General features: G+C 31.3%; 4 protein-coding genes and 1 pseudogene across 7 annotated transcripts in view; 1 reads left to right on the top strand and 4 right to left on the bottom strand.

Moving 5' to 3' along the window:
- Positions 1 to 24,316: 24,316 nt before the first annotated feature.
- On the top strand, positions 24,317 to 25,793 carry LOC129286249 (hydroquinone glucosyltransferase-like; annotated as a pseudogene).
- Positions 25,794 to 39,317: 13,524 nt separating this feature from the next.
- Positions 39,318 to 47,218, bottom strand: LOC129287156 (uncharacterized). Its single transcript, XM_054923329.1, has 11 exons — positions 46,756 to 47,218; positions 45,036 to 45,180; positions 43,693 to 43,760; positions 43,049 to 43,119; positions 42,692 to 42,958; positions 41,129 to 41,292; positions 40,977 to 41,032; positions 40,818 to 40,870; positions 40,079 to 40,247; positions 39,886 to 39,983; positions 39,318 to 39,803 (listed from the first exon to the last, which is right to left on the bottom strand). Exons 1-11 carry the CDS (start codon positions 46,925 to 46,927, stop codon positions 39,699 to 39,701), a joined length of 1,368 nt encoding a protein of 455 aa, XP_054779304.1. The 5' UTR covers positions 46,928 to 47,218; the 3' UTR covers positions 39,318 to 39,698.
- Positions 47,219 to 56,196: 8,978 nt separating this feature from the next.
- On the bottom strand, positions 56,197 to 58,068 carry LOC129284835 (heavy metal-associated isoprenylated plant protein 28-like). 2 transcript variants are annotated; one of them, XM_054920320.1, is made up of 3 exons: positions 58,000 to 58,068; positions 56,761 to 56,836; positions 56,197 to 56,658 (listed from the first exon to the last, which is right to left on the bottom strand). In XM_054920320.1, exons 1-3 carry the CDS (start codon positions 58,003 to 58,005, stop codon positions 56,240 to 56,242), a joined length of 501 nt encoding a protein of 166 aa, XP_054776295.1. In that variant the 5' UTR covers positions 58,006 to 58,068; the 3' UTR covers positions 56,197 to 56,239. The 2 variants fall into 2 exon arrangements, with proteins under 2 accessions (XP_054776295.1, XP_054776296.1); XM_054920321.1 differs by lacking the exon at positions 58,000 to 58,068 and adding an exon at positions 57,754 to 57,902.
- A 6,416-nt stretch (positions 58,069 to 64,484) lies between these two features.
- On the bottom strand, positions 64,485 to 67,963 carry LOC129287064 (plant-specific TFIIB-related protein PTF2). Of its 3 annotated transcripts, none has more exons than XM_054923204.1 (2): positions 67,819 to 67,963; positions 64,485 to 66,258 (listed from the first exon to the last, which is right to left on the bottom strand). In XM_054923204.1, exon 2 carries the CDS (start codon positions 66,068 to 66,070, stop codon positions 64,541 to 64,543), a length of 1,530 nt encoding a protein of 509 aa, XP_054779179.1. In that variant the 5' UTR covers positions 66,071 to 66,258; positions 67,819 to 67,963; the 3' UTR covers positions 64,485 to 64,540. The 3 variants fall into 3 exon arrangements, with proteins under 3 accessions (XP_054779179.1, XP_054779181.1, XP_054779180.1); XM_054923206.1 differs by having other exon boundaries at positions 64,485 to 66,208; positions 67,819 to 67,937; XM_054923205.1 differs by having other exon boundaries at positions 64,485 to 67,201; positions 67,819 to 67,926.
- A 3,004-nt stretch (positions 67,964 to 70,967) lies between these two features.
- LOC129286809 (probable inactive dual specificity protein phosphatase-like At4g18593) overlaps positions 70,968 to 72,089 on the bottom strand; it is a 3,148-nt gene continuing 2,026 nt past the window's right edge. The window contains exons 2-3 of the mRNA XM_054922861.1: positions 71,380 to 71,614; positions 70,968 to 71,278 (exon numbers count right to left, since the gene is read on the bottom strand). Coding sequence (XP_054778836.1) covers positions 71,124 to 71,278; positions 71,380 to 71,605 — 381 coding nt within the window. The 5' untranslated portion in view covers positions 71,606 to 71,614 and the 3' untranslated portion in view covers positions 70,968 to 71,123. The remainder of the gene's footprint in view (positions 71,279 to 71,379; positions 71,615 to 72,089) is intronic.

The following is a 72,089-nucleotide window of genomic DNA, read 5'->3' on the forward strand; positions in this document are numbered from 1 at the left end:
AAACTACTCACAAGGTAATAAATAGAAAAATAGATGCACTCAATTTACACAAAAATAACATTTTATTCATTTCAATAATGTCATATAATTTGCAACAATAGCCTCTTAGGTGCACAAATTTACATATTCTTTCTTCTTTTAGCACATTAATTCTACAAGCTGGACATTTTTTAGATACTTTCGTGAAACAATTGTGGACATTTTTATAGGATGGTCCTTGCTTTTGCTTGACTATAGACTGCCCAAATTTGGACACCAACATCCATCTTACAACCAGAATGCAAATCAATTACCATCCTTCTCCATTTATAATCTTACATTATGTTTTCTATTTTGAAACTGTATATCTTTTCCCTTTAATCAAAGAATCAAATTTGCACAAGATTACGTATTTGTAAGCAAAATAGTCTTGTTTCATAATTGAGCATATACAGAAAATGTAGGGAGTTATTATTGATCTATTGACATGCCATAAAAGTCAGTTTCAAAGCTTCACATACTTCTTGAGCCTCAATAATACTAGTTTTTGCATGCTCTGGAATGGGAATGTTGCACATTCAAGTCATTCTAGAAGATGATACCAAGACCTTAAGTAAAATTCCTTCCATATGCACATTAAAGTCAATCATAGAAGAAAATTCTATTTTATTTTTATAACCAAAAAGAAGAAAAAAATTTTAAGTAAAATTCCTTCCATACATACTATGGAATTCTTTTATGGAAAAAAAAATTCTTCAACATCCATGCGCACTCCTTAAAAAAGTTCTTCAATATCATATGGTTGATGCTGAGTTGAATTATAGCTATCCTTTGAAACCAACTAGCCAAGTGAGCTTCGAGACTTGCAATAAGACCCTCTGCTATCATGTCATGGCATTACTTCCATTAGCATTTGAGGAGGGAATGTTCAACTAAGAAGCATTTCACAGAGAAAGAAGCAAGAGTGGCAGGGTTGGCATTTGAAATGAAATTTTAGAATGCTATGTAGAATATAAAAAGAAAAAGATAAAATTTAAATTATTCCAAACACCCATTAACAGATAAAAAGTATATAGGATCAATTTAATTCTTTTTTCCCCAAAAAAATAATGAAATTCTTAATCATTTAGTTTGTTTCAATTATTTATTTAATTCTTTATATTTAAATTTTATCAATTTAATTCATTACATTTTTTAAAATTGTTATATTAGTTTTGTAAGTTTTAAAATACAAAATAACTTTTAAATCAATCTAATATGTAAAGCATGTGATGACATGCATGACACACACACACACACACACACACACACATTTAAATGAATAAATTAGCCCTCAAATTAATTTAACTTTTTATTAATATAATCATTAATTTATGTTGCACTTTTTTCTTTTATTTTATAAGTTTTTTACTTTAATTTTTTGTCTAAATAATTATACTTGTTTTTAATAATTAATTACTTGAATGTCATCAACCTTTCATTATCTATATTAACATATTTTAATAGTGTTACCTCCTTTTTAAGTGATAAGAACAAAATTGATAAAATTAAATTTTAGGAACTAAATCAACAATTGAGACCATCATATATTGATAAAACAACTATTTGACGGTTATTAAAACTATCCAATATAGTGTCAGAATGGGTGATACAAGGAAAAAAATATATTGGATGGTTATTTTAAGAACTATCCAATATAAGACATATTGGACGGTTCTAGTCATAACCATCCAATATAGTGCACATATTGAAAAGTTCTGATAATAACTGTTCAATATGATTATATTTTTTATGATTATAATAAATAATCGTCTAATATTTTCATTATATTGGAAAGTTATAGTAAATAACTATTCAATATATTGCAATTTTTTTAAATACGCTAGCTGCATTTCTTGTAGCCTATACAGATCAGTCTAATTTAATTCAGTTCAATCCATAATTATACTAAACTAAATTGAATTATAGTAAATTAATAATTTTATTAAAATAAAAAAATTGTTACCTATACAATTGCTCAACATACTACTAAGTAAAACAAAGTTGTTTGCTAGACTAAACCAAAATTATTTTAAATTATAAAAACTAAAATGAAAAAGTATAATTTACTTATTTCTAGCCCACAGCTAAAAAATGTACTTACACCATTCCTCAATAACTTCATTGATATGATGATCCCCAAATTGTTCACAACATGAATCAGGATAATACTGTAATAATGTAATATGAGAACAAAGTTAATTATTTCAACAAATTAAAATTCATAATCACATATAATTTAATGTAAATAACATACATACTGCAAGGGGGATTAGAGTCATCTCAATGAGTGATGATGTCTTTCAGAAATCTTATGGTGCAATATCCATAATCCTCTCTATATGCTACTTGTCGTGGGCACTGCATAGAAAAATCAATGAACATGTTATTGAATTAATTAGAAAACTAAAATTGACTATTAAAATTAGTAGTGAGAAGTACCTTTATTATCTTCCAATTAGGGTAGGTTAGATCATATGACTTGTACCTTAATAGTACAGGCAAGTTTTTTTCAGTGCGATAAAGCACCACAACCCTGATAAGAAAAAAATAAGTTAAAACTAGAAATTTAAAATGAAAAATATAGAAATGTTAATCAAAATATAAACTTACTAATTAAATAATTCCATCATATCTGACCTATTATCTGGCTGCCCACTAGCAGAATCCAAGTAGTAAAAGTTTGTAGTTTTAACAACAGCTAGCATAATGCTTATCAGTATTCAGTGGCTCTTAAAACAATTTGAAAACATATGTAATGAAACTTAAAATGATAAGATAAATTAAATAAATTAGGATACTACTAAACTCACCCTTGTATATAAGGTACCAGAAATAACATCCCTACAGTAGGGTTTTTTGCCTCAAAGTACTTTGCTAATATTTGAGCTTGGTTATACCGCACCTTGGTAGTGATGTTGCAATAAACAGAGACATCATGAGGACAAACAAAGACAAATTTTGATGAAAGATCACCAGGGATGATAAAATTTTTATATAGGTACCTAAATGAAAAAACTAAACAAATTATTATATTATATTAAGTTTAAAATATAATAAAAAGTCATATAAACAATATGCATCTCATATAAAAATGAACCACATTTTGGCTAATTGAAACTCATTTGAGGACTTCATTGACCATTTCAACCCTAATCACATTGTGTTGTTCTCCGTCGTGCATGCTCTGGTCAAAGTTGATAAGCACTATAGAATCATCAAATAACTTTGCATATACCTCAAGTGCGCTCTGGTAGGTTCTTGACAATAATTTTGGCACAGCTGTTTCAACCTTAGATAATTGGCTCCATTATCTAGTAATGCCCTTTTCCTTAGACTGCACACTAATTATATATTTAGAGACTAATTAAGTGACATATACATAAAAAGGTCACTAGCATACTTGTTGATTTATGCTTCATCTTCTACACAGAAGCAAACCCTGGGCCATACAATAAAGTTACCAATTACTTCTCCAACAGTAAATGCATCTAAGGTTGGAATGGGCAATGGGTAATTGGCATCAATGGGTTCAAGAATCAACCCTCACAAATAGTCTACAGGCATCGACACATTGTGTATGGTATTTTTCCCAAGGATATTAAACACACGGCTTCTTACCACTTTTTGTCTATCAGGGCTATTTGCCACAAAAAAGCAATCGTGCTCACCTTAAATAAAAATAAGTATAAGTTAATAAAATAATGGTCAACTAAAGTTAAGAAATAAAAATAATATATACCTCAGGAATTTGACCAAATGGCTGGGCCACAGTGCAACTATCTATCTTGTTGGGACTTATGTGCTCAAAGGGTGACTTCCCAGAATCATTAGCCCTAAGCAATGCTTTAATCATTTTTTATTGCACTTCTACTTGTTATTTTAGAGCATTAAATTTAGCTGAAGAAGGCACATCTTTTATAGTCTTTTTTCCCCACTATTTGTTTCCTTGAGACCCCCATGCCAACACCTCTAACACGACCCAGGTGATCACGATTCCCCAATGCCTTTTCTAAGACATCTTCATCTTAGAAAAGTTTACCTTTAGAAACTTCTTCTGAGATGACACTCTATTCATCATTATTTGGAAAACACAAGTTATTAAAATAGCAATTATTAACATGTTATTTAAAGTTGAGAATGAAAATACTTACAACTTTTTCAGCAAGTTCTCAAATATGTTCACCCATATAGTTTCTATCTTTATTAGTCCGACCTAATATAAATAGTCTGGCTCGTGATATAGAGCTCTTTGGTATTCCCTCTTCGTCAATCTATGCATTAAAATACATTAGTGACATCACATATTGATGTAGAATGTGTATCCATTGATTACATAGTTGTACAAGAGACAATTTGTATGTTTTGAGCTTTAGTCAACTATCTTACTCTTTCAAAAACAAAATTATGATTGAAATTATACTTGTCAGAAACATATTTTTTAACCAACCTATGAAGTGCTTATTATGTTCCTTCTCATACCAAGTTTCAATTCTTTCAAGATTATCCTTCATAGTGTCGGACTTGTGCTTGTTTACATACTCGTCAACATCTTTAGAGTTGTGTAACACATACAAATGTGCTTACCATGAAAAGGAAGAAGGCTAGATTTTCCTGTTTGTGTATTGAACTAGACCTCAATACTATACTCAAACCAATTGTGCTCATTAATGGCAAGGAGAAACGCATTTAGTATGAAAGTATTCACCTTATATGTTTAAAGTATGGTAGATACAGAAATGATATAGATCACTGTTCATTTAAACCAACACCAATTAGAGCCACGCAAGGTAAAGCCCTAGAGAATTCACAAAAGGAAGGAGAATAATTGGATGTGCAACCTAATGCGATCATTCTTTATGAAAAGAATAGGTCTATGGGTGAGGATTAAGGGGATTCGGCCGTGATTGATTCAGAGATCTGCTATGATGAATGGATGATGGTTCAAAGGAGAAGGAGATTTTGGCATCGTAGTTGGTCGGAATACCAGGTCAATGATCAAAAGCAGGATTCTTAGGGGAAATCAAATAATGAAGGGCTAAAATCTCAATTTTCTATTTGGAGGTTGATGAGGGAAGATTGGAGGAATCAATACCCTATAATTATAGTTCACATAATTCACTAATAGATATTAGTAATAAAGACAAGGAAGATAGACACATGGGAAATATTGATGGGCTTAAAGGGAAGTTTGGAACTAATTTGAAATCCACAATAGATGTTGAATAGACAAGGAAATCAAAACATGGGCCTACTCAGTTAAGGGCTTATAAAGGATTAAAAATAAAGCAAGTTGCCTCAAGTGAATTGGACACATTGCAACGGGCTAAAGATAAGTTGGGGGCTTTGGTAGAAGTTACTTTAGCTAGGCTGAGTAAATAGAATATAGAGATGGATCAAAAGGGAGAACTAGGAAAGTTTATAAACTATGTATCAAATAAGCCCATGGATGAAGATAAAGTAGACTATAAGGAAGAGAACATGAATGTGGATAATGATCTACTAGATTCAGGTATGGGCCAATCAAAGGAATTCCTTATCCATTCAAACTCACTTTCTTCTAAGGAAAATGCAGATACGTTGGGCAAACTGGCTATTATTGAAAGCATGCAGTGCACAATTAATGATCTATTGTTTTTCCTTTATTTTAATCTTATAGATAGAAGTAGCAATAATATCCTTATTTGGAACGTTAGAGGAATTAGGGGAATGAGTTTCCTGAGACTTCTTGTCGCATTTAGTTATAGATATAAGTTTGAGTTCTAAAGCTCTAAAGCTCAATATATAGCTCATAGAATTAGGCCTTTGAATTTTGACTGTGTTGAATTAGACTAGTTTAGTAGTAGAATATGGTGCTTTTAGGGTGATAATATTGACTTTCAGGTCCATAGGTATTTTAATTATAGGACCAGAGAGGAGTGGGATTTATCTATTATGTATGGAAATTCATGTTTTGCCTATAGACAGTCGCTGTGGAATTCTTTACGTCAGATTGAAGACAACAATGTGCAAAAATGGTGTATAGGCAGAGACTTTAATGCTACTCTTAATAATGGTGAACGTGCCTTATTCTCTCCTACACCTGTTCAACCATATTGGTGTTTCAAAGAATGGGTTACTGATTCTGGTTTGATTGATATGGGATAAGGATCTAAATATATGTGGAGTAACGGGAAGTAACAGGAGAACTCACAATAAAATTGACAGGTTTTATGTTAATGCTGAGTAGTTTGAAAATTTTAACCAAGCCTCAGTGATTCACTTACCTAAGTGAATTGTGCCAAAGCAAGCAAATACCACTGGAGAACCCCAAAGCTTTGACTCTGATCCAATTGATAAATCCTAGTCTTTTAATAATCTTGCTTTCCTTCTGTCTACTCACTCTAGGATCCACCAAGATCAAGATTTCTATTGCATGCCATTTAATCAATTCACGAACACGAAGAGGCCTTCCACAGGCCCCTCTACAATTCCAACTGACAGTAATCATAATAAATTAAGTGATGATCATTGTCCTATTCTACTCAAACTATGGAAAGAAGCAGGTATAGAGAAGAGGAAGTCCTTGTTCATTTTTTTTGCTCCCTGGGTTACTCATGAAGGCTTCAAATCGATTGTGAAGGGTTCTTAGAGTTCATCTTATAGCTAGGAAAAAATGTGGAAAGATTTGCTTCAAATGTGACTAACTATAATAAATATGTTTTTGGTAATATCAATAAACACAAGGCTGAATTACTCTCTAAGCTTGATTATATTTCTAAGAAACTGAGTAATAATCCCTGCTCAAGAAACTTGGAGGATGAACAACGCATTCATTGGATTGAGTTGGAAGAAGTGTTAATACAAGAAGAGATTATATGGCTGCAAAGGTCTAGGTGTAACTAGTATTCCCAGGGGAACAAAAATACTAGATATTTTCACATTATGACTAGTAATCACAAGAGAAGGAAGCAGATTGAAGCTCTTAAAGGGGAAGATAATGAATAGGTTTATGATAAAGAAAGTTTGAAAGGTATGGGTACTGGCTACTTTATAAGCCTCTATTCAGAGGTATCACCTACACTTAATAATATTGTTTTTAGAGTGAGACAAATTAGATCTACTAGGAAAGGAGATTACTTTACCTGAGGTAAAACATACTCTTTTTTCTATGGGTCCTCTCAAAGCCCTAAGTCCTGATAGGTTGAATCCTTTATTTTTCCAAAATCAAAAGATTTGGTGGGGAATTCAATTTTTCAATTGGTACAATAGATTTTTCATAATCTTGATTTGGTTAGAAGAATTAATGATACAAATATTGTCTTAATCTCAAAGATTGAGAATTCAAAATCAATGAAAGACTTACATCTTATTAGTCTTTGTAATGTTATTTATAAAGTGGTGACTAAAGTCCTTGCCTCATGATTAAAGAATATCATGCCAAATGTTGTACTTCCTAATTGGTGTAGTTTTGTCCCTAGAAGACAAAGTACCAACAATATTTTTGTTGCTTAAAAATTATTCATTCTTTTCAAAAATGTTCAAGAAATTAAATCCAAGATCTTTTTCGCTGAGAATGTGGGGCAGATTAAAGCTACAAAGGTAAGTACTTTCTTGGGGTTTGCACCTACAATGGATCTGGGGAACTATTTAGGTGTACCTTTGTTGCATAAGAAAGTCACAAAAGCTATGTATCAACACGTGTTACACAAGATGGATACTTACCTTTCTTCTTGGAAGATGAATTCTTTATCTTTGACTGCCAAACATACCTTAGTTTCATCCATGGTTGCTGCTATTCCAACATACATGATGCAATCTATGCCTTGCCTCTTGATATGTGTAACAAGATTGATAAAAAGTATAGGCAATTTATATGGGGGAGTATAAATACCCAAAGGAAGATGCACTTAGTAGCTTGGGGAGATATATGTCAAAGGAAAGAAGATGGCAGTCTGAGTCTTAGGGAGGCTTATAGATAAAACAAGGCTTTCATGATAAAACTTGGCTAGGGTTTGATTAAAAGAAGGGATGCTTTATAGGTTAGGGTTATAAGAGAGAATTATAAATGTGAAGATTTGATACCTACTATAGAAACCCAACGACTTGCTTTTAGTGTTTGGAGAGAAATTTATGTTGCATGGCCTGACACAAATAACGGTATTGTATGGTAGTTAGGTTATGGAAATTGTATCAAATTTTAAAGAGGTCATTGGCTACCCCACCATGAGACACTGTTAAGTTATGTTACTAACCCATTGTCTGATAAAGCTTGTAAGGAGACAATATATAGGTACATTATTCCCTTGGGTAGTTAGAACAGAAACAAATTTGAAGACTTTCTGCCATTAACTATGGTTAGAGATACATACTTAATGATGATGGAATAAGGTAGAGATAGGAGAATAATGGTGAGTTCACTGTCAAGTTTGCTTACATAAGTTTGTCCCCCAACACTAATATGACTCAAGGAGGCCTTTAAAGGAAGTTATAGAAGGCTCCTATTCTTCAAAGAAATAAAACTTTCTTATGGTTATGCAGTGGCGGTAGGATTATAATGAATGTGTTTCGTGTTGCCAGAAGACTATAAATGGATACTTTTTGTTCTTTATGTTTAGATCAAATGGAAGATATCATGCATGTGCTTTGTGATTGCTACTAAGCAGAGGGTTGTTATGAGAGAGTAGTGCCTTTGGAATAGAGATCTAAATTTCATTCTTTTGAGAATCATGAAGAGTAGATGGACTGGGACTTGTCTCAAAGGTTCTTGGTTAATGGATTTAGATAGGATATGTGGTTTGCTATTCTTTGCAGACAACTCTGGATTAATAGAAATTTGAGGGTGTTTCAACAAAGAGCCATCGGTGTTTAAGCTACACTTGCTCAGACATAGGCAGTGATCAAATGGTCTAATCCTAAGTTGTTGACATATAATATTAAAGAGGATCGAAGTATGTGGCATGCTCCTGAAATAGGGATCATTAAGTTTAATATTGATGGCGCTTGCATTATATATGGTGGTATTGCTAGATGCAGTGGAATTGCTAGAGATCACACTAGAAAAATTTTAGGTGGCTTTATGTATCATATTGGTATTGGTTTTAGTCTAAATGCGAAGCTTTGGGTGACTCTATAAGCTCTCAAGAGAGCTTAGGATATAATGTGGATTAAGGTGGAAATTGAGACTGATTGCAGAGAAGTTTTGGCAATGCTATATAAGGAAGTTACTAGTGGCCATCCAAATAGAAACTTGATCGATGAGATTCAGAATATGAGGACTAGAGATTGGATTGTGATGCTTTCATGGTGTAGTAGGGAGGCAAATATGGTTGCTGACATATTAGCCAAGGAAGCTTTGCATCGGATATCTGATATTGCAATTTTTTAAAGCCTGCTGGAATGTATTTCTACTAATTTGGATTTTGATATTAGGGTTTAGTTTCCATATGCTATATTTTGATCAGGAAAAAAAAAGATTCAAGTACCAATTAGCAAAATACCCCATCTATTTCTTTGTTTTTTTGTTTTGTAAAAAAAAAAGGAAAGTATCACTGTCATCAAAGCTTCATATACGAGACCGATTTTGTGCTCATCATGTGATGATCGATTCAGATCATTTAAATTTTTAATCTAAATGGTCCAGATTTATATATTTTATTTTATATTTATTAAAATAAAAATTATAAATTTTAATAAGTTTACTCTATTATTAATTCAAACAATACAAATTTAATTTGAATGATTCAGTTTAATATTAATTTCTCATTAATTTTATAAATTAACTATCCAGATGTATTCTGAATAGTCTTGATTTAATAATAAACCTTTTTAAAAATTTTAAAAGTTTTTATTTTATTAAATATAATATTAAAAATAAAAATAAAGATAATCTTCAAATTGAAACTTTAAAAAAATTAAAAAGAAGTTAGAATTTAAAATTTATAAATTTAGACTGTACAAAGCACATCTGGATAGTCATTTTATACAAATTATAAAAATATTTAATATTAAATTTATCATCTAAATTAAAACTATAATGTCCATATTGATGATAAAGTAGTTTTATTAAAATTTATAATTTTTATTTTAATATATATAAAATAAAATATAAAAATAAATATATATAAATTTGGACATGTGATGAGCATCATAGTGTTTATCATATAATAAATACCGAAACTAGTCTCCTTTGTATATGTCTATGCGCGAACTTTCAATTACAAGCATTTATATCATATATTATAAATTCTGAATGAGTTATTGTTAATATTCAAACAATTATTTGTCAATATTTAAATATAAGTTGTTGATACTTTAAAAAGAAAGTTTTTGATTTCCAAAGAACAACTTGTTAGGATAAACTTTTAATTTTATTTTTTAATAAATTTAAATATGAATAATGTTAAAAAATAATTAATATATCATGTATCTTATATTAAAAATTATTTTTTAAAAAAATGTTCTATAATAAAGACCAACATAAATGGAGTGTTTTCAGGGAATTGCGTTCAGTGCTCCTTGTTTGTAATGAACACAGTGTGCTCATCAGGCTAGGAGGGATTCTGGTCCTTTATTTCAATCTTATTTGACCCTATTGTCCATTTAAATTAATTTTTAAAATATTTTTAATATTATATTTATTAATATAAAAATATAAAAAATTTTAAAATTTTAATATGTCTATTTATTATCAATTTGGTCAGTACAGATTTAATCTAACAATGTAATTTAATATTAAAAAATTATAATTTTATAATTTGACTATACAGATAGACTCTATACAGTTTAAATATAATTTAGATGACCTAATTTAATATTAAAAAATTTATAAATTTTACAGATTAAACATTTAAATATACTCTAAATAATTCAGATTAAATAGTAAAATTTTTTATTTTTTATTTTAATAAATATAATATTAAAAATATTTAATAAATTTATTTAAATGAACGGTAGAAATCAAACAGGTTAAAATAAAGGGTTAAGATTCTGATGAGCACGCGGTGCTCATAAGCTGCTATGAGCACCAAATGCGGACAGGTGTTTTCAAATGTCATTTTCAGGACATTGACCGGAGTTTTGTCTTGCCTCGAACGACATATAATATGACAAACAAACAAACCAACCAACCCACCAACCAACCAATTGTGTCTTATTATTATTGCTCATCATCGATCACCTTCTCTTTTGTCATGATATATGCCTCTCTTACCTTCCGTAACGCTTTCAAGAGGTGTGAATATTGTAAGTTCATCTCACATTAATTTCGGTCACTAATTAAATACTCCCTCCATTGGTTATAAAAAAAAAATTAAACACTCTCTTCAGTTTCTATTTTCAGGTACCTCTAATTATCACACCAGAATTAAAAAAAAATTAAAAGTGGTCAAGTTATTAATTGTGTTTGCAAATAAAATAAACTTAAGATTTTGTCCCTGAAAAAGTTTTAAATTTGCATTACACATTCTCTCATTAGTTAATGAGTTTAAATACAAATACTATTAATAAAATATAATTAATATTTCATCAAATATCTTATATTAAGATGAAGAATATTTTTAGAAGTCACCTTATGTAAAGACAGGAGGAAGTATTGTTTTCCAATATTAAATTAAAGAAAATAGTGATTTGACCTTTTCGTACACGAGGTTCCTTCCTGTACAGCCTTTCTTTTGTCTGTTTGTCTGAATTCTCATTTCCATGCAAAAAATAAAAGAAATTAAAATGATTGAAATTAGCTCTATATGGCAGTAGGTAAGAAATTGCCAGAGCCCAGGGACCACAAATTAAACATTAAATGAATTTTATTGTAATGGAGATAGGAATCCCATGGGTACCAATATTATTTGTTCAGGGAAGCACTTAGTCGAATAATATGTGTGTGTGTGTGTGTGTATTCGATTGCCCTTGAATTTTATTCATATTATGCTTAAACCTTTTAGATGTTTAAGATGGCTAGAAAGAAATTTGGGTTTGCTCTTGCTTTAAATCTTTGATAGAAATTATGATGAGCGCGTGATTAAGTTCTAAACTGACATAAATATATTTGCAGGTTGCAGCGAGCTGGCCGGCCACTTCTGTGAGATGGAGAAGACCAGGTCTGTCTGTTAGCTTCTAGAGAAGACGAAGAGCTTTCCAATTATAAGTGACCTCTAAATAATTTATAAAAAGTTTATCATAATTAAGAAGATGAAGTTAAATAATTCAGAAAAAATCACATTCAAGTACCTATGAAAAAAGTTATTCACATACAAGGATCAAAAGCAAGTTGATCATTTGAGATAAAACAAGTCCATATTCCCATTTTAACAATAATTCATCCCATGTTGGTCCTTGTTTGTGAATAATATTTTTATAGGATCTTGGATGTGATTTTTCTGATAATAAACCTTTTTTAAAAAAAATTTAAAATTTGTTCCTATTTAAAGTCATGAATTAAAAACAAAAGGAGAGAAGATATCAAAAGAACCCCTAAAAGAATTTAATATCTTACAAGTATACTGGACAAATTATATATTTATTACAAAACATATATTAATATTTAATTGTTAGAATTTCTTTTTTTTGGAGGAATTGAATTTCTTCTACTTTTAAAAAATTAGAAGAGGGATAATTTCTTAAAAAAATGCCTAATACTTCACCTTGTAATTAATTTATATGATGATCTATTCCTTCTAAAAATGCTCAATATCAATTAAACGAGTCTTTTTTTCCTATCCAAAAGAAAAGAGGACCCAAAGTTACATTACCTGTGACTTTCATTCTCGTAGTTTAGTACTTAAGCTTTGAAACTTGTTGCTATCTTGGAGGTTTCTAGTTCGAGTACCAGTAGGGAAGAGAAATTAAAGATGAGAAGGACCAAAAGTTCACATGGGAAGAGAGGGTCTATGTATGAGTAGAGCTGAAACAGGTAGACCTGGTCTAAATAATAAGCTTGTATCCTATGAGCTTGATTAATTCAAACCCAGTAATTACCTCAAAGTTAACCATTTTTTCAATTTTATGCTTTATTGATCACGTTCAGGGTCAAGCCTCAAAAATCATTTTATTTTATTTTTTAAGAAAATTAACTTTGATTATAATATTACATATTTAATTTTAAAGTACAAAATAAAATGTTATAAAATCTAAAATAAATAATACAAAGCAGCTCATATTTCTAGATCTTAGTGAGCCTTACACACACATACCTGTATCTAGTATGCACATTGATTGATACCAAAGCAAATGCATACATGTTATTAAATCATAACCACACCTATTACAATAGAGAGGTAATGCATTACAAACACGATAATACCCACGTGATCCCCGTCCCAACTGTGTATTCCATTTTATTATACCTATTATCTTTTTTAAAATGTTATATATTACAAGGGTTTTTTTTTTATTGCTCAGAAAAAGGAGAAGACCCAACTATGATCTGGTATTACAAATGTGAATCTGACTAATGTTTAGAGCATCATCTTGTAGGAGCTTTCTCAAGTCGTCTGGCAGATGATCTAGGTCATGCACACTCATGTCCATGGAAATGGCAAAAAGAGGCCAAAAAGTTAGAACATTTATTTCCTTCCCAATAAATGTGCTCAATCTCAACTTGCCACTTTATGTAGGAGATAGTGAATCTTCCCAATCAAGCGACTGTTAGCATTCACAGAAGTGGTATCTTGTGATAAAATATTCATAGCAAGAATACAGTCAACATTTAACTTAACCTTTCTGAAGCCCTACTTCCAAGTCATATTTAAGCCATCAAACATAGCTCAAAGTTCTTCCTGTAAGGGGTGCCAACTCAAAGATTGCAGCAGCATCCACAGAGCCAAGAGCCATCAATGTTAGACAATAAACATCCCGCACTTACTCGACCATTATTACTACTTTTGATCGCATCGTCACCGGCAAGAGTCACCCAATCTAGGTGTGGTTTTTTCCAGCTAATGTTGTGAGCTGATTTGTTTAAATTACTCCCCTGAGATTTTTTAAGAGCATCCCTTGCCTTAAGAGCAAAGTCTACATGCATAAGTACTTCAGCTACCTATTAGTGCCCCTGCAAAGAAACATTTTAAGAAATAATTTTGGTACAAGCATTCCACAATGTCCAATATCCACCAAAAGTAGAGCTTATATAATTATCAATGGTACTTGTAAATTTTTTAACATTCATTTCTCAAAAGGCTTATTTAAAAAGCAATTCAATCTGTTCTAAGGGATTAGTAGTCTCCACACCTCACAGGCCAAGCAGTATTGTCTATGGTTATGACCAATATTCTCACTTTGCAGACCATATGCAATGAATTTATAGACTGGAAGAGCAAGTTCTTCCTCCGTGATATCATGGGTCACAAAAAATTTTGGAGACCTATGTTAGCAAGCCAATTGTCAATCTAGAATTGAACTTTCTACCCATCACCAATCCCACATCCGAGGCTTCATATCCACATCCTGCCAATTTTCTTAATGTTTTGCCAAAAGAGATTTTGAATTTTACAACATGGTCCATCCATCTCATCCAAGCCATATTTACATCTCAAAACTCGCACTTAAAGAAGGTCCAGTTTGGTAGCAAGTTTAAAACCAATTCTCATCAAGAATGCTGTGTTTTGAGGTTCCAATCTTTTAAGCATGTAACATCCTAAATTCTAACTCCAAAATTAAATTAATTGACTAAGGATAATTAGGTAAATTCAATGTTAATTGGTCTATTGAAGATTCATGACAGCTAATGGGCCTCTTTGAATTGGACACAACTTTTATAAGTGTTTTGGGCCACTTGGGCCAAAAATTGGTGAGCAATGGAATTAGGTCATTTCTATGCCATCCAGTGGCAAGTGTACATGCAATTGAGGGTAGGCAAGTGACCCCCTCAACTTGGAAAAAATTTACGAGAAAGAGGTTGGAGTTTTAAAAATTGGCCCCTATTGATCTTATAATTTTGAACCCATTAAACTTAAACTAAAATGTATTTGAGTTCAAAAATATATGAATCTTTATATTTCACTTAAGTCTTATAGATTTTAATTTTAAATTCATTATATTTAAATTTAGATTACTTTTATAAAAATATAATTTTAATTTTCCTTTCTAATGTTTGACAAAATTAGAGTTAAACTAAATAATAAATTTCCCTAATAAAAATAAAATCTAAAATTTTAAAGCATAGAAAGACAACAAGAATACGAAAAGACAAAATAATGAAGAGACCTTTTGCTAGAGAACAGAGTCTAAAAATAGAGACAGAGTGAATGGAGTGAGAATGTGAGAATAGAGTTTGAGATAGAGTGAATGGACTGAAACATGTAAGGTATGTAAATATTTATTTCATATATTAAAATTTTATTTTTTAATTATTTTTACATTTTATATATAATTTATGCTCCCATTGACTCAAAGTCCTTTGTTCGCCATTGGTGCCATCCATCATGACGGAGGCACCATGTTTTATTTTTATAACCATTTAGCCCTATCACTGTTCACCATAGCAGCATCTTAACCCATATCTAGAGCTGATTTCTTATCTCATATACGAAACTTCTTGGTTGATTGGAGACTATCCTCCTCAAGTGGTGGAAAGCCTCCCTTATCATTGAGAGAATTCTCAACTTCCATAATTATTCCATTTCAACTATATATTACAAGTTTTCTCATAATTGTAAAGCAGTACTTAATTTTTGTTTTATTTTTGAGGCATTAATTGAGGGGTGAACTAAGTAAAATAAAATATAATTGTTACATATTTATTGTATTTCTTAATCTGTGCAATAATTTTAAAAGATACACCTAAATATAATGAAATGGAGGGAATCAATTGATAAGTGCTTATTTGATATATAGTTAAACAAGTAAGATTTTGGTTTATATTTGATTAAATTTATTAATAGGGTAAAAGGGTAAAAATACTCATAAAGTTTTTGACCAGAAGCATCCAATATTCTAAAATAAGAAAAGGTACATGAGTGCTTATGAAATTATTTTAACAGGTACATCTATAACTGAACCGTTAAATAACAAAGACATTGACCATTATGCTGTCCACTAATGTTGATCAATTTGAGCTGACGTTGAGTGCACGTGTCTCCCTTTCCCATCCTTTTTAACACTTCTCAAACGGCGATATGAAATTTCTCGAGTACCCATAGACGATAGGAAATGGTTTTGGCATCCTAAGTAAGCCTCTTAACCAAGGAAAGTTGCAGGTGGTAGCTCTCTTTGGACGTCTGCACGATCTTCTCTTTAATCTCGTTTTCATCTTCCTCCTGCTTCCTTGATGAGATGAAGATCGATGGCATTGTCTCCTCCTTAATGTCATTGGAAAAATTTCCATCCAATGTTGTCCCCTAATAACATGCTCTCAGCGTAGCTACTCTTTTTTTTTTTTTTTTTTTTTTTAGCAAAAAGCTACTCTTATTATTGGACAGCCTTGGTAAAGATACCTGCTTATCAAAGCTCTGGTCAATGGCATAATCCTTCACTGTCTTCGGGTGCGGGAGGTGGCAAGTGGCAACCCCAACTCTGGTGGAAGCAGAAGCTCACATTCTTCATCGCTGGATCACCTGTGAGAGTACGCTTTCATGTGAACCCATCTCCTCCCTTTTATCTATCGACCAATCACAGATATCAACAACTTCATTGTGTTTAGTCCGAAGCTTACCACCATTCATGAAAAGATTGGGTATCTCAGATAGGGACGATTTTTTTTATCGCCACTTTCAATGCCAAAGGTTCTCGATTTGATGGAATGTGAATATGAATTTTCTTTTATTGGGAATGTTAACTGTGGCATTTGGATATGAAAATTTCTTCATGGGCCCTTGGCGCTAGGGTGTTGGATGTTTCTAACTGGTAACCTTGTGTGTATTTTTGTCCCCTTTGCCCTTTTAATATTTTGTATTTATTTAATTAATATTGCATAAAGGTGCTTTTTTGCTCCTAAATTATTTTTTAGGAGCACCTAGTGTCTTAAATTATTTATTATAGCAATTTTACCCATAAAATTAAAGTGTAACATATATGCCCCTAACGTTGACCATTAAAAATATTGATTAGGACTTAAATTTGACCAAAAATGCCACCTGTCATGTCAAGTGGGTCCAAATTTAGGTGCATTTTTTTGTTCACAAACTATTCTCCAAAAAGCACTCAGTGTCCTAAAATATTTTCATCATAGCAATTTTGTCCCTCAAGTAATTAAAACAAGCAAAAATGCACCTTAACTTGAATCCACTTGATATGACAAGTAGAATTTTTGGTCAAAATTAAGTCTAAAATATCATTTTTAACTATCACTATTGGGGTATTCAATATCGGGGGGAAAATATGCCACTTTTTAATTATTTTAGGGTGAAATTGTTACAACAAATAGTTTAGGACACTAGGTACAGCTTGAAGAATAATTTAGGGATAAAAATGCACCTTAACCCATTAACATTTATAGATTTTCCTCTTTGTTGTGCTTTCTAGAAGTGTATGGGCCATGACAATTGATATAATGTGAGTAAAGTATCATTTCCATAAAGATTTGTTTAAAAACAGTGAACCAGCAAAAGACTTAGCAAATTCAATAAAGTTGAGTCAATCACAATTATAGAAAAAAGTTTATTTACAAATTAAATTATAATTCAAAAAAAATCAATTGATTTTCAAACTTCAAGCAAAAATTAGGACATATGATTATTTATTCCCCCTGCATCTCATAATAATAAAATTAGCTCTTCTCATGAATGTTTTTAATGAAAACAAATGCTAACCTAAGGTTTTAAAAATACTTGAATAAGCTCTCTCAAATTATGAATAAGTGTTTAGTTAAATTATTGCCCAATCTCTTGCTACAATCAATAAAACCTAATTTTAAACATCAACTCTAATGTGGTTATGTAAAGTTAGTAAGTATACTTCTATCTTACTAACAAAACTATCTATTCAATATGCAAATTTTAAGTTATTGTACTATTTTATCCAAGTTCTACATACAACCTATCCCTTTTGAGCATTAATCAAGTGAAGCTAATATTTAAATAATAGTCAATTACTTAGAAGCATTAAGAGAAGAATAAAATAAATACTTATATATATCATTAAGTACAAAAAGAGAGGAGAAAATTAGGGTTAAACCATACAAGGGTTCCAAATAATTTTAGAACAAAGTGTCTGATCACTTATAATCATTCAAAAGCTATAAATACGTAAAATATTTGAACTCATATCAGATTAGAAGGAAAAAAGGAGAAGTAATAAAAAAAACTAATAGAATGGAGCTTCTAATGTCTCCAAATATTTATTGCCTTACTCCAAGTTCTTCCAACTCCAAAACCCTAATACACAAAGCTCTTAATGGACGCTCAAAGTCTGAATAATTCATTTTGGGCTGAGCAAGTAGTTTATATGTATCCTGCGATATCCAAGAATTTTTCAAATAAATAAAATGCAACATTTTGTTGAAAATGTCAAAAGTCACAAACAAAGTCATGACTTTGGTAACAACTTTCACCAAGTTTTTCACATGTCTTCCAATTAATGAAACTTATCATATTTGCACTTGATTTCTTCATTTAAAAGCCCTCCAAAAGCATCAATGAAGATCTATAATTGCATCTAACCAAACCTTAAATCAAAATAACACAACATTGACTCAAAAGTACCAAATTGAAGCCAAGTGTGTAAACCCAAAGCAAGATGCATATTTTCTTAATTTGAGCAAGCAACATACATACAATTGAGCTAAAATACATTATAAGATAAAATACATACATTAACAATCAAGAAAATGTGATGAAATGACATAAATTCTAGAAATCAACACTCTTATCACTTAATTATAAGATAAAAGAGTTTTTGCTGCACAATCTACTGATATCTTTTTCTTTTTATATTTTGTAGAAAAAAGAATAAATCAAATAAAACCAAATCTGAAGATATTGTAGAAGGATTAGGAAATATTAAATGTAAAGTATTATAAATATTCCTCTCCATTTAGAGGAAAGGCATCCAATCATTCATCTAAATACCTCAATAATTCTTTATAAGATAATTAACACCCGTAGGAGCATATTGAAGGCTGACAATGAGAAATTCTTCATATCATAATTATTTTTGTTCTACTCCTTAATTTTCTTCATGATCAATAATCATGATTTTGGTGATTTAAGAATGATGTCGTTTCATTTGATTATGTGTTTCTAATTTACCCAATTAGATAGGATGTAACCCAAATGGGGATCTAGCTTTTTATTTTCTTTTGTTTTGACTCTAGGCATTTATATTTATGAATATATTTTTCTTTTTCTAATTATATTAGTTTCTCTTATTCTTCATGTTGATTTTATAATTAGTCACCATTTAATCAAATTTATAGGTAATCTTGATGGACTAAGAGATGAAGAAAGAACCTAGATCTACAGAAATAGATACAAATAATTAGGCTAAGGATAATTTCAGAGATTTCTAGTAACTTACACTATAGCTTTATAGTTTAATTACTCGATTGAGTATTGTGGGAACAAATTCAATAGTAACTAAAAAGGGACTGATAATTTAGAAAAAATTATGACATTTTATGAATAGATGTCACTATAATTAATTAGAGTCAATTCAAAAGATAAAAATTAGCAACCTTTAAGATAAATTCTAAACCTTAATACTTTATAAGTGATTGTACTTTCCTTTTCATTATTTCTTGCTTATTATTATTTTTATACATTCTCATCAAATAATTTATTTTATCTATTTTTCTTGAACTATTAATATATTGAAATTAATAAAAGTGTAACTTTCCCGTAGGTTCAATACTTAAAATATTCTGCATAATTCATTAATGTGATCTTCTACATTTACAAGAGGATTACTTATTAAAAAAGTTAATATGAGATTTAATATAATAGCTTGGGAAACTCAAAGCGAGAGACCGTATACTTTGGACTAAGACAACCAAATGGCTATCATGCTATGTGTAATGACCAAAATTTTAAGTAAAATAAAAATTTATGATTAAGTATTTTGATTGTATTTTATTAATTTTGGAGTAGATATTATAGGAAGGAAGGGTGGCTTAGATTTAAGTTTAGGTTGTAATAACTTAGGAATTTTACCAAAATTATATATTTAATGACTCAGAAATTTAAAAAAAAAAACTTATGAGGTGACAAATTTAGTGTATTTTTATTATTTTTGGGATAATTTTAACAAGAGTGAATTGATGGCTTGATCGAAGCAGCTGGAGACCTTTATATTTAGATCCTCACTTCGAATCCTTGCAGGGCACCAAGGGAAATTTTATTTTTCAGCTTCATTCTAGTGAAAATACTGTAATGGCCTTATTGCAAATATATATATATATATAATAACAATAATAATAAGAAAAGATAAATGGGAGAGATTAAAATCAGCGCACACATCCCTGATTTTTATTCATTTTCCCCATTCCTTGGACCTGTCTGCAGACCGAGAGAAGCTTCACCGCCATCCTCCTCTGCCTTCTTCATTCTTCTTACCCGCCGTTCAGTCTGTCGCCTGTGTCTTTGTTCGCCGTGAATCTACCACTGTCAAGGTCGAATCCGTGAGTTCGTTCTCTCCCCTGTTTCACTGTCAGTCTTTTCTCTGTGCAACGGTGAGGCGTAGATCTCCTTCCTTCCCTGTTTCTCGTTGCCAGAATCATTCTATCCCCCCTCTGTCTCAGCTTCCAGGGTTTAAAACGTCAGGTTCTTCCTTTTTCTTCATTTTCTGTTTCCTTTTCCTTCGCCCGGTTGGACTGGTCTGAAGTGAGAATTTCGAATCCTCTGTCTTGTATGATTCGTGTGGGTGGGTGTTAAGTTATTGAGTTGCAATCGTGTTTGTCTGTTGTTGCTGAATATGGAAAGGAAAAGGCTGAAAGAATAAAAATAAAAATTTTAATTGAATGGTTTGGAAATGATGCACGTAAAGTATTTGACAAAAGGTCTAAGAGTAAATTATAAACCAATAGAGCAAGCACCAATGGCTAATATAATATGGAAAATCTTAAGATATAAATGGAAGTGAATTAAGGTGTTTTTGAGTTAAATTTCTTTTGATTATATAAATGTTAAAAGGGAAATTGTTTGATTTGAAGGCCATTAAATTTTCTTATAAATTGTTAGGATTTGGAGGAAGAGAAATTTGAAAAAAAAATGAAAAAAGATATTTGATTGATAATTCAAGGGTTATGTTTGTTTGTTCTTATGGTAACTTTTGGGACACATATAAATTGATTGATGAACAGTTGAAAAGATGAGGTAGTGAAATAAGTCATGGCAAAAGTTGTTTATTATTGATAAGAAGACTTGGCAACCTTGTGTAATGTTTATATAGGTGTTTTAGGGGTTCATTGATTAAACTTGACATATAAATTTTTTGTGAATGGCGATAGTCTCTATTTCATTAAATTATTTTGGATTGAAGATCTTGGAATTACAAAAATGTATAAAAAATTAATAACAATGATATTATTTGGGTGTTAGGGGATTAAGGAGTGGACAATATTACAAAAGCAATTAATTTGGAGTAATTTATGTAATAAAGAATATCTCAGATAAGTGAATAGCATTCGAATGACTTGTTAGCACAATTTATCTTATAAAAGAATCAAAAAAAAATTGATTGAGGATGTATCTATCTATTTATTGTGATATTTATGATTATTATGTTACTGTTTTTATTCAATTTTTATATTGACTATTATATATGAAATTTTTCATTATATTAAATTTTGTAGAAGGACTTGAAATTATGTTTCAAATGAATGCCATAAGAATTACGTTTACAAATGATATTTTAGTATTCATTATGCCTTTAAATTTAATTATTAGTTTTGATAAGGTATATTTCATCAAGGTAAGTTATTTGAATTATATTACTTATTTATTGATATTTTAAGATTAGTCTAAAACAAGGACTTTATTTGATAGTATTTTTTTTCTGTATATTGATTGTAAACATTTATGCATGGAATAGATAAAGCCTTTAAGACATCTTTCATGAGAACTTGTGTTAAGAAAGTTTTATGTTCAACAATATTTTTTTGTGAATTCTAATATTTGAAAACATAATTTTGGTGTTCCAACGATAATTTGATTTCATATGTTTCAAAATATTTTAGGGGGACTACATACAGAATGTTGATTGCTAATAGCAGTCTTGTTAGCCCTTGGCATGTCATAGTTAACTCTTAGCTAGCTTGGTATGAGCATCATACTCATGCTTGACTCATGAACTTTATGCTTGTGCTTATTATTCATGGGTTTTATGTTCGTACTTGTTTTGTGGGTTCTAGCTGCACTTATTGATTATTTACTTTCGTGGATTGTGTATCCGCGCTTGATTGGTGATTTATCTTCATGGATTCTACATTCATGCTTGTTGGTTATTTACCCTCATGAACTATATGTTCATGCTTATCTATTGTTTTGATTAAGACCCATTACAAATTTGAGTATTGAAACTTATCATTTATTCAAAATGATATTAATTAAATGAATTGTATTCTCTTCAAGTATAAATTTTGAAATAGTTACATATTGTTTTTATTTGTTTGAAACATGTGTTGTGATGTGAAAGTGAAATTTCAATGCTATGTCATATCATTACGTGGATTAATACATATGTGATTCATATATTTAGATAGAATCATGTGGCCTATGAGGTATGAGTTTCAAATTTGTTTTCAAATAGATATTTTTGTTAAATTCCTGATTATGTTATTAGTACATACTCTCTCTAATTCCTTTAATTTGAATTGAGATGTTATTCACTAAAAAATATTATAGTCTCAAATAATAATGGGACTTGAATCTCCTATTGATCATAAAGGGAATTTATCACTGAATTGAAATGGAAGAATTTTTTTGGACAAATCTCAACTTAATTTAAATGTGAGTTTATGTATTAATTTTATACTTTGCTTCATGTGTCCTACATTAACTATGGATAGAATCCTAAATTGTAATTTATATTGTCTGTCTGTTATGGAGGACTGGAGCTTAGTATTACTAATTTGGTTTTATAAATAGCTATTGTAGAGATTTTGAGGTGACCTATTTATAGAGAAGGTTTTGTTGAAATTTCTATCAACAGGTGCGATTATTTAGTCTAAAAGAAAGTGTTACAATGATTTTTAATCATATTTTCATTGTATTAAGATATTAAATTAGAGTTTTCCTTGATAAATACTTAAGGGATGTATGTTTTCTGCATAGATCCTATGCCGGTCACATCTAAGTTTTGGGCTGTAACACCATGACACCTTGCTTTTGACCAACTACAAAAATTATGTTGCTTACTCCATTTAGTAATACCACCCTGTGGGGAGGTTGGTTAGAGCTCTCTGTTGGTAGCTTTTTTCTATAACATTGGACTTTCAATGAATATATAAATGTCATTAACACAAATCCAAAGACAAAACCTATCTCAAGAGATTAGTTTGCTAAGTGTAAGAGTCTCTTAAACTTATAAATTTCATTTTACTTTTGAGGCTTCGTGATGTAAGATTCATTACACATACTATCTACTCTTAAAGCATCTTTTGTCATGTCACACCATTTGTGTAATAAAATTGCACACACGTGTGTGTTGTATTTTTTTTTTCCATGTACGTATCCGGCATGATCTAAAGCCTACTCACGTCAACAGGAAAATTTATCAAGCCTAGACTAATCCATATCATGTTGAGTTCTTAGATTCAAATTTAAAAATTTTAGTAAAGTTGATATAATAGCATGCCAATTGAATATTCAAGCGTCAGGTGGTGTATAAATGTATGTGTATAAATCATGTATGGGAGCATTAGTTTAACATCCCTCATAATATAACAACTTAGCAAAAAAAAATTCTCTACAAATGCTAATGGATCGTATAGTATTTCTCTTTTTAGTAAAAAAAATTTTAGATGAGTTAGGTCAGCAACAGAGCATGCCTTTAAGTTAAAAAACACTTAATAGAAGTACTTACAGATAATTACTCAATTCAACAGCAAAATTTAAATCTATCACCTTGTAATTATAAACCTGGTAGTATTTCATTGTATTTTAAGTAGCTTCTTATATTTAATTAAGGTCTTAGGGCATGCGGTGAGATTTCAAAAATTTTCAAGTTTTTATGCTAATAAGTCCGCTTGTAGGGCCCTAAACAAGATTCTACCTTTTAACTACTTTGATTTGTTTAAATTTTGCATTCATCATGTTCTTCTCACTTCATCCCACAATCATCATCTTCCTCTTGCAGCGCGCACAAAATCAATAATCACAGAAACAATGGCGACCGTTGCTGCAGAGTTTCAATCCATGAAGCCAATATCGCCGTCCTCTCGGCCCCCGGCATGGGTCACCTGATACCTCACTTCGAGTTCGCAAAACGCCTCGTCCACCTCCACGCTGTCACGTGACTTTCCTCAACATCGCCACCGAAGCTTCCGTCGCCCAGACTCAGCTCCTCCACTCCCCCAACCTCCCCTCCCGGCCTGGCAATCGTTGACCCCCACCGCTGATCTCTCCGCCATCGTCTCCGATGACACTCCGGTGGTCACACGTGCCACTTAAACGTCCATTACACCCTCCTCTCCTTAAAATCCGTACTCTTAAAGCTTCCTGGTTTGCCTCAAGCCGTCGTCATCGACCTGTTCTGCTTTCCAGCTTTTGAAATATGCAAGAGCTTTCCATTCCTACCTTCATGTTCTTCACTGCTTCAACTCACTTGCTTGCTTTCTCATGGTTCCTTACAGAGCTGGACCGTGACGTCCCAGGCGAGTTATCGACCTTCCTGAGCCCATTCATATTCCAGGATGCTCTCCGATCCGACCCAAAGATCTGATAGTTCCGGTCACAAATCGGAAGAGCGACGACTACAGTGGTATCTTTATCACTTTAGCAGTGTACCAAGTTCGCTGGCGTGTTTTTTGAACACGTGGGAGGATCTTGAACCAGTATCAATTCGAGCCATCAGAGAACATCCTTTCTACAAGAAGATACTCGACGCACCTGTTTACCCGATCGGACCGGTGAAAAGGAACCGAACCGGTAACAGAAACCGGGTGGAGTGTCTGTTTTGGCTTGATGAACAACCAGACTCGGTTGTTTTGTTGCTCTCGGTAGTGGGGGAACCGGAGCAGCTCACCGAGTTAGCGTGGGGTCTCGAGCTGAGCCGGCAAAGGTTCATATGGGTGGTCCGAGCCCCGACAGACGCCAGTGCGTGTGCTGCGTTTTTCAACGCTGGTGCTGATAAGAACAACCCGAGATCGTATCTACCAGAAAGGTTCATAGAGAGGACAAGAGGGAGGGGACTAGTAGTGCCGTCGTGGGCCCCACAGCTGTCGGTGCTCACACAGGTCTACGGCGGCGTTTTTGTCTCACTGCGGGTGGAACTCGGTGTTGGAGAGCTTGTCCCACGGTGTGCCAATGATAGCATGGCCACTTTACGCGGAGCAAAGGATGAACGCGACGACAATGGCGGAGGAAGTGGGGGTGGCGATGAGAGTATCGGCGGCGGCTGCGGCGGAGAAGGGGTTGGTTGGGAGGGAAGAGGTAGAGAGGGTGGTGAGGATGACGGTGGAAGGTGAAGAAGGGAAGGAGATGAGACGCAAAGCAAGAGAGTTGAAAGAAAGTGCAGCAAAAGCGTTGACGAATGGCGGGTCCTCTTATGAGTCACTCGCCCGAGTTGTTTGCAAATGGAAGGCCAATTGTAAAAATTGATAGTGAGTGAATGAATGTGCGAGAAATTTATACGTAGGGACTGTATCTGGTGAATGGAAGTTGTAATTTGTTATTCAGAAAAATAAAAATTGGATCTCTATTGTTCTACGAAGGTGAACAAATGCATAGGAAAAGAATATCAATTTATCAAGGAAGGTTGGCGTGCTCAGTTTAAATTCATTTATTTGATTTTTTATGCAATATTATAAAAATATTTTTATAAAATATTAAATTTCATTAGTTTAAATTTTGGCCCAAAAAGTGGAGATGGCAAAGGGCCGAGAACAAAGTTGGAAAAATCTTCCTTGAAAGTTGTGTGTGTGTGGATATATGATTATCTAATTGAGTTGTCAAATTTGGAAATTGTTGATACTAATTGATTTAAAAATATTTTTTTACATTTACACAAACTCAAATTCAATATCTGTATAGTTTTTTTATTTACTAAGATTACCTGCCTCATGTGATGTAAAGGAAACCAAAGTGAGGCACCAGGAGAGAAGCCAGGTCTGTTAAATGGCTAGTAATATAAGTACATTTAATTAAATATGAAAGTTTTGTATTTAAAATTATAAGCATTGTTTTAAAATAAAATAAAAGATTAAAATTTTTTAAATAAATGACATTTAAATATTTGTATAAATAGTTGATTAATTTTTTTTTAAAAACTTAATGAGGGACAAAATAGTAAAAAAATGTTTTAAAACTCAAGGAAAAATTGACAATAAAATTGTTCTGTGCTAGGAAACTCCCTTTCTTTGCAATTTTGCATAGATAAAGGGAGTCTACTTTCCTTATATGATGAAGTATAAATTCTTTTCTAATCTAAAATAATGTGTAGAAAACATACTCAGATTAAGAATTTGCCCTCCATCTCCTTTCCTTCTTTCTTAGTTTTTTTTTTTTTTTAAGAACGCTTTTCATTCATAACAAATACACATTACCTTAGTTTCACTTAGTTTCACGAAGTATATGTGCGTGTGTGAAAGTCCCCACCTTTTTTTCAATATTATATTATATATATATATATAATTTTAAATTTTCTGAAGTTGGAAATGGAAAATATCAAAGGAAAAGTGGCTGAGCATAACTATAAGTTACATTACACAATGTGTTTGAAGGAAAAACAAACTTATGCTTTTAGGGAGAGAGCCGACTATAAAAGCATTTGAAAATCAAGATGACAAAGTGCATACGTATATGCAAAAGTCCATGTTGTTGAGTTTTGACTCTCTTTAAGATTTTGTTATTCTTACATAGACCCCTGATGATGAGCATCAACTTTTCTTTTGATTTGAATAAAAAAAAAAAAGTTGTTTGATAAGATTCACAATTATCTATAGTTATGTGATTTTGAGAAAATTTTGTAGCATATTATCATTCAATATGGTTTATAGTTAAAAACAACAACAATTTAAAAGATATAAACTATTATTTTTTTATCATTAATTGAAAATGATAAACTGGATAAACTGTGTGTTGTCTATGTGAGCAAACAATTATAAAGTATTGTCAAACTTGGTGCCTTAATGGTGACCTATTGTTAGATAATTGGCAATCATTTTATTATTTCATACCCAAAAAGTTTAAATTGTTGCCTTATTTAGATAATAGGTAACAATCACCAAAATTACACACTACCTTTTGACAAGTTATTACATGTTGTCATATGATGAAAATGTTGAGCACGCCAAATATATAATAGAGATTTGATTCAATTAAACTTGAAATTGAATTTATAATTAATTTTAATATTAGTCTATTTGGTCATGTTTAAATTAAAAAAAGAAAATAATAAAGAATAGCCAAACGAATCTCCGATACCATTTATAAGGGAGTAAACAAAAACAATGAGTGTATCTTTGAAAAAGGAGAAACATTGAAAGGATGCATAAAAGTAATATAATGTTTTAAAACTAGACCATATAATAAAATAGAAAGGGTTACAATTTCATCGTTTAGACCGCCATAATAATTAAATAAAACATAGCATATTGATAAATATAATAAAAACACACTACCTTTTGACAAGTTATTACATGTTGTCATATGATGAAAATGTTGAGCACGCCAAAATTATAATAGAGATTTTGATTCAATTAAACTTGAAATTGAATTTATAATTAATTTTTAATATTAGTCTATTTGGTCATGTTTAAATTAAAAAAAGAAATAATAAAGAATAGCCAAACGAATCTCCGATACCATTTATAAGGGAGTAAACAAAAACAATGAGTGTAATCTTGAAAAAGGAGAAACATTGAAAGGATGCATAAAAGTAATAATAATGTTTTAAAAACTAGACCATATAATAAACGAGAAAGGGTTACAATTTTCATCGTTTAGACCGCCATAATATTAAATAAAACATAACATATTGATAAATATAATAAAAAAAATTGAATAATCTTATGGTTAAAATCCTTTTTATTAATTTTATTTGGAAAAGGATCATCATATAATTACTATATAAATATTTGACTACCTTTATAATATAGGAAGTCTTTGATATCTGTGCTAATAGATGTGAGTTTATCTCATTAAATAATTCAATTCTCCTCTCTTCAAAGTTAATAAACATTATATAAAAAAAAGTGATGATGATATTTAGATTATTAACAATTTCCTTGTCCCTATATGTTTATTAGATATTTAGATTATTTAAAAAAATTTCAAAGCTTAATTAATAACAATTTATTTATATAAATCCATCAAAGAGGCTTTTATTTTCTTACTTCCTCCCCGGTCCTTATATATAAGATATTTTTAAGTAAATTATGTAAACTAATAAAGTTAATTATCTAATTAAAAGCATACAACTTTTAATTTTACTCCTAATTTATTATAAAAAATGAATATTTTTTCAAAGTAAATTAATGAGAGTATTTATCTTTTTTTTTTCTTTCCAATTTAATAAGAAATATAATGGTCCATTCATTAAAAAATATACTAACAATCTCTTATATTTATAGATAGAAAAAGTTCTAGAAGATCTCTTATATAGAGACAAACTAATATCATGCAGTATTTGGACTCAAATTTTATAATTTACGTATCTATGAAAACTTTTCCTCCAAATTTCAAGGCTTGAACTTTTCTCTTAGAGTTTAAGCCATCAGTCTCTCTGGAACATATCCCTTCCTCAGATATAAACTTTCCATGTTTTGCATTTCCATCAAGAAGCAAGCAACCTTCATTTTTATTGTTCAAGATCTCTTAGCTTTTATTGCTCCTTTATTTGGCTATATAAGGCTTTTCTAATTTCTTCTTCTTCTTCAGTTTGCTATAATCTTTGATGTAGATATGAAGTTCTCTCTCCTTTGTCACATTTGGTAGAAGAGAGAATGCGTTTTTTGCCTAAATACATCCAAATTCAAGACTCGCTTGACTCGCTAAGCGCGCCTAGTTCTAGCTTTATACTGTTCATGCAAAGCTACCTAGCCCAATCGTGGTTAACTACATAATGGGTCCAAAGCACTAAACCAAACTACTCTCTTGTCTAGTTATGGTTGGACTCATTTGACCCTCTAGATTAGTCTGGTCTTGAAAAACTACATAAAACGATGCACCCCATCAAGATCCAAGAAAGACATGAGTTGAAGTCACCAAATTTTGAAGAGTTGGTATCAATTACACATAATTGCTCTCTATATAGTTCTTTAACCAGTTTTCTAAATGAACGAGAGCCAATCCAAATTGATCTTGTAAGAGATTTGCTATGAAATGAATACATTTATTTTTCAATAATTCATATTGTCAAGTATGCCCATTCAAATTTCATTCCAATCAAATGACTATTTTTGTTATTTAGATTGGGGTTCCTTATCTAACAACAAGAAAGTCTGCTATTGGGTTTGTGTTGAAGCTTGATGAGAGTCTGATATTGTGAAAACTAAGAAACAATGTACAATATCCAATTCTTTTGCTAAAGCAAAATACTGAGCATTAAGCACAGCAATATTAGAAGTTATATGTGTTTTGGGTTTGCTGAACAATTTTAATATATAAACTCGTTAAGCCTGTACAGATATATGTGATAGTAAGACTTGAAAACATAGCCAATAATCCTATCTTTCACAAAATGACAAGCATATTAAAATTGACGGTCACTACGTGAGAGATAAGTTGCAAGAAAAAAAATTATTAGTCTACAACATATTTGATCAGAAATTCAAGAAATATTATGACTAAGCCCTAGGCAAAAAGGCGCATGATAAGTCTTTTAGCAAGTTGGCCACCATTGATTTATATGGATGCCAACTTGAAGGGAGTACAGGAAATATGATTAGTTTCGTTATACCAAAAAAGCCTTTAGAGTGTTTTTTTTTACCCTAAAATAACATATAAAGAGATCACCTCATGGCCAGCATAATGATGCAAAGACAATGATGATGATGAATTTAGAAGTGCTGTATTTGTTGATGGAGTCTACGACAAGGATGAGAAGCTCTCCATCTTTTGTCTATGTTATTCATTAGCTTCAACAATTGGCATTGCCCATCATGTTGGAATATTTATTATGGATTTAAAATTAATTAATAGCCCCAATAAATTGATCTTTATAATCTTGTGTGAGTTATGATAGGTGAACCACACAATAAACCCAATAAGAAGAGGCTCAACTTACAATCTAGTAGCTTTCAATTATTTTCTATCTTTTAACTGATTGGGTTAAGTAATATGAGATAATTAATTTTATTTATTTATTAAAAGTAGTTACCAATCTAGTCCATATAAGTCAATCATTTGATAGCCACAAATGACATGATCACTTTCTCCATTATCTCGAACTCTAAAAACTATAGAGGTCTTGTAGGTTGTGTATCTACCTATACTCGAGGTAAATCGAGATATCTCAAGAGGTCAGGAATTCTTCAGTATGCACACATTGTTTTACTCAATTTTATTTGACTTATATGAATTGAGATATTGAATCTAACATTGGTACTAGAGCTTGGTTAGAATATTAATCTATATGTATTAATTTATTATCTTATGTGTATGTTGATGAATTAATAGAAATTCATTTCAAAGCATGTTGCTTTCATTAACATGCTTATATGTTTGACAACGTATTCTTGTTATTTAAAAATAACCCTGAGATTTAGTATGCTCATAAATGTGACCATTATTATGCTTGTCTCTCCTTCTCTTTTGTCTTTTGTCTTTTTAGTTTGTTCCTTTCACTGTCTTTATTCTGCCACCACTGGTGCATCATCGGAAACTGGCATTGACGTCACGCTTGCTGCTTCTTATTATGTGTATGTTGTGCCATCGATGGAAACAGGTTAAGATTTTTCCATCTTCATTGCTGGAAAATCATCTTCATCTTTGTCTTCATGCTGCTTTCTCATCAAAAAATCATCCCTTCAAGGTCTATTTGACATCGTGAACTAGACATGAATAAGGTGTTGCACATGAAGGTCTCTCTCACATCGTCAAAAAGGCGCTAGCGTCATGGTAGGTTGTTGCATCCTCCCCGGCGTCATCTCCTAAGGCTTATTGCTTTATGGTCGAAGGAGACCCAATAACAAGGTCAGAAATCGGATCCTTGGGATCCAATTCTACGAGTTCTAGGCCCAGTTTTCATATGGGGCCCAAATATAAATAAAAAACTAAAAAAAAAAGAGGATAGGCCAGCCGTGAAATGCATTGTTTCACTTAAACAATACTGGGCCTTAATCTCAACCTAATATTACTTAAAAAAATGAAATTCTACAGATTACATTTAGCCCCAGACTATAATTACCTCCTTCGACCCATAATTTGATCCCAAGAAATTTTTAGAAATTATTGTTTAATCCCTTAACTTCCATAAAGGCATTTTGCAACCAAATATCTTCTAGAATTTCCTTTTTACCCCTATACACCTACACTTCAAAATTTCACTTAAGTCCCAAATTTTTTCTCTAATTCCTAAAAGAGCCTAAGAACTTTTTATATTATTTTGTTTTGTTCTAAGGTCATAAATTTGTAATTTTGTGAGTTACTGATAATGCTTAAGATCTTATAGCATTAATAATGAACATACTCCAGAGATTTGACAATATTAATGTGATTTTAATGATTAGTTTTGACTTTTGAAGATAGGCTAATAATACTCTTTTAATATATTAAATATTTATTGTACCCTATAGATATGGAAATGTTTAATGCATTATATTGTATGGACTTTTGTATAAGCTAAATCTTTATAGTATTTAAGCCTTCTTAGTGCATTATTATAGTTGTATAATTGATAATAGCTTGTTGAGGAATTCTGTTTTCATGCACGCATAATTAATATTTCTCATTCTTTATTTTGTGGTTTCTATTTCTGTTTTTGCGCAATTATCCTTTGTGAAGGTTCTCAATAGGATTAACTATAATGACTAAAAAGAGTCCCTAAATATATATCTTACCATTTCTAAGAAATATTTAGTTATAAGAGAACCCAAGCCTGTGGATCTCTCTTCCAAGTTCAGTGCTTCTGAAAAGGCCTTCCATAAACAATAGAGTGAGTCCAACAAAATATGTCTAGTAATCATCAAGTACACAATTAAAAGAAAATTAGGAACAATATTCTTGAAAAGATTATTACAATGGAATACTTAAAATCTATTAATAACAAATAGAAGAAGTTTGACAAGACTCAAAAGAACTACTAGTTGTCATTTCTTGATAATACTCGATATGACGGAGTATCTGGTGTCAAGGATTATATTCTAAAGCTTGTTCATTACTATAACAAGTTTAAATCATATGAAATTGACTTGAGTGAAAATGCCTCAGTTCATTGTGTCCTTCAATCATTGCCACCAGAGTATGCACTCTTGAGGACTTTATACAATTCACAAGAAAGTGAGTAGTCTGTTGATCAAATAATATTAATAGTCACTCAAGAAGATGAAGCTAAAAAAGAATTCTTCTTACTCAATAAACTATGTTTCTTATGGCTTTAGTAGAAAATTTAGAGGGTCGTATGAGAGAAAAGGAAAACAGCTTGAGGCCTCAAAGTCCCCAAAGCCTAACAATCTAACTTTTAAGAAGGATAGTGACAAGAATGAGAGGCCAAAAAAGAAACCCTTCAAGAGATTATGTAACTATTGTAAGAAGCCCGGTCATATCAAAGCTAATTGCTTCAATTAAAGAACAAACAACAAAGTGAAGTTATAATTCTTCAAACTGCCCTCTAACTCTAATTTGTTTTGAATCTAATACCATTGAAACTTCCTTTGACTAATGGTAGCTGGATTTTTATGCCACTATACATGTTATGAATTCTCTACAGGGGTTAAGAAACTAGAAGGTTTCAAGTAAGGCACAAAGGTCAATCTTTGGCATAGCACGGAGTAAAACATCAATCAGATGCATTGAAACTATTTCTTTATGTTTAAATTCTGGACATATTTTAAATTTGAACAATGTTGTTTATGTACTTTCTGCAAAGAGGAATTTAATTTCAACTTATCCATTGGATATTTATGGTTATTCATTCTTTCAAGGAAATGAAAAAATTGATATTCGTTTTAATTCCATTAATGTTGGTTATGCTTCCTTGATATATGATTTATATCGATTAAATGATTGGTTACTTGAACTTCCTAATCTCCAAATTAATGTTGCTATTAGGCATAGAGGTCAAAGGCACAATGATAATTCCTCTATATTTTGACATTGTTGTTTAGGTCATATCTCTAGAGAGAGATTGGAACGCATGGCCAAGTAAAGTGTCTTACAAGACCTTAATTTATCATATTTTGAGACTTGTGTTGATTGCATAAAGGTAAAATTTCTTGCTAGAGCTAGAATCAAAGGGTCAAAGAGGTCTAAAAATATTCTAGACTTAATCCCTACTAATATTTGTGGACTTATTACACCTTGACTACTATTAGTTTTAGATATTTCATCACCTTTACAAATAATTACTCTCATCATAGATGGATTGAACTTTTGTATGAAAAGGGCAAGTCTCTTAATGCATTCAAGAACTTTAAGGCAACAGTTGAATTGAAATTTAACAAGTTGATCAAACATATTAGATCTGACAAAGGAGGAGAATTTTATGGGAGATATATTGAGACTAGTAAGAACCTTGAGCCGTTTGCTTTGTACCTTCAGGAGCATAGCATTGAAGTTAAGTATATTATGCCTGGCACCCCACAATAGAATGGGGTTGCAGAAAGGCAAAATCATACTTTAATGAATATGGCTAGAAGCATGATCAGTCACGCCTCGTTACTGAAATTCTTGTGGGGTGATGCACTTAAAACTACAATTTATATTTTGAATCAAGTTCCTAGCAAGTCAATTTCAAAGACTCTATATGAGTTGTATTTTGGAAGGAGTGCTGAAGTATATGCAAGTTTGAGATTGTAAAGCACAAGTAAACCCTATAATTCACAACAGATGAAGCTTGATGCTAAAACTATTGCTGATTTCTTTATTGGATATTGCAGCGAATCTCGTGGATATAGATTCTATTGTCCAAATTACACTACTAAGGTCATTGAATCTGACTGAGCTTATTTCTTTCAAGATTCCTTAGACAGTAGGAGCTTTGTGTCTAGGCATATCACTATACATGACAAAAGCAATATTTTGCCCATGCCTACCATGACAAACCCTCATGTTAAAAAATTAATACCATGGATCAGGATTAAGCTGAAGATGAACCACTTTAAAGGATAATAAGATCTGGTTATTGAATCAAGACGGTCCTAAAGGGTTTGTAAGTCTAATATTCCTAATGATTACATGGTATATTTGCAGGAATTTGATTCAGATGCTATTGATAATTTAGACCCAATATCTTACCAAAAGGCTATTTCTAGCATGCATTCTTCTGAATGGTTGGAGGCTATGAGTAAAGAAATCACTCCTATGCCCCATAATCATGTATGGGAGCTTGTAAAGCTACCAAAGGATTTTTGTCACATCTCAAAAATATGTGAGTGATCGACACAAGATATGCATTTAAACACACATATGTTTAACCTGATTTAAGAATTTTTTCCATTTTTTATACTTTTTCACTTTAATGAAGCCTTAATATTTTTGTGGGAATTCCAGAAGAGTCTTCCAAAATTCTACAATACCAATTTTCAAATAGATATTATATCAATCGAGAGTAGTTCCTTCTAGCCAATAAACAAAGTATTTAACAAAATAAATACCTTAATCATAGCTTATATGGAGCACCTAACATAATGCTTACAAAACATGATACATGGATATGAAATTTACATCAGAAGAAACTTGATCTACCAATTTCCCCTTAATGATCAAAAGAAGGTACAACACTAGCTAATGTATCTGAGACCAAAGAAATAATTTCCAATGAATAACGTCTTAAGTTTAAGTTGAAGAAAAATTAATGGGAAAAACATCAATGAGACAATTCTAAATTTAATAAAATAATTAAATATAACAAAAATAAATATCTTATAAATCAACAGCTATGTATATGTGTAAACCATGAATGTGTGAATTTAGATAAAGATTATTAGAAATTCAAGTTTTATTGCTAGACTAAATTTATGAGGGTAATTAACCAATCAAGCGTGGACACACAGTTCATGAGGGTAAGTAAAAGCGCTACTTGAAGCTATGAAAACAAGTGAGAGCAAAAAGTTCACGAAATCAAGCACAGGCACAAAGCCCATGAAAACAAGCGTGAGTACTATGCTCATGAATAACCATCCCTTCATTCTATGTGTGTTGGCTATCACACGAGGCTAACACCCTGCTAACTAGGTTATCATGGTGCGTTAAGGGCTAACGGTACTGTCGTTAACAATCAGCGTTCTAATTCAACCCCACATTTTAAATTAAACATGCATGAGCCAATAAAATCAATATACTCTCTCTTTTCAACATTTCTCATCATGCTCAGCATAATTGAATTCATCTGTATATATCCCATGTATGAATTTGACAATTAAATTGTTCTTTAAACAAAAAATCAACATTTCCAATATAGTAGATACTTTAAAATATTCAATTGAAAGATAAACCCAACTATTTCTTTAAAATATAACATAATATAATATAATAAAAAAAACATTTTCTTATATGACAGTTGATAATAAATTAAGATTATGAACCAAAAATAGATAAATTAATTAATTAATTAAAACACTTTATTATTTGTGCTTGTGAAATAAATAAAAAAAATATCAATAAAAGAGATGACACATGAATATGGGAAATTAATATTTTTAAGAAATTGAATTTGCAAAGAGTCATTGAGACGCTATTCATTTACCTGATAACTCCTAAAATAATAATTTGTTCTTTCTAAATACCTCTCCATTTTCCTTTAGCTACGCTATTACCTAAACCAGAAGAACAAACAACTTTCTTTAATAAAAACTCCAATTTATATATTTCTAAATGACATTCATGAGCCCAATATATAATTTAGAACATATTTAAAGTTCTCAATCCTTATTTGTCTTTAACTCACCATCTGTATTTAAAAATTATATTCTTCTTATTCCTTTCTCCCATCTATAATGATACATTCATCTCGACCATGCCTCCTTCCCTTAATAACCAATAAATGATTTATTCTTAAGGCTCTTCAATAATTCTTCACAAAGTATACTTTATTCAACACAGTACAATTTCTTACCTTACACAACCACAACTGATCTTATAACACCTTTAATTCAATATCATAAATGTCATCAAGTATAACAAATTTCTTTCTTGTTCCCTTGTGCTTCAAGACCCAAACTAATCTAGCAATTTCAAAATTTCACCTAACATGTTCAAATTCTAACATATACACCATTAAGCCAACTTCTTGATTTTCCAAAGCTTCATCATAAAAAATAATTAACTTATTTTGTCAATCAAATTCCACAATAAGAATCAACTTAAATTCAAGGGGGAAAACTCAACAAACCATCTTCATTTTATTCAAATTCCTCTCATAATTCAGGCATATGCAAGATCAGAATATATAACAAAGGAAAATTTACAATCTCAGCCGCATAAACATACTCGCAAAACACATATTAACAAATTCATATATTAACGAAAAACCAAGTGACCTAAACATTAAAATTTAACTAGGATTAACTTGGTCAAGTTTAAGCACTCATTTATATAAAAATTTTCACTCAAACATTCTATCAAACACTTTATGTGCGAGAGAAAAAATTAATATAATGCTTTCCTTAATTGTCTATCCAAGCCACATATAGACCTCAACAAATCTTCTCCCAGAAACTCATATCTATTAATTATTATCTTTCTCGTAATACTAAGAATGCCAGCTTAAATTATCATCCCTGCTCCACATTTACAGCAGCAGAAAAGAACAAGAATCACCATCTACATCATAACACATACACACACATACACGAAACAAGAAGAAAGAAAATGATTTGAAGCTTCTATACCTCATAATGCCAACTAAAGACAAAGAAAGGAAGGAGAATCCAAACTCACGCTAAACAAAGGAGGGAAGAATTCTGGTTATTGTAGCAATGAAGAAAGAAAGAGAAGAGGCAAACGAAAACCTCCAATAGCAGCAACTCGAAACTCCTTCGTGCACTATCTCCCTGGCAGCTTAGGAAATTGGCTGAAAGAGAGCTGGACTTGCAGAGGAAATTGGCTGGAGTGGAAGCATGGCTTGTTGGTGAAGCTTGGGACATTGCTGGATGGGGAAATCTGAAAAATTTAAAGGGCTTACAAGATGTTAGGGGTTAAAAATGCTCCAATAGATTTATTTTTTAAAAAATAAATAAACACCTAAAATATAAGCACATTCGATAGCATTAATTATAGTAAACACTCCTATAGGTGCATAGCATGTGAGAGCACTTTCAAATACACACACACTCACATGTTGTGGGTTTTATTTTATTATTATTATTGCATATATGGAAGCTATTTTTGGTGGAAAAGCCCTAGCAGAATATTGCCCACCAGAATAATTTTACCTTGAAACACTTCAATATGTTCCACCTCATCATTTTAGAGCATTTTTAAGTGAAAATGCTCCGATTTAGGCACTTCAAAAGCTTGTTTTTAGAGTAATGTTTATAAGAGAGTTTTATAGATATTGTCATAATACAAAGTTTATTTATTATGTCGTTTATTGTTTATTTCATGTCTTTTATATAGGTGCTTTCCTATAAAATATGTGTGCATATTTTCTTAATCTATAAAAAGAATTATTCAATTTATTTTTGTTTGGTCATATTTTATTCTGAAAGCGTCTCAAAGACACCATGGAAGTTAACATATAGCATTAGCTCTAGGTAACCATAGTTACATACGGATTGTTACAGTGGTTAACATGTTTTTCTTGAGCGATCAACTTTTTTTTTTTTTGGTTGCTAAAAAAAATTGGATGAATTGAATTCCAGAGGTTCACCAAACGTAGAAGCCCAAACAAGAAAAGAAACTAAACAATCAGATGTGGGCTTGGAAGGCCCTATCTCTACAATCCACATAGACCCCATGGGTGAATCCTGTAAATTGTAATAGATGGACGTTCTTTTTTGCAATTTCATTTTTTCAGCAGCTCCTCAAGCCTTCTTGCTTGAGCGATGGAAAAATAGTTTTCCCAGATTTTCCCTCAAAAAATTTTGGCATCAAACGAGGAGATTTTGAAACTGAATTCTATTTTTGCTTCTCATCATTTCTTAAGCAAAAATTTCTACATATTTAGTTGTCACTGAGAAAATAATTTAAGTATGTTCGGGCAGACATAAATAATTTCAAATATCATTTAAGTTTTATATTACTATTAGAGCTGAGAAAAAATAATATAAAAAATAGAAACATATGAAATTTATTTCACTCACTTTTCTCTCTTTTTTCCTCCCTATTTCAAAAATCCATGAGTAGACTTTCGAATTCTTTGATTACTAACTGTACTAATTGATTTTAATCATCTGTTAAATTTTTTTTTAAAAAAATAAAATAAAAAGGAAGGAAGAAAACCGACTCAACAATAGGTAGTTCCTTTATTCCGTTAAATTAACTAACTGCAGGAGAGTTAGGCGCTGTGCCAGAAAGAAAAAGAAATTATAGTCGCTTAAGTACAATGCCTCGTGTTTAATGATTTTTATTAGAGAAAAATAATCATTTGATTCATATGATTTTAATTTAATTATACTTCAACCCCTAAATTTTAATTTCATAGATTATTATAGTTTTGACATAATTTAAATTCAATTCCTAAACTTTAATCCAATATAACATAATTGAAAGTTTTAGCAATTTTAAATATTAGTCCTTAAATTTTAAAAAATAATTTTAATCTTTATAATTTTATTTTCTAAAATATAAAGACTAATATTTTAAATAATTAAAACTATAAGAATTGAATTTTATCAAATTAAAATTTAAGAATTAAGTTTTAATGAGTCAAAACTATTAAAATTAAATTATAACAAGTTATAATTCAAAAATTAAAACTATAGAAAGCAATGATTGATTTTCTCCTTTTATTATTAATACTTTTGGCAGGCAATTTTCTCATTTAAAAGTCATTTGTACTCTTCACATCTCAAAGCTCAACAAGTTTTCTTGACGTGATGATAGCACCAGCATGTCCTCAAAGCCTCCAAAGATGGAACTCTTCACGCTCTCCAAAATCCATATTCTAGTCTTACAATCAAGGCTAAAATATGACTAATGCAACAAGAAACACGTCTCATTGTATTTAAATTTAGGCATAAAACCCTACCAAAACAAACTTAACATCCCAATTATATATGTACACGAAGGATTCTTCTACATAACCAAGACAAATATGATACAGTTGATGTGAGGTACAGTTTCATTACAATAAACTTCTAATTCCTACTATATGCTTGAGCAAAAAGCATATACGCTGAATTCATTCAATTATCATGCAAGATGTGTAGAATTTTCTTAATGGCCCATTATGAAAGAATGATTACTTCCCAACATCATAATGCAATTAGTCAAAAGATAGCAGCCACATTATTTCCATACTTTTTACTGCAATTAGCTATGTCTTAAGCATAGTGAATTGACAGATACTAGTTACAAGCTAGCAGCCAAAATTGAGGATGTTTCCTGGTGAGTTAAGCTGTCAGCAACATGAGCAATCACTCCTGCCCCTGCATTGTGAAGCCATTCATTTTTCACCTGAAATTACAGAAGCACCCAAGTCAATTACGTTATCACTAAAATCAACATCTCTGACAGGAACATCAAGTGGTTGCAGTACATGAATGTTGTTATGAGCAAAGAAAGGCCAAAATGCTGAGTGAAAGCTGACATCAACTTTTTTCCATCCCAACTTCTGTAAACCACGTATCATTTCCTCTGTTAAAAAGATACAAAGTAGCTTTAGAAGTTGGACAACAGTGACACCACTTGCAGTTTATACATCTTCAGCAATTCTTCGTAAAAATAGTCACCTTCCATAATTTCATGATATTCCACAGTATTCTGGGTACTTGGTGCATTTTGCACTGCCTCCTTTGCTTTTACCGCCTCCAGAGGAAATTGAGGGCCATCAGAAGGTACTGGAGGGCAGTATTCCACGTCAACAACATGCTTGTATCCAACCAAAGATCGGCGAGGAGGCTGCCAATCAACAAAGACAGTTAGAACTTAGAACCCCATAGACAACAGTAGACACATTTCTCTCACCTTAGCGTTAAACAATCACGCCCCAAAGAACTAGGAAATGAACGCCACCTACTATGGTTTAAACTACAGCTAGCATAAATTATGGATGAAATTAACTCATGACAATCTATTAAATTTTTCAACAATGTCTTGATATTTTATTTAGGCCATAAACTTCAAATGTTATACTGAAATGCAACCTGTTAATTTTCTAAAACCCCATAAAAGTTGTCCCACAGGCAATTGTGCAATTGAGTTTGCAAGTGATGGGCTATATATAAGACAATAAGAGCATCATGAAAAAACTCTAGATATATGCATCAAGACTGCCACAAAAAATCTCACCATTCAGATTGCCAGGCTTTCAACTGGTTAGGGTAATAATATCCCTGAAAATCCTTCTTGGTGTTTACTCTAGCTTAACCAAATATTTAAATATCTATCTTGCACAATTTACTTTAAATATCAATACTCAAAGAAGAAGAAGAAGAAGTAATATACAAAAGGAGAAATTATCATATTCACCTTACCAAGTTCCGTTTCCCTCCTTATAGAAGATGTGCGCCACCCAACCATATCTAACATTAGTCAAAGAAAAATAATGAAACTGAAAACGAGAGAGATAACAGATTCATCAAGCTAAAATTGGCGGGCCGCATTTAAGGAAAGATACCAAGAGGATACGATCATAAGATACATTAGCATAAACAATGCGACATCTAAAGGATCCAAGTGCAGATCTGCAAAACAGAAAACCTAGTTAACATTGAATTAAATATCACTCAACTAAATCAGAACACATGGCCACATAAGGACAGAAGTATTTGCTTGCTTACATAAATTTTCCACCTTCACAATCAGAAGCCATTCTCAAAAGAAGAGGTGGTCTATTTGGTTTACCATCAGTAAGGAACAGCTGACTACCAGTCCGTCCAACAAAAATTGGAGCTATTGGAGCAGCAAGCTTTTCTAGGATTGGGACACCCAAAAGAAATGGAAGCTGAAAAATAAACTTGGTAAATAGTCAAACCTGAAATAACACGTATATTTTTCATAAAATTTAATAAAGTGCATGGGAAAGGAAGTGGAAGAGTATAACATGGATGAAATTGATGTGGATGGCTGGAGTAAGGATAGTTTGGTTATTGACTTCATTAGGTTTTTCTTTTTCTGGTTCACCGCAATCTGTTAAAATTATTTTCTGCCCAACATTATCATTATTGCAAAATGATATAGTTGACACGTCCTACTTTAAATTAGTCATACAGACAGAGTGTTTTCCTCTATTCTTCACATTCTTTCTCTCTATTTTCTAAATCTTATATAGCTATACCCAAAAAAAAAAAAAAATCTAACATAGTTGCATCTACTTAATATTGAAATAAAAGACCCCCGTAAATAAATAAACAATAGAATTAAGAAAGCAAAGCTGATTTTCTGCAGAGCCATAAATTGGGAAAGAAAACACTTCTGTCAAATATAAGCACAGGACTAATAAAGGCAAAACCAAAAAAGAAAGATATTTCACTGGAAAGTGTATCAGGTGATGCCGACAAAAAATGGAGCATTGGCTGTCATGCAAAACCAATGTATGAATTTGGTTAAACCATAACATAGGGAAATTAAATCAATTTGGAAAGAAAAGTAAGGATAGAATGTATAAGAAGAGCACAAGAGAAAAAGCAGGGAACACATATAAAAGAAAAAAGAATCAGAAACAAAATGCTAAGGTGCATCCTAGATGTGCTTAATGATGAGTAAATAATAGGGTTTCTGTTAGTCCAAATCGCCCTTGATAGCACTAAACCCTAAGATGTTTAAAAGAAAAGGCAAATGTTTGACATTTTACATAATTTTTACATTATCAGAAAATTTGTTACAAAAGAAAAATGAAAAAAAAAATGCTTCAGCGGAAAAAAGGGGTGACTTGACTTCATTTCACATTTGCAATTTTAACGGTATAGTGTAGTTTTTCCCCTTCTGGCTTCACTGTGGCCTTCAACTCATGTTTCTTTTAGGGAACTTCTGGATTTCTCAACGGACAAAAAAGCTCTTGATCTAATGTGTTTTCATTAACATCATCTTATCCTATTAAATAAAGCCACATGAAAATTATAAAGGAAAGAACAGCCTCAAAGCACTAGTTCTGAGACCAACCAAGGCACCAGGAAGCATAAAAGGTGCTTTGCTGATTGAATATGAAGCCAAACTAGAAATAATATAAGCAACGGCCAATCATAAAAGAACAGAAGTGCAACGGAATCACAAGGAAAAACTAAGATGGCAATAAGTTTTTTTTAATATTAAAAAGAAAAACAGCAGCTTCATGCACAACTGAGATAGAAGTCCACCATTTGCCAACAACAATATTCCTATAATTATAATTGTTCAACATAGACCTGATTTTTTCCCCTGACACCAAGATGTGGAGTTGCTAAGGTTATGAAATTGATTGGCTCTAATCCAGCAATCAACCTTCCCCTTGAAAAGCCTTTCCTCTGTGAACTCTCCGTCTTGCAGTTTTCTAGATCATCATGTTGGTCACAATTATTGGCATCGGGTGAATAAAGAACAGCAATGGCATATCTAGCAAACAGGCCACCTAGAGAATGGGCCAGAAAGGAAATTCTTTTCAGAGTCTTGGTCTTTTCTACAACCTGCATGACCTGTATATGACTTGAATTAGTCCATTCAATTCATCATAACCAATGACGTCAGGAATTTCAAAATTTAAACAAGTATATTTAAGGACTCACTTCATCAGCCAATCTCTTGCCAGCTCCATCTATTCCAGTAAATGTCTTAGTGTAAGTGTTTGATGAACTCACTGCAAACACCAAAATACTATTAACGACTTCAGTTCAATCATTAACTTCTTTTGCTTTTGGCATACACAGATGAGGCACTCAAAAAATTAAAATAAAAAGTTTATACACTATCAGCACAATTACTGTCATTACTTATAGCTTAGGCTTACCTAACTGCTACAAATAGACTCTCTATTTATTACACTGAACAAGTTCAGCATATGGTTTTGCTCGCCAGATGAAGCATGGAGGGAGATATCATGTGAGTTGGTTTAAATCAGTGAGCTGGACTTACTGAGTCCAGCAATTGATCATACATATTATCAATTATTCTCTTCAATTCTTTGACCATTTTATATGCATCGCATGTGATTTGTTGATTGTCCATGAACTTTAGAAAAACCATAACTTTGTAATGAAACAAGGTTTTCCACAAGCATGCTAATATTTTATCATTAATTTAAAATGAATAATCTCAGGGGGAAAAAAAAAGGCGCACCCACAAGCACAATGTTTGTGTTCGCTTATGTGTGTTTGTAATATAATATATATAATGTACAAAAGTACAGAACTTCAAGTAAAAAGGATTTTACCATAAATTAAAAAGTTTTTCCCAAGACGCCTTTTCAATTCTGCTTCTGCGTAAATCCAGTCACTTGGACTGCAACAGTTGAGTGTTGAGGCGTAAATCAGTAAATTGTAACTGAATTAAATAGGAAAAAACAGAAAATGTATAGACTATGGAACTTCTCCAATATCAATTTTCATACTGTGAGGTTATACATAAGCATATTATTCACTGTTTGAATCAAATCTAGAACTACTAAAAATGGAAAAAAGCTCAACTAATAAAAAACATGTCATCCACTTGACAGAGGCTTTTCTTCCAGCTTTCATTATTAGACTGAGACCCTCAAGCAATTAATTCTCTACTTTAAAGAGACACGCAACCAAATGGGAAAAATACTTATTCAAGGTACTGATGGGCCTTCCAATAAATGGGGCCCTGTGTACCAATAGAAGCCCAGAAAGAAATCCCAAGAACAGGGCAAAGAAGGGCAGAACAGCAATGACGCTGGAATAACGATTTCTGACAGGTCAGAGTAGTGGGGGTGTATAAAAAGGGGAGGGAAAGAAACTTGGTAGGCAGGTTGTAGTATCAGCTTTGGGGAGAGGGCATGGTCTCTTGAAAACCAAGTGGTGTGAGGTTTATTTCCTTGTTTTGCTCTTGTTCTTGTTTCTGTAGTGTGTGAACCAGAATTAGTGATTGTATTCTCTACATTTTCCACATCATAACAGAGGATACTCAGTGCATATTCCCCTATCTGTTGCATTATTTTCTGCTGGCCCTACTAGATACCCAAATAACAATTACATTTTAGTAGAAACCGATTCTGAACACTGTAATGATGGAATAGCATTTGACCAAAGAAACTTTCATATTTTACTTGAGCTTTGATTTCAAGGATGCCAATAGAAAAGTGGCAAAATCACTTTATGCTGCAGAAATACTGATTGGTGGTAATTAGTTTTGCTTTCACAACTATTCTCTCAGTCATATATACACATCAATTTTAAGGACACAGGCTTCTATTTGTGCATCAAAAGCTGACATCTATAGCTCTAAAGGAATAGGAGTCGTTGCATATGAACTCATTAGGAAGCTAATAAACTAGAGTGCTTTCAGAGCCCTAACCAACAAGACCTGCTATTGACATTCACATTATAATAATATAGCTATAGATCAATGAAATAAGTTATTGTTAAAAATGAAAACTTCAATTCATTTTCAGCCAACTTCAATATGCCATTTAATCTTAATAGTATAGAGCACATTTCTTTCACTTACCACTCACAATAATACTTACTTTCACCAAGATTTGACGAGAGGATAAATTTAAAAAAAAAAAAAAATCATAGTCTAGGTAAAATATACCTGGCCAAGATTCCATGAACAAGAACAAGAAGATGATCAGGGTCATTCTTTGAATTCCCAATGCTTCTGTCTAGAGACTTTCCCTGGGTGGTGGTACTCATACTTTGAGCTCGAAGGCCCTGGTGTCTCTGTCCACTGTTTGTGCCTGCAAAAGTTAATCTATCCATCTCAGCTCTAACTACCTTTACAAAAATTAAAGTATGAGTTACTTTCCACCAATATTAGCAATTTATCTTCCTCAGAAAATTAGAAGACATAAATTTATAGAGAAAAGAGGGAGAGCAACCCATGGAGCAAACCTCTATACTAAATAAAAAGGGATCTAGACACATGAATCAGAGTCCTAAATGATGACTGGTTGTAAACTCTATTACAGGAACAACATAAATAAATTAAAGGAAAACATAATTTTGGATCCTCGTACTTTAATCGCATTTTGCTATAAATCCCTAAACTTTTTTTTTAGTATTCTAGATCCCTACACTTTTATTTTTTAATGTCCTGGGTCCCTCTAAGGTCCCTATACTTTGTTCATTTAGAGACCTGAAACATTGAAAAACAAAAATGTAGGGATCTAAAACACCGGAAAAAAAGTGCAAGGCCCTACAACAAAACACGAGCAAAGTGCAGAAATTCAAAATTATATTTTCCCATAAATTAATGCTGCTAAGAAATCAAATCTGCACATATCTTTATTAAGGATAAATATTTAAGGAAACAGACTACATGAAATGAGTGGTATTTGCACCTATAATATAAATTGATATCAATAAATACTCATACCTTCTAGATTCTGAGTCTAAAAAATCCGTTGCCCACAAAAAGATATCTGCTCTGTTCTTTCTCTAAACTAAACCAATTACACTTGAATTTAACTCAACTTTCTCCCCCTGATGTATCATGTCTAGTGGGCCATCATTTGGAGGACTAACAATTCAAACTACAAAAGGCCTAAAGTATCTTTCATCCAAAGAGAAATCCTTCTCAACTCCACCAGTATATGTCACTTATTCGAAAACCAAAATCTGCAGTACCACTACAAATGTCACATACCTAAAATGCCAAAAGTGGCAACTTGTTATACCAGTGGAGTTTACACGTTTCAGGTATTTGCTAAACTCTCTGAGTTATGTACCCAAATACTTACTCTATATAAGTGGTTTATTCTTTCAATTAAATAAAATAACTTTGTTCGTGAGCTCGGTCCCAAAAGCAATGTCAATGTCTGAATGAAAACAGAAGATGACAAAATAATGGGTCGGGGGATTAATCCTACAGAAGTCTTGAGAACGATTTCTGACATGTGAAGTTTGTCCCACATATTGTGAGGAAGATCTGTCTGAACTTCAAATCAACATCAACTTAATTTCAAGAATCTTAGTTATAGACTTATAAAATCCAACATTGGTCCCTAAAGAACCATCAGATAGAACAAGACACGATCCAGGGATCCAAATAATACGGAGATAGCCATCCCAAGAAAGAAAAACAGGAGACTCCAATTAAGGCAAGAACATTCGGGGAATAGCAGACCTATAATATAACACCTATTTAAAATTAAATGTCCCGTCACTAAAAGAACCAAGAACAATTTCAGGGATTCCGATAATACAACGGCGCAACAAATATACCCAATTAGTAAATACGTTGACATGATAAAAACCAATTACAGTTTTGAGAGTTTAGAATCAGAACTAGGTAAAAACGAAAGAAAAGTTACCAGAAGGGAAACTCAAATCGGAGTTGGAAGGTGAGGAAGAAGAACAACACGGCGAGGACGAAGATGATCCATGCGAAGACGATCCTATAGGTCCTTGTTGACAGACATTTTTGCGACAAACAATTCGAGGAGGATAACCACACTGCGCGCGAATCAATGGGACTGTTGCCATATATATACAGAATAATTCCGTAACGCCACAGGCAGAGAGAGAATGACCCAAATCCAAATCCTTAGATTCTGTCGTTTAAGGCACAGGATTACGTAGGCGCCATAATAAATTTTATCGTCTGGATCAGACCTCTATGCACTCAAAATCCGCCCTACTTTTTCCACTTATTCTTCCGTGGCCAGTTTGAATTCCGCAGTGATGACTGAGAAGCATGATCTCAAAACGGCAAAACGTATGAAGTTGAACGAGCTAGCTGAGTGAGTTAAGACGTCGCGGCTGCACAGTGCACAGTGCAAATCTGGAGCTTGTTTGGTTCTGTTCCTATCTTAACAAGTTTAGGGGGCAAAATTTTTCTTATTTAAAAAACATTTAAATTAATGAAACAAAGTGAAACAACAATTTATGTTATTAACATAATTATTATTAAATAAAATATCATATCTTCTATCATTTCTCTAATTTTGCATAACAAAAACTAATAAATTAAACTTTTAATTTTTTTTTTGGATAAAGGTACAAATTTATCGTTGAACTTTTTCTCCAAAAATGCCTAATATTCTAAACTTTTGTTAGGAGCAATGTTATCCCAAAACTCTCAAAAATGGTGCAATATTATCCTGCCATTAGAGTTAACTATTTGTTACTATTTTGTTTGACTAAACTTGCCACATAGCTACCACTTGGCATTTTTTAAAATTAAAAAAATGGTAAAATGTGTAAATTTATCTTGAAACTTTTCCTTCAGGGTGCTTAGTATCTTGAACTTTTTTTTTTTGAGCAATATTGTTTTATTGTCAGAGTTGACTGCTTTGTTTCACTTCACTTACCATGTGTCATTTTTTAAAAACTAAAAAAAAATAAAACAATGCTTCATTCTTGTCAACTTCTTCTTCTTCATCCACAACACTAAGAATGCAAAATAACTCAAAACACTAAAATGAAAAATCAAACTCAGATTTTCAATATCAAAAAGCAACCAAAAAAAATAATCGAACCCAAATTTTAAACATCAAAAAACTATTAAAGACAGGGGGTAGAAAGGAATAAAAAAAGAACACAACTCAAAAACCCAACAATTCAAAATATCCAAAAAAAAACAAGAATAAAAAATTAACAACTTAGATTGTCTAACACTAAGTAAAGAGAAGTAATAACTCAATGGGCGACGACTATGGGGCTTTTTATTTAGCTCTTGTCTTGTAAATGCCGAAAGTGGAGGAGGGAGGAATGAAGATAAGAAGAATGGTCGACTGTAAAGAAAGGAGAGTGATATGCAATTGAGATACAAGAGGAAGAGGATGGCATTTTTTTTAATATTTTTTAAAATGCAACATGGCTACCACTTGAAAAATGAAGTCAAACAAAATGGTCAACTCCGACAACAGAGCAACATTACACCATTTTAAAGTGTTTTAGAGCAACATTGATTCCAAAAAAAAAGTTGAGGATACTAAGCGCCCCTATAGAAAAATTTTCAAGGTAAATTTGCACTAACAAAATGGTCAATAAACGGTCAACTCTGACAATAGGGTAATATCGTACCATTTTTTAGAGTTTCGAGGCGACATTGTTCCTAATAAAAGTATGGGATATTAGGCGCCTTTGAAGGAAAAATTTAAGAGTAAATTTGCACCTTTATCTTTTTTTTTATTTTTCCAAACAAATAACAGAAAACACGCTTTTAAACAGATTTTTTTATTTTTCAAAATAAAAAAAAGTTCTGAAAATAGATAATTGAATAGGTTTTTTTTGTTTTTTCAATCTTTGATTTCCTCGAATATTATAAAATATTTTTAATGGAACTATATTCAATAAATTAATTAATTATTTTTAAAATTATATTTTTTTATATTTATATTTGTTTAATAAGATGTCTCAATTAAAAAATATTATTAATTACACATCTAATTAAGAGAATATTTAGAAAAACTTCATTAATTCTACTTTTTTTTTGTTAACATTAATTGTATCTTGAAAGATATAAAATGTTTTATATTTTTAATCATTCTATCTTTAAAAAAATGATTATATTTTTGAATAAAAACAGTAAGTTTTTCTATAAATTTGAAATTTAAATATTCGTTATTAATAGTGTTAAATATTTTAAAAAAATTCAAAGCATTGACTTCTAATTATTCTCTCGCTTCCGAACACACACAGATTTTCAAAAGCGAAAAGCAACAACAACGATGATTCGCCCAAAATTGAAAAGAATAATAATAATAATAATAAAGAAACTAGGAAAAAGCAATTTGACAAAATGATTTTCATGAATCAGAACATGTCCATGGAATGACCATAATATTGTTGAAAAATAAATAAATAAGATAAAATATAAAGTTGGAAAAATTTCACTAAAGACCTTGGTTGGACCATACTTGTTAAAAAAGGAAACCCTTAAATTTCTAACATGTCATTGTTAGTTAAAAGTATTGATTTGATGTTAAATTTTATAAAAAAAATAACAATATTGCCCCTCATTGAGAGAAAAGAGACACGAATGTAGATATACCTCCATAGCCAAATATGAAACTCTCTAAGACTTGAATTAGGGCGTTTGAGGATCAGTGACACCTTCATCGATAGAGACAAATATCTTCAAGACTTGAACTAAAAAATCAACTTTTATATATAATTAATTACAAGTGAGGATTATTCATCATTATTACAAATCTTAAAATACAAAAAAATAAAATAAAAATAGAGATCTGAATCTCTCTAGGACTTGAACTAAGGTATTTGAAGCTCTACGATACTTATGTTGCTAGAGTTCTTGCCTAAGAATCATTTGACAAAAGAAGAACCATGGATAACGTGCGAAAAACTGCTACAAGCTCAAGATAGAGAAAATGTACCTACATATTGATATGTCTCTGCTATACCAGTATGTGTAGTTCATACCCCAAAGTTTCTATTATATCAATGACTTCTTAGTCTTTATCAACCTCTGTCATACTAGTATGTTATTTTGCTATCGGTATGAGTAATTCATACCCTAATGATTCTTAGATATCGATAAGTCTCCTCCTTTCTCCTTAGTTGTTCATTCTAGTATGTACAAGTTCTACAAGTATAAGTACTGGTTTCATGTTTGAATGACTTATGTGTCACCCTATGGCAGTTGTTAATTCCTTATCGCACTTGTTTGTTACAACACTAATTTGGAAGAGTTTCAAGTATTGATTTCATACTAGTAGAACATGCTCATACCAATAGGGTTTCATATTTGAATGACTTGTTCATCACTCTAATATGTGTGGCTAATTATCTTATGATAGTTATTAATTTTCCTACCACACTTATTCATTACAGCACTAACTTGAAAGAATTCTAAGTGTTAGTTTCATACTGGTAGAACATCCTCATATTGGTAAGGTTTCGTGTTAAATTCCTTCCCAAACTCTATCAAGGGAGATCATGGGGTAGGAACTCTAGAGATGGAGGTTTTGTTGATCTTCAGATGCACTAGTAGTTCAAGTATTGGAGAGAAGTTTGGGAAGCTTCACTATATGCATCTTCTGACTTTAGAAGCCAATGATCCATGGTAACCTCCAGTCAAAAAGCATCCTTTTAGATCACAATTACCAACCATACATCTTGGATTTTAGTCTTCACCTTGTCTTGAATCCTATGGTTTGGCCACTAAATGTTCGAAGCCTCAGCTGTGATGATCGGCCATACATTTGATTTCAAAGTGTCCTTCAATGTGTAGAGAGGCAAGGACAATCTTGTCTTTTTTTTACTAAATTTTAATTTCAATTCAATACCTCAGACTTGCAGTGAGATTTTAGAAATTGCAGTGAGGTTTCAAAAATTTAAGAACTTCCTTTTTTACTATGTCTAGTCTAGGAGTCCTTGGTGAAATTTTTCCTATAAAGTAAAGATGTAGAAAAATAAAGTGAAAGAAACTAAAAGAATATCAGAGTGATGATAATTCATATGATCTATGGGATAAAAAAGTGCAAAAATGAAAATAATAAGTTAAAATAATGCTAGGATGGTGATAGTTCACGCAGTCCATGAGCCAAATTTTAAGTGAAATAAACTTAGTTGCTGATAATAGCAACAACAACAATAACAAATCTTGATATAAGCACTACATTCAATCTTGACATAACATTAAGAGTAATTAAAGCCTAAACTATTGGGTATCTCCCTCTCTAAGGCTTCTACCGAAGGCAAGGATGTCAATTCTATACTTTTTATTTATAGTTTCCTTCTTGTTACTGTTTTTGTTTGGTTTTGTTGATGGATTGGCGGTCCATCAGCTAAAAAATAATTAAATCATAGGAGAGCTTTTGTGATGTCTCTTGTTTAGTGGTGATTTTGATTGTGATTGGTTAGATTTGGAGCAAGCTACTTGTTCATATTTACAATGGCTCTTGTCGGCTCTTTAAGGTGGTGGTAAATTTGGGATGCTCATGATAGGTATCTCCTAATCTATCGGACAAGGTTTTATGGTGCTTGCTCAATGTCCTTTTTTTCTTCTTCCTCTTATTGGTTCTATTTGGCCAACTTTCATGGTTGCATGTACTGCTTTTGGCTTCACTCATGGTGGCTCTTCTTCAACCTTATTGGTTGTTTCCTTAAAAGGGGCAGTACCTTTTGGGTGGTTCCTTGAACCCCAACTCCTTATGGCTTTGTTGGTTGTTTTTGGCATGTTTTCTTTTCTATGGATTCTAGTGGATCGACAGCAAGAGTTCTTGTGGTGGTGGCGGCAGTTTGGACCCCTTTATTATGCTGCTTTGGTTTGGGATTTTTGTATGCTTGGTTCCTTAGTCTTGTGAGTTTTTAGTTTCTAGACTGTTGCTTATCTTTGTACTTGCTTTCTTTGTTGCTGATGATGGATATACTTTTCCTCTAGTCTAAAAGAAAAAAGAAAAACTTGACATAACATTGCTTTTAAGTTTTCTTGATAATTTTTCATCTTCGTTCTTCATTCTTTTGACCAACAATTATGTGAATAGAATGAAAAATATGAATTACATATTATTATATCGTGAAAATTAAATCTAAATTCATAATTTTTTATAATGATCTTAAATTTTAAATTGAACAAAATTTTTTTCTTAATGAATATTTTATTTAAATAAATTTTATAGCAATTAGAAAAAGGATAGTTTATAGGAATTTATGGTAGAAACTTTCTCAAGGATCCAAAGTTTAAAATTTTCTAAGTAAAAGTTTGATTTTAAATTATAAAAATTTTTCGTGCCTTTCTTGTAATTGTTTTGTGCCGTTTTTTGAGATTTTATTGTGCTCTTTTTGTAATTTTTCCCAACGTTTATTTGGATCAGATTTTGTTTCTTCCGTGCGAAGAAAAACAAAAACAACAAAACAGAGCATTCCTTTCATTTTGTTTCCACCGCCATTACCCTCCTTTGCTTCTTCATCATCGACCCATTCCTCTTATTTTTCTCCTCAATCTTGCTTGCATATCTTCAACCGATGCTCCTTCAATGTTGTTCGTCCGTGTCTGTACAGCAAAGAGATTGGGTATTCTTCCCCGTTTCTGCTCTGTTTCATGACTGTTACAGCTGTGTGTGCATGTTCGGTTTTATTTTTCTTCGTTCTCAGCTATTGAGGTCTCGTGTGGGTATGTATGGTGGTTGATTTCCTTTGTTTGCTGGCTTGAATTCTGGTCTCCTTCCTCCTCATGGCTGTTACAGATTGAAGCCCTTCTCTTCTCCTTCTTCGACGTAGGCTGCCTGGATCTCTTCTTTGTTATTCCATCGCTGTTGTGAGGCTAATAGAGCAAGTTGAAACTCTTCCCTTTCCTTCTTCAGCGTTAGGCATGTTGGATTTATAGGTGTTGCCACTTTAGCTTCGTTGGAGGTGAGTTGCTGTTCTTTTCTCCTTCTTCTTCAAATCCATGACAGCAACGAAATTGTTCTCTCCTTTCCCTAACTGATTTATGACATCCATATTCCTCTTTGTTGCTGTCCTAAAGTTCTAGAAAGAATTGAGGTGTGCGTTTTGGTTAATGTTAGATGTTATTCTGCTGTGTCTGTGGGAGGTTGGGTTATGTTTGTTTTAAGATTTCAGATTTATTATCTATTCTTAAGCTTGTTATTGTTTGTGATTGTGATACTTCTTTGCACATATCATGGGTAAATTATTCTCATGCATTTGACTAAAATAGCTAAATCCTCACATAGTTGATTTGGGCTAAGTGCTTTCCTACTTTCTTTGCAGCTTTTCCTTTTCCGTTTGATACATAAACGTGAATAGCATTTCTTGTTTTGGTGGATTTCTCCTTTGATACAAGGCTGATTGTAGCTGAAACTCATGAATATAACTACTGATAGTCACAAATGAGAGAAAACTACTGTTATTTGTATTTAATCTTGTGTACTGCATGTGCTAATGATGGAAGTTGGGTGTATTTTTAAAACTGAATCTTTGACAAATAGATTTTCTATTTGTCTAATCTATACCTGGAATTAAAATAAATAAATGAATGAACTAATAATAATAAATACTAAAATAGAAGGAAGGATTATAAATGATAGTTGTACAATATTTTATTAAGTTTAAAGGAGGAGTAAGAATGGTATATATGATTTACTATGATTTCTGATTGAGAATGAGTTACAAGGAGGTGTGAAAATGGATTGAGATTTGTTAAATGGTTTAACTAACCAAGTATACTTGGAACATAATTAGTCAGAGTATTATCTTTAATATTATTTAGATTAAATTCAAATGCGCATTAATTGATTGGGAAAGAAAATTTCTTGATAAATAAATTTAGAATTACGATTTATTTATCAGAAAGTAAGGGCACCATTAGAATTAAAGTAAAAGACTAAGAGAGCACGTTTAAAATTTTTACAAACTCAGGTGAGTGGATAGTGTTTTAAATATAATTTTAGTATTGTATTTATAAAAATTTCCTTATTGGAATTTTAATATCATTTCCTTGAAATTGTATTAATATTTTTCTTCAATTCAATTCTTATAATAATTGTTTTATTGATTATCCTGTCTTGAATTTACCAATAATTGATGTTATTACAGCTTAATTATTTAATTTCATGTTTGACATGAAAATGAATTTGGACAATGGGGAATTAATAGTTAAACAATACGGTTGGAGATGAAAAATTTGATACTGCTTTCTTGCTCTATACAAGCTTGGTTTTTATTTAGGGGGACTAAGTTCAGAATGCTGGTTGCTAAGGGCAATTCCGTTAGCCCCTTAATGTGCCATAGTACATCTAACTAGTAGGTGCATTAAGTGCTAACCTCATGCGATAGCCAACACACGTGGAATGGAAGGATGATTATTCATGAGCATTATACTCATGCTTGTTTCGTAGCCTCGTGCCTATGCTTGTTTCGTGGCTTTCTGCTGTGTTTGACTAATTACTTAACCTCATGGATTATGTATTCATGCTTAATTGTTATTTACTCTTGTACACTATGTGTCCACACTTGTTATTCGTTCTAATAAAGTCCTCCTGGATTAAATTTAAATTTAAATTTTATTTTTTAATTCTCTAAAAGCATTCTACATAGTTGTATCATTACTTGAAATTTTTATATTCTATAAGCACTACAAATTTTGATAAATTTATATGGCTTTATTAGCATTGCTTAATTTCACGGTTATATTATTGAAGAAATTCATCATTTATTATTAGTTTAAGTATATGTTTCATTATTTCATTCGATTTGTTTTAAACCAAATTCATTGGTTACTGTTTTTTAAATTTTTTATTTATAATTTTGATTGAAACGTCACTCATCAAAAATTTTTTTGGTCTCAAATATTTTAGCTAACCTTGCGTCTCTTGCTAGTCATTGAGGGGCTCAATTGCTTCTTGAAATAGTGGAAGCACGCAATAGTCATTTTGTTGATGTGAATATATATTGTATTACCCAATTGTAACTTAATGCTCCACGTATACTGTAGTTACTTTATTTGTTATTGTGAAATCTATTGGTGTGGAGCTAAGCTCCTTTTTGGTTTAGCTGACAGGTTTCATTACTGTAAAAATTTTGGGAGATCCTAATCATGGGGAAGACTTTGCCAAAATTTCTATAGAATGTTTAAGATTTTACTAACCTTATAGTTATATATATATATATATATATATTAGAGACTTTATTTTGACTTGTAGGGATTATTTATTGATATTTTATCTTAATTCTTGGATAATCAAAGTTTATGGAATGTAAATTCACCTCATATTCCTTAATATTGGGGTATGATATTTTTTTATCTAAATGAGAAATTTAATTTAAATTTAAATTTAAATTCAAATTCAAATTTTCATTAATGCAAGAAGTACAAAGAGGTTGGTTATTACTTTCTTTGGCCCTATATTTTATTTGCTTCTTAGAACTCTCTATCTATATTGTTGGAATTACCAATCTAACGTTGATGTGAATTGGGTCATTTTGAATCAAATTAATGAACAGATATTTGGCATATTTCGGTTTAGTGGTGTTTGACCGAAATTAGGGATTTGATGATTGAAAATTAATTTCTTATTGAACTTGAATTAGGAAGTTTGCCTCCACATTTAATGTGGAATATTCCATCACAATAATTTATTCTATTACGAGGCGAATTAATGATAATTGAAATTTCCTATTTCATGCATAGCGGCCTTCCACTTTATAAATATTGATAGGTGACTGAAGAAAAAACTTATCGAAATATAAATACCTCTTTTTTAGTATTCTGTTATTCTCTCCCTCTCTTTTCTAGAAAAAAGGACTATAGCAGTCGTGTAGTCGAGTAGATCTTACAATAAGACTTAGACCCAACTTTTTTTTTTTAATTATTGTTTTGGTTATAATATCCTTCACACACACATCCTTCAAATGATAGGCTTTTTTCACAACCTACAAATTATTTATTAATAAGGTCCTTACGTACATCAAAAATAAAATATGAACTCGCCCTTGATGTGTCAAATTATATCAATTACAACAAACATATATATACACCATACATTAGTCATTTCAAGACATGGTATCAAATCTTTCAAAAGCCTCATTAAGAGAATATTATTCAAATTTTCATAAACAAAATATATTATCCAAATCAGTGTTTAAAGCTAGCCTCCCCTGCAGGATTCACCATTTTTTAATCAAATAATACATGACTAATATTTAATTAAACTTGCATTTTATATACACATATATAATACTCAATCCACTACATTTATTGACATTATTATGGCTTAGTTATTCCCTCTCCATGTTGCTTCCCAAATGGTTCTATTTACAGACAAATAAAAAAAAAAGGCAAACCCTTTTAATAAAAAACCATATAATAAATCTGAATACATATGCATGTCACATAATTGCACAAGCATGAGGGTTTTCATCACTGAACACGGACATGGCCTTTTCACTGACCACCATTGAACCAATTGGCTTCTGGTAGTACCCAAACTCGTCTCCATTATTATACCCATGCTTGTAGTAGTTGTAAGAAGAAGGCTTATTAGAAGAAGACGAATAATAGTTCGAAATAGATCCTCGTCTTCTTCTTGTTCTTCCATCATCATATTCATAGCTAGATGATGAGTTGTTAAGATTATTATTATTGCAGTAATGGCGAACGAAGCCATGGTATTCTGGGTCATATGGATATGGCCATAGCTCTGCCTTCTTGCCAGTCTTCCTCACAGTCTTCAAAACCCTATTTTGATCTGCCCATCCCATCACAGTAACCTTCTGCAATCTCATGTCTATGTCAACATCATCAACTCCTGAACATATTTTCATTGACAGTTATAAAAATGCATGACTTAATAGTCTTAATATATATATATAATTTAGGAAAGGAGATAAAAAAGGGTAAAGTTTTGTACCAGGTAGCTTTTTAAGGGCCTTCTTTATCTTGCGTTCACAACCTTCACAGTCCACATTCACGCACATCTCTACTATCTGTATATATGCAAATATAGAACAAAATAAGAGAAAAGAAAATTAAAGGTTACAAGTTACAACAATGATAATATTTTGCAATTACATATATGTGTGTGTGTAATACCAAGGTAAGGTCACGTAGGTTTAGTCATGGCCAGTGTATTAGTGTTTTCTAATATTTCTTATCAGAAACACTTTCTTTCCCCTTCAAGGTAAGTGTGTGTGTATTTTGAGCATCTTTGATGATGTATTCTTTTGTATAATTTGAAATTTTTTATATAATTATTTAATTGGATCATATTCAAGTGTTATCTCAAATCTAATCGCCTTTGAAAAGACATCTTCTACATTTACATGTACTTGAATTTAAGACCTCGTACGTAAGTTCCCATAATCCCCTCAATTAGTACAAACATTGCGCTTGTTGATCGTATAGTTTGACCTTTAATAAGACATTAAAACAAACACCAACATATAATTGAATAATGAGGCTGCCCATACAACAATTAATAGTCGCGTAATTAAGCTAATAAACTCAAAATAACTATGAGAATTATATCTGGGTTTTAAATAAAAGAGGAGGGATTAGGGCTAATTCACATGAAATAAACCATCTAGCCCCTTAAAACTTGCTAAAAAGGCAATATTGCTCTATTCATACACACACAGATATAAACCGAAGCATAAAAAGAAAAAAAAGAAAAATGATGATGCTAGGAGTGTGTCTATGTTGTGAAATCGATCTCTCAAAGACGGCTATAATTAAGGTGACGATATTATAATATATTTGTTCATACAAACTTCATAAAGAGATACAGAAACAAAATGACAATCATAAATAAATATATATCTTAAAAATATATATATATATATATATATGTATATATATATATATATATATGTATATATATATATATATATGTATATCTTATTACCGTCATGGTGAAAACGTAACGCTTCTGTAGCAAATGTTATAAGCTTCCTATGACCATATAAAAAGCCTGTGAAACCATATGATCTATTTATAGGCATAGGAGAGGAACGCCTTTATCTTAAATATATATTATAAATATATATTTATATCTATATCTTATAAATATATATATATATATCTTAAGTACATACATACATACATACATACATATATACATACATATATATATATATATATATCGTATTACCGTCATGGTGAAAACTTAACGCTTCTGTAGCAAATGTTCTAAGCTTCCTATGACCATATAAAAAACCTGTGAGACCATATGATCTATTTATAGGCAAAAGGGAGGAATGCCTTTATCTTGTCCTGTACTCAAACCAAGCACAACATAATTGACACATACAAGAAATGATTAAGTTATGATGTCACACGCGTGGTCCCCAAGAAGATTTCTTTCTCTCCAATCAAATTGCTTAATTAGGAAGTTGATGGCAACATATACTCTTTATATATGTTACGCGAAAGTTCACAGCAAATGCTTTAGAACTTATTTGGAAGATTCTGAGAAAACAACCCCAACAAGAAATAAACCTTTAATTGGTTATAAAATAGACTCAATTGATAAATAACAATGACGTTGATTAATTAATATTATAAGTCACAATCACCAGATTATTATTTATTTCTGTATTAAGATTTATTAATCAAATTAGGTATCTTGAATTAATCATAGAAAAGAACCTTCCAATAAAAGCTTCGAGTTTGATGCTGACTTGTTTGAACTAAGTGGCCAACGCGTGGGGCATCCATAATGAAATTGCCACGGTAAGTTCATCGGTTTTGCGTTTCGTCGAAGGTGCAGGCAATTGAGGAAGCTACCAATGAAGCTGTTTTTCATGGAGACTTCAGTATATTATACACGTATATATACAGATGTATTTAAGTATTTTTTTTTTGCCAACATGTATTTATATATGTGTGTGTGCATGTATGTATAACTTATGAGTCGTCTATAGATTCATCTAACCTTGTAAAAAAATTCAGTTTGGCCCTTTAATTCTATAAAATGTATCTTTTCAATTTTCTAATCCTAACACCATTAATTTTAAATGATTTTTTTGTTAATGCTAACAATGTTTTTTTACTCTTTTAAGCTTGATTTGATTTGTTATCTCATCTTGTATGATTTCTATGCTTCCTTCCCCCTTTTATCTCTAATTTAAAGTGTTTAAGCTTAAAAGACCTTTTTAATAAATATTTTTACATAGGATCCCAACTTTACAATTATAATTTTTATTAAATGTGGTTTTGTCATTTTTATTATGATAATCCTAATAGAATTAGATGCCCTTAATTACCTTGATAGGGTGATTTTTGGTTAGTTTCTTCGCAACATAGGAGAGACATTACATATTTAGTTTTAATAAATGAAAATTATACCCTAGTGCAAAATTATTCTTTTGTAGGGAACTTTTAACATAGATAAAAAGGCACCAACTATTAAAAAAAGAGGTGGTGGTATTTTTGTAATATTTGAAACCACTATAGGCTTTCAACATCAGTTTAAAATTAAACTACTATAGAAAAAACTTTTAACATCAAGGTGTAATTTAACTTAATGACAAAAAGTTTTAAAATAAAATAAAATTTTTGACTTTCATTAGTGGGTGATATGGCACCTGCTATTGAAAGTTGAGAAATAAAAAAATTAAAATTTAACACTTTCTTCAACAATGGGTAACTTGGCACCCGCTGTTGAAAGTTTTTCAAAACATTAAAAAAAAACCTCTTGCCTTGCCTCACTTCTTCATCCTCTCCATCCCTTCATCTTTTTTCTTCTTTCTCTCCCTTTGTCAGCCCCACTTGGCCTCCCTCTTGGCTCCTTCTCCTTCTTTTCTCTGTCCAAGTAATTGTCCCTTTCTTTTCTTTTTTAATTATTAATTTATATATATTAATTATCATTTAATTGTAGTTTTATTTTTAATTATTGTTTAATTAATTATTTTTGAATTACTTTTATTATTATTTTTATGTAAAATTGTTGTTGTTGTTGTTATTATTTTTGGATGTCTAATGTTCAGGGAAAGTATGCCAAAATTTTATTAATACTAATTGTTATTGAGAGTGCTATTAGTGGCTTTATAAGGCCTTAGGTTGTTGCATGTGATGATTTATTTGGTGTAAAATTATAAATTTTTTCTTGTAAACTTTTTTAAAATTTTTGGGAGGTCTAATTTTTAAAGGAGACTCTACCAAATTTTTTAAAATTTATTAATGTTCCTAAATTACTTAAAATCATAAATTAATTAGGAATTTACATTTTTTAAATAGTTTGAAGATGATAGCATACACATTAGTTTTATTCTCCTTATTTTTTACATTAACATTTGAAAATGTTTTGTAAATATTTAAAATCTAAGTGGAGGAATTTGTTGTTTATGAAATTAACAATGTGAGGGTTAAAAACTTGAAAAACACCTTATAAAATTAAGGGATGAAAAAAAAAATCTTATGTCAAGTTAAAAAACTAAAAATGCAAATTAGCCTATATATATAACTAATATAAATATTAAAGGGTTAAAAACCATTTTTTCCCCTAAGCTTTTTTTTAGGAACACATTGGGCATTTTGTATTGAAGGGTGGAGTAATATCCTCTCTAAATATAAAAGGTATCTCTAGTAATCTTTTTCATTTGTTGATGGAAATGGATCTTTGGTTTTTAATTAATAAATTAAATATATAATATTTAATCCCCCCCACACACATATTTATCAATAAATATATTATTTAAATATAGTTATTTATTTATCACTATTTTTATTTATTAATATGATAAATTAATATATCTATAATAATTATTTCTATTATATGAGTATTATATTTTTAAAAAGTAGTTTTGCAGAAATTTTTTTATTAAATTGGGAAAATAATTTATTGTCATTATATAATATATTATAATTTTTTCATATAATATATAATATTTTATATTTCAAAATAATTTATGCAAGAAAATATTTTTTATTTTTAAATAAAAATAATGAAGTATGAAATAAAAATAAAAATAATGAAGTATAATTTAAATTATTATTATTATTATACAAATAATTTAAAATAATAAATTATAATTATTAATGGATAAAATAGCAAATTATTCTTGAACTTTAAGTTCAATAACATTATAGGCTCTAAATTTGCTTATTGTGCAAGTTGTTTTCTCAACTTTTAAAAATGGTGCCATTTGACCCTTGCTATTGATAAAAATTAACTTTAATCATTAGTTGACTGAAAAATAACAAAAATGGCATCAAAAATTATAGGAAAGGAAAGGACCAAAAAAAATTTTTTTTGTAATTTTTTTATCATTGTATGTAATTTTTAGGTCTTTTATTGTAATATTTTAGACTTTTTCTATAATTTTTTAGATCCTTTTTTGTCAACTAATGTAAGGTTAACTTTTTGTTCATAGTAGAAGCCAAATTACACTATTTTTAAAAATTAAAAAATTAATTTACACAATAAACGAGTTTAAGATAAATGTGTTACAAGACTTAAAGTTTAGGAAATAATTTTTTATTTTTCCTATTATTAAATTATTTATTTATAGCATAATAATTAATTATTAAATAAATTATATATGAATATATATTATAAATCATATAATGAAATTAAAATAATTTGTGATAAAATTAGCAACAAAATTATACTAAAAAGGTTTGTGACAAAATTTCTAATCACAAGTTCTAACACAAAATTGGAATAAGGTATTCTGAAAATCGTCATTGCTAAATTATATCTAATAGTTTAGAGACAGAATGTTCTGTCACTAAATTGTCAATACAATAAAGAAGGAATTGACAACGGATTGGTAACAAGAATTTATTCTGTCCCTAAATTCGATTGCTAATTCGGTTGCTGTTTTTGTAGTGATTTGTGTTATCCCTAATCATGTGCAGTTAAACAATAAGTGTTACTAGGCACAATTACTTCATAAGAGTTAGCATAGTTAAAGAGAAACAAATATTGAACTGGATATCAATGGGAATTATTTCTTTTTGTCACATAAATACATGCTAATCAAAACCCTTTTAGTACAATCGTAATTGTTGTCACACACACGGTGAAACAATTACGAAGACTAAAGACTGAAGACAAGAAATATAATAGTTATAGTGCTATATACATTGACCTTGGACAAGGTTTCTAAGGATTCCCTTCATATTTGCTATCTTTATGGTAGTACTCACATAAATTTCATCTTGCACATCTTCTACTGGCTGGAAACAAGCATATCCCCAACTTTTCTTCAACATTAGAGTCCTAATGACTCCCCCAAGCCAACAACATACCCAATTGTTATGACAAAGTAAAACCAAATTTTTTCAAAATCATTTTCATCTTCCAATTCTTTGGTTTCATCACCTTGACACTTATTTTATAGTGGGGTTCCATAAAGATATGGGTTTCCAACATTAATGGATGGATCATTCAAAGTCAAGAATTGATTCTCAATTGGAATTGGTCCTAAAAGATTATTATATGACATGTTTAAAGGGTTCAATGAAGTTAGCTTTGACATACTCTTTGGAATTGCGCCTAAAATGTGGTTACGAGATGTTAAAAGATTTAAGGGATTTCATATTGTCTATTATCTCAGGAATCAATCCCTTCAAATGATTATGTAAAAGGTTTAAGCTTATCAATCCAATAAGTGTGAATAACTCAAGATGAATAGATCCAACCAAATGGTTATTTGACAAATCCAAGTTGACCATGAGGGGAAGGATGCTAATAAAGTCAAATTCTCTTTTAAGAACTTGTTTTAGATCCTGATCAAGCCAGTGTATTTCAACTAAAGATGCTGAGGAAAACACGGATTGATGGATTAATTTCCATAAACTAGCACCACCTTTAATCATTCCCATAAAATTGCCAATGCAATGGGATAATGAGCCACTTAAATTATTGTTTGCAAGGTCCAAAATCTGGAGTGACTTGAGTTGACAAAGATGGGAAGGATTAAGACCAACCATGATGTTATCCCGCAACCTGAGCATACGTAGTGAAGGGAATGTGTTATTAGCCCATGATGGTATATATCCAAAAAACTTATTCTCACCCAAATGTTAAAATTTCAATTTCATCAAATTTTTTTAAGGTCAATCGAAACTTCTCTTCAAGGTAGTTATTGTTCAAATGCAACCAAAGCAATGAGACAAGCTTTCCCATTGAAATAGAAAAATCACCTGAAAGTTTGTTGGATGAAAAATTTATTTCAATCAATCTAAGTGGTGGATTATCTCCCCAACAATTTGGAATTTCACCGAAATTGTTGTTTTTGGTATGATCAAGGCTTTCTAGATTTAAAAGGTGACAAAGACTTTGAGGCTATATAAATATACAAGTTGATTGAGATCTCTATAATTTTTTTTTTTTGGCTAGAGATCTCTATAATTTAAGCAAAACATATATAAAGGAAGTCATCATATTTTATTCTTTATTTTAATATTTTTAAACTTTATAAATAGTCCTAGAGTTTTTCATTATAGTCAAACTTTGATTAATTAAATAGAGAGTTGCATATTTTTTGGTTGCACATCCTCTTTCCTCTCCATCTCCCTCCTTTCTTTTTCTCTCTTTTTCCCCACCCCTCTCTGTTTCAAATCAATCATTATCATAACCAAGTTTCCACTACACCTTCGTTCCTAAGTCCACGCTACTAAAAAATTGGCAACAATGACTGATAAATCCATTACTAAATAGCAAAATCTATAGCTAATGAATACTTCAAGGTAGAATTTTGTCTTTTGGCCTATTGAATGAAAGTCACTTCTGAATTATTGTAGTGGAGATGGATTGCTTTGTGTCTTGATTAATATTGGTCCAGTTAGTTGTTTTCTTTTGAAGTGTTACATTTTGATTTTAGAACCAGGTTTGATTGGTTGAGATTTTATTAGTCTATTGAGGATAAGTTTGGCCATTACGATACATAAAAATATATTAGTCATGCTTTATGCAGGCCATGATAGGGAGCTTGATGAAATTATAAAAATAGTAAAGCTTTATTTGACATTTTTATGCATATATTCCATTCATATATACTTATGGTTGGTATGACCTTTAACTTGCTATCTCGGTTTCAAAATATGATCTTATCATTAAAGTTGTATATGCAAATTAAACAACTATTAAATGGCCTAATTTTACAAAACGTTTATAACTTAGTACTTGCATATTCTCTTTATCTGTATTACTATTTAATTCAAAGTTAATACAGGATAAAGCTTATTCAAATAATTAAATCTCCATTAAGCTTTAGTGTGGGGATGAGACTAAGGAATACATATATGCCCTCTGTTAAAATACATAAAAGGCATTTTTAATTGAATTATATCCCCCAATAAGTTAATTAATTATTTTTAAATTGATACTACATTTTCATATTTGTCCTTATTTAATATAAGGTATCTCATTTAAAGGTGTTGAGTTGAATGATTTATTTATTAAGAGTAACTTGAAAAAAAAAAACCCATTAATTACACATTAAAAATTAAAAATACCTTATATTTTTTAACATCTAACCTTATAAAAAATACTTTATATTTTTAGGGGAAAGAGTAATTTGAGTACAATTTAATATTTTATTAACAGCAACGTAGATGATTAGTAGATAATTTGCCAAAAAAAAAATGGTGATAAGAAAATCAAAGCAAAAACGCGACACAGACACGTGACAAACTTCAAGCAGGAGCTAATTGCAAAACCAGAAAAGAAAATTAGGAAAATCTCATACAATGCCAGAGTTAAACACATGTAAATCCAGCAATGTATTGTAGTATCCCTTCTCAATTTCCTCCTCCTTTGCTTGATGAAGAAGTAAGGTCTCAATAATCAAGTCTTCCCAATCAACTCCATCAACTAGCTTTCTTCTTCTCTTCAATTTCTTCCCAGAACAATCAGCACTCAAATCAGAATTTAATGGATGCATAATTCTACCTATACGCACCTTAGCAGCGTTGATCTTGTCTCTCCTCATCTCACATTTCTGGCAGTTGGAAATAAAAGAAGGTGGCATGGTTTCGAATCCCACGTCCTTCTCAAGTAACTGTTTGAGTAGAAGCTTTTTGCTCAATTCTGATTTTCCATTCCACCAATCGCTACAATCCTGAAGATCAACCCTGTCTGAAGATTTCTTGTACAACATGGATAAACATTCAGGTGAATAAAGCAGTTTGCTTGCATCCCTAGCACTTGGTCTTGTAGAGTGAATGTTATTTTGTGATATTCTACAATGTGAATCACTTCGCAGGTTTATGGCATCATTCTTCTGTCCATGTTCATCAAGTCGTCTTAAGCATTCACTAACCACATCAGCCAAATTAAACTCTGGACTATCTAGGTTGTTCCTTGTATCAACAGGTTTCAACATAGCCTTTGTCTCCAAATACTTGATTACAGATGGCGCATGTTTAACAATGTTTTTAGTGGTGATATCTCTACCCCAAGGCAAGACTTGTGCCACTTCTACAAGTTTCTCTAAAAGCTCTTTGTATCGTGTTTTACTAGTGGAAACCACAGCATGAACTTCCTTGGCCAACTCATTAATCCCAATTTCAACCTGATTCAATTCTGCTACCAGAACTAAAACAGCAACTACCAATGGAAGTGGCTTACGTCCAGTACTCAAAAACCACTTCATTGCACATTGTATTAAAAATATCCCCTGCTTGCGCATTCTGTCTACTTTGCTCCTCTCAATTCTAGTAAAAGATGGAGAAATCTTAAAGACCCTTTCCAATGAATGCACAATATCAAACTCTGGAAAATCAAATTTTTTCAAATCCATAAAATCAATAACTCGTTTAATCATCCTACCCAATTCATAAACATCACACCCAACTGCCCAAGCCACTTCAGCCATAGACATTGGGCGATTATCCTTTCGCATCACTATATACACACATGCACCAATTAAAACCTGAAACCAATCACCTTGCCCAAATTCACCCTCTGTTATGGTAGAAATCATCTCTTTAATATCACTAATTTTTGAAGATATACCTAATCTAGAAGTTAATTCATCTATCAAATTTTGGGCTTGAAAGAATTTCCTTTCTTTGTAACTGTATATAGTACTTGCACCTGCAGTTCCAACACGGATGAATGTCCCTTGTGGGCCATTGATGCCACCAATATGAGCTTCATACTGATCATATTCTTGAACAACACCACACAAGGAACATATCAAATCCCCAGACACATCATCCCTAAAAAGAGAAGTTTTCCCACAATTGTTGCAGGAACGTGAGCTTGCCATTGGGTACCACAAATTTCAAAAGGGGAATATTTTTCCAAGGTGGTTCTTCCACAGGACTGTTTGGTCAGCGAAATCAAGTTCTAAAAGAATACTCTTTGGAGAAGATACTGAACAGGCAGGGAAGCTATGCTTTTTTACCTGCAATACTTCAGGTAATTCACTGGCAGATTGGTATGCAGATACTAGGACTGCATTTATTCAAACAAATAATAGATTAATACATAATACAATCCAAAGACATTAGACTCGAGTTCATCTTCTAATGAAATTAGCTTAGCTCATCCATACCTAGATAAATAAATTTATTTATAGAATTATAGAATGGCATACCATAAGATCCAAAATCATACATATAAAAATCATAAATCTTAGTTGTGCATATAGAATGGGAATCCAAAATATGCGGCACACATGCTTGCTAGATAAAAATGGGAAGAAAAAAAAAAACATGAAGAAGATTCACTTAAAAGTTGTGCATTTACAAATGTGCAAATAACATAACACTGCATATCTACAAAGGCAACATTCAAAATCAATTCCTGAGTTAAGTTAGACATGAAAAAATAATTAATTGCACATTACATAAGCTCATATTATTTTTCAGCTTTAAGTTTCTACTGTTCACTTTGTTTTAACAAGACAATGAAAGGTAATTCTCCAAAGCTACAGTAAATCTAGGAGGAAAAGGCAATACAGAATAAAAGATACAGTTTGGATGATGTGAGCTTATTCAAAATTCTAAAGTCCAATTCCCTGGTGCAAGAAAAACTGTTAATATACCATAATAAACCAAAACTCAAAAAGTTTGATATAATCACAACCCAAGCAGATGATACCGAGTGAAATATGTATGCAGAGAAATCAGAGAATGAAAATTAACTTGTGATCACTTTTCTGAGCAGGGGCAATCCTTTTATCAAGTAAGTTTTGGAAAATAAATACATAATTAAATTTCTAACAGCTTTAACCAACATCATGACCTCATTTTACCATATTATCCCAAATGGAAAAATCAAAAGAACTGGGTACTTTAGCAATGATGCAGCTCTGTGAATCAAACCATATATGTTCTCCAAGTCCTATAGTTTACTTCTCATCGCTTATTTTCAAGATCCTCTTCCTCCACACACCCTATATGAATATGTAAATAAATAAAAACTTTAATGAACTTTCTATAAATTGTATAAACTTCTTTCCACTACTAACACAACACCACTCAATTACACCCATTCAAAATTCCAAAACACCAAAATTCATATCTTAAAGATTCTCCAAGCATGATGATTTACATCAGAAAGTTTCTCCATATTACTTTAGCAATAGCTAATTATTTAATTGAGATATGATCCTCTCTCAGACCTTTCAACGAACACCCAGTATGCAATTTCCAATTCAATCAATTAAACTTTTTAACCTTCAATCTCCGGCCCAACACATTTCCAAACATACATAATTAAATTCAACATGCTTTTCAAATTCAATCCCCCACCAAGAATCATTTAGGCTTAAAGAAAATTCAAACCCGCACTATCTTCATCTTACTCTCTAGACTAAGAATTTCAGCTTGTTCAAACCCCCTCCCAACACAATCACACACCTCAGCAGTACAATGAAAAATAATTACAATCTCAACCACTTAAATACACACACAGGGATGAACGAGGAAAAAGGAGGACTCAAAACTCCTCACATCAGATCAGTCACAATAGAGCAAGCAAAAAGAAAAAAAACAAAAACAAAAAAAGAACCTGATGACGCGAAAAGTCGAGGTGGAAACGGGTCTAGGCTCATCAACAAGACGGCAGAGGAAAGAAGAGAAGAATTTCGAGCTCCCCTTCACCAGATCGATGACAGCAGAACTGGAAGAGAAGAAGAAGAAGAAGAAGACGGCGGCGAGACGAAACACAGGAGGAAGAAGAAGAGATCGCGACCTCAACGGAACTCACCACAGCAACGAACGGCATGCCCACGGTTATTGGCGACGGACGGACGGAAAGGAGGAGGAAAACGGTGGTCAGGCGCAGGGTGTCGAAGCTCGCTCACGGTTGAAGAACGAACGCGAAAGGATTGGTTAGGGGTGTGTTCAGACGTCGATTGATCTGGTATCATCTCGATCTTATCGGAACAGGTCTTGTCTCGATCTAAAAATAATAGGAACGGAACTTTACGAGACGGCACAAGAAAAGGATTCAGGACGGGACAGAACACGTCTCGAATATTATATATATATATATATATATATTTTATTTTAAATATATTAATTATATTAATATAATTTATACTTATATTAATTATATCAATTATAATTTTAATACTTGTAATTCTTATTTAAAACTAAAGTATTTTTATATTGATAATTTTAATAGCATGGATTAAACATAACGATATCTTTCTTTATAATATATTAATTATATTAATATAATTTATTTTTATATCTATTTATTTAATAACTTTTACTTATAACATATTTCTTGCTTGTTTTTAGAAGAGTAATTAGCTTAGTACATCTTCACTAAAGTAGAAGAACAATTATTTGATATTGTGTTTGACTTGCCTGTTGTTACTAATTTTATAGCATAAAGATCACTTGTATTTTTTATTATAATATGTAGTTGTAATTAATATAATTTAATAATTAATTGTAAATTATTTTTATTTATATACTTGTGTTATTTTAATTTTAAACTTAATAAATTATATAATTTAAAATTTTAATAAACGTTATTATCCAGATCTTTTTTTGATCTTATTTCATTTATCGGGACGATGGGACATCTCGATCTTATCCCGATCCCGTCCCGACTCTTAACGAGACGAGACGACTTTCGAGACGAGACGGGACACGAGACCAAAATTCAGTTCTGATCTTTTTTTGGGACGGGACACGGGACGGGAGTGTCCCAATCCCGTCCCGTGAACACCCTTAAGATTGGTTTTGTTTAAAGGGCATTTCAGTAATTTTACAAGGTTAAAACAAAAAATCACAGCAAATATTTCAAGCAGCAACCAAGGATGCATGCCATTATTAATGGGTCGTAAAAAATTTTGAAATATTAATTCAATTCAAGACAATGATTAAAAATTAGATTGAATCCGCCGGTCAAACCATCGGGTAAGGTCAAGCTAAAAAATACTTAGGGTGTTGGGCCAAATTAAGCCACTTTAAACTGACAATATAATCGAAAACTAAGATCAAGTCAAGAAATGAATTCAGATTTTAAAAATTAGACTGTTCAAAAATACCCCTTTTTATATTTTTATTAATTTTTAGAAAATAACTCATTTTTTTAATCATTTATGTTATGTTATAACATGTGACTTGTTAAATCATGATAAAGTTAAAATATTTGGCTTTATTTATAAGTTAAGTAATAATTTTATATTTATTTTTATATTTAAATTATTATATATATATATATATATATAATTTTTTAGTTTAATTATTAGGTAGACAATTTGACCATTAGGCCATGTGAACCATGAATAATTAACCTTTTTAGTTCAATATCTTCAGTTTGAAAACATTGGTTTAGGAGATAAAAGTAAAAATGATTTGAACTATGAAAAGATCAAAGTACCTTTCATTACATTAGTTATGCAAAATTACTAGTTATTATTTTTCTTACTTCACTTATTAATTTATTAATATCACTTACAAATTATATTTGTTTGTCAAATAAATAATAATATTAATTGTTAATTTACCAACTTTACTTGTTAATTTACTAATATTAATCGTAAATTAAAAGACTTGATGTTAATAAATTAACAAATAAAGTTAGCAATTTAATAACTGATGCCATTGCTTATAATTGAACAACTGATGTAAAGTATTATATAATTATTAATATGTAAACTTATATTAGTAAATTAATAAATAAATGAAAAAAATTAACAGCTAATAATTATATATAGCAAGTAAAAGATACTTTAATTTTTTTACAATTAAAATTATTTTTTCTTTTATCTCCCGAACTAAATTGAAATTTTAAATTTTTTTTAAAACTCACTAATAATTATATTACATCCCTAATTTTCATTTGAAATTCTCCCAATATAATATCTCCCTTGGCTACAAGGGAGTTCGAACCAAGATCCTGGAGGCAAACGCACTGAACCCACTAGGATATTTTTGATAAATTCATCTCAGTTTATAAAAATACATTGAAAATTTTTTTCCCAAAAAAATACACTGAAAATACTTTGTCAATTGTCACAAACTAAATTTTTCTAAAAAAAATTCTGGGTTATTTTGATGAATAATCCTTTCTAGAATAATATCTATGAATAAATTTCATAATAAAAAATACACAATATCTAAAATAATTTTCTAACTCTGGACTTTTGAATAATCCTTTCTTTCATTTTCATTCCATCCATGAATGTCAAACTTTAATCACTGCCCTGCTTACCAAAAGCCATTTGTGTTAAACACAGATTTAGCATATTTAGCATCAGGTGTCATATTGATAGAAACCAAATGTATGTGAAGGAAACATTACTTGATTAAAAGAAATTGATTACTGCTTGTTGACTTGAAAAATCAATTTTAGAGGTCAAAATCATAATTTTATAAAAATATATTTAAACATTCTATTATATATTAAAATTAATTATAAATTCAAAGCTATGTTTTTCAAAAAAATATATAAACACTTATAACACATGTCAAAATCAATTGTGAATGCAAAACTATAGTTTTCTTAAAAGAACTCAAGCACCTCTATACATGTTAAAATCAATTAAAAATCCAAAATTATGATTTGTAAAATAAATTATATCATTTTTTGATAAATTTTTGGAAAATTATAATTGAAAAGCAGGTAACAATAAATTACAAAATAACCGTGGTTTTGAGTTTATAAGAAATAATAATAAGAAATTTTGAACGTCCAAATTAGTTTTTCAATCGTGCAAACAAAAATGTGCACTAATTTATTATTATTAAGCACCATAATTTATAAGAAAAGCTCACAAGTGATGTTTAAGCATTTACTATCAAGCTTTTCCAAACCTCTTGTGTGGACTCTGAGAAAGCTGGGAAATGACTGAATCACATATAGCACTCATCTAAACGGCTTTTATGCAGCTGAAATGCAGGATTCACCCATGCTCCACAGCTGCACTGCAAACCTGCCCAGTTGAAGTAACCTAAACGAGCATTGCATCTCAAACAGAAAAGTTTTTCCTCTACATGGCCCTCATTAACTGCCAAGTGAATCAATATTCATGAAGAGTTTTTATGAAGAAGGAAGAGGAATCTTGTGGTTGTGGCAACTAAATAATATATAATTGAAATTTATAAAAACCTGCTTGCATCCACTTCATGGGTTCGACAAATACTGAGGTACAGTCGACTGGATGCTTTTCCATTTTCTCGCTTCTCTTCTTCCATTTGAAACTTGCTTCTCCTTGTCCATGATCATGTGAAACGATATTCTCATCTGAAGCAACAAGTCTCCGGCATTTCTTGCACCGGTAAATAACATGAGATTTTTTTGTGGTCTCCAACTCAGAGCTACCAGTTTCAGCCATCTGGATACACTGATCAATGATGTAGATGTTTAATATTCTGCTAGTTTGAAAGCATATGAGAAGACAATTACATGGAACCTAATAATATAGTTGCCCAATAGTCATTCATCCAGGCATGGTTAAATAAATGAAGTTAGAACAACTTCTAACTTCATTAATAATATAAGCCTCTCCACATGGTTACTCTTAGAACAACTTCTTGGATAACCTAGAGTTCATTATGCTTTAATCTTATTACGCCCAAGGCAAAGTACTTTGACTTTAATTAACTAGGATGTAATTAGTATTCAGGATGATCCAAGTGACAAGACTTAGCACACTCTGACATTGATCACTGTTACTTTAGACATTAGAGGTATGACAACAAAAGTGGATTCGGGATCACCATAGAGAAAGTTGTAGACACATTGAATGTTCATGTGAGCAGAAAAAGCAAATACTAAAATGTGCAAGGAATCCGAATTTTCTTGTTGATGGACTCTTC

The sequence above is a fragment of the Prosopis cineraria genome, unplaced genomic scaffold (genome assembly GCF_029017545.1).
Source record: "Prosopis cineraria cultivar Desert tree isolate PC_DT_omini unplaced genomic scaffold, ASM2901754v1 PC11, whole genome shotgun sequence".
NCBI lineage: Eukaryota > Viridiplantae > Streptophyta > Magnoliopsida > Fabales > Fabaceae > Prosopis > Prosopis cineraria.

Bases quoted from the DNA above. Each gene is read 5' to 3' on its own strand.
- LOC129287156 (XM_054923329.1), bottom strand. From the start codon at position 46,927: ATGGCAACAGTCCCATTGATTCGCGCGCAGTGTGGTTATCCTCCTCGA. The intron at 45,181-46,755 runs GTAACTTTTCTT...TAACTTTTGCAG, and splicing joins CGATTTGAGTTTCCCTTCTG to GCACAAACAGTGGACAGAGA. The intron at 39,804-39,885 runs GTACTGCAACCA...CTGTAATTTCAG, and splicing joins TTGCTCATAACAACATTCAT to GTGAAAAATGAATGGCTTCA.
- LOC129287064 (XM_054923204.1), bottom strand. From the start codon at position 66,070: ATGGCAAGCTCACGTTCCTGCAACAATTGTGGGAAAACTTCTCTTTTT.
- LOC129284835 (XM_054920320.1), bottom strand. The intron at 56,659-56,760 runs GTACAAAACTTT...AAATATGTTCAG, and splicing joins GGCCCTTAAAAAGCTACCTG to GAGTTGATGATGTTGACATA.